Source organism: Phyllobates terribilis, unplaced genomic scaffold (genome assembly GCF_046119375.1).
Source record: "Phyllobates terribilis strain yellow unplaced genomic scaffold, ASM4611937v1 Scaffold_1__5_contigs__length_1240528914, whole genome shotgun sequence".
NCBI lineage: Eukaryota > Metazoa > Chordata > Amphibia > Anura > Dendrobatidae > Phyllobates > Phyllobates terribilis.
Window position 1 is genome coordinate 982,669,211 of NW_027362761.1, and position 72,089 is coordinate 982,741,299.

A 72,089-nucleotide genomic window follows, 5' to 3' on the forward strand; every position below is an offset into this window, starting at 1 on the left:
TGACCTCCACGTCTCTTCCAAGGGGCAATAAAACCATCATGTTAAACCACTCTGACCTCCACGTCTCTTCCAAGGGGCATTAAAACCGTCTTGTTAAACCACTCTGACCTCCACGTCTTTTCCAAGGGGCATTAAAACAATCTTGTTAAACCACTCTGACCTCCACGTCTCTTCCAAGGGGCATTAAAACCGTCTTGCTAAACAAGTCTGACCTCCAATTCTCTTCCAAGGTGCATTAAAACCATCTTGTTAAACCACTCTGACCTCCACGTCTCTTCCAAAAGGCATTAAAACCATCGTGTTAAACCACTCTGACCTCCACGTCTCTTCCAAGGGGCATTAAAATCGTCTTGTTAAGCTACTGTGACCTCCACGTCTCTTCCAAGGGGCATTAAAATCATCTTGTTCAGCTACTGTGACCTTCACGTCTCTTCCAAGGGGTATTAAAACCATCTAGTTAAGCTTCCGTGACCTCCACGTCTCTTCCAAGGGGCATTAAAATCATCTTGTTAAACCACTCTGACCTCCACGTCTCTTCCAAGGGGCATCAAAACAATCTTGTTAAGCTGCTGTGACCTCCACGTCTCTTCCAAGGGGCATTAAAACCGTCTTGTTAAACCACTCTGACCTCCACGTCTCTCACAAAGGGCATTAAAACCATCTTGTTAATCCACTCTGACCTCCACGTCTCTTCCAAGGGGCATTAACACCGTCTTGTTATACCACTCCGACCTCCACGACTCTTCCAAGGGGCATTAAAACCGTCTTGTTCAGCTACTGTGACCTCCACGTCTCTTCCAAGGGGCATTAAAACCGTCTTGTTAAAAAACTCTGACCTCCACGTCTCTTCCAAGGGGCATTAACACCGTCTTGTTACACAACTCTGACCTCCATGTCTCTTCCAAGGGGCATTAAAACCATCTTGTTAAACCACTCTGACCGCCACTTCTCTTCCAAGGGGCATTAAAACCGTCTTGTTAAACCACTCTGACCTCCACATCTCTTCCAAGGGGCATTAAAACCATCTTGTTAGACCACTCTGACCTCCACGTCTCTTCCAAGGGGCATTAAAACTGTCTTGTTAAACCAGTCTGACCTCCACGTCTCTTCCAAGGGGCATTAAAACTGTTTTATTGAGCTACTGTGACCTCCACGTCTCTACCAAGGGGCATTAAAACCATCTTGTTAAACTAGTCTGACCTCCACGTCTCTTCCAAAGGGCATTAAAACTGTCTTGTTAAGCTACTGTGACCTCCACGTCTCTTCCAAGGGGCAATAAAACCATCATGTTAAACCACTCTGACCTCCACGTCTCTTCCAAGGGGCATTAAAACCGTCTTGTTAAACCACTCTGACCTCCACGTCTTTTCCAAGGAGCATTAAAACAATCTTGTTAAACCACTCTAACCTCCACGTCTCTTCCAAGGGGCATTAAAACCGTCTTGCTAAACAACTCTGACCTCCAATTCTCTTCCAAGGTGCATTAAAACCATCTTGTTAAACCACTCTGACCTCCACGTCTCTTCCAAAAGGCATTAAAACCATCGTGTTAAACCACTCTGACCTCCACGTCTCTTCCAAGGGGCATTAAAATCGTCTTGTTTAGCTACTGTGACCTCCACGTCTCTTCCAAGGGGCATTAAAATCATCTTGTTCAGCTACTGTGACCTTCACGTCTCTTCCAAGGGGTATTAAAACCATCTAGTTAAGCTTCCATGACCTCCACGTCTCTTCCAAGTGGCATTAAAATCATCTTGTTAAACCACTCTGACCTCCACGTCTCTTCCAAGGGGCATCAAAACAATCTTGTTAAGCTGCTGTGACCTCCATGTCTCTTCCAAGGGGCATTAAAACCGTCTTGTTAAACCATTCTGACCTCCACGTCTCTCACAAAGGGCATTAAAACCATCTTGTTAATCCACTCTGACCTCCACGTCTCTTCCAAGGGGCATTAACACCGTCTTGTTATACCACTCCGACCTCCACGACTCTTCCAAGGGGCATTAAAACCGTCTTTTTAAACCACTCTGACCTCCACGTCTCTTCCAAGGGGCATTAAAACCGTCTTGTTAAACCACTCTGACCTCCTTGTCTCTTCCAAGGTGCATTAAAACCTTCTTGTTAAACCACTCTGACCTCCACGTCTCTTCCAAGGGGCATTAAAACCATCTTGTTAAGCTACTGTGACCTCCACGTCTCTTCCAAGGGGCATTAAAACCGTCTTGTTCAGCTACTGTGACCTCCACGTCTCTTCCAAGGGGCATTAAAACCGTCTTGTTAAAAAACTCTGACCTCCACGTCTCTTCCAAGGGGCATTAACACCGTCTTGTTAAACAACTCTGACCTCCATGTCTCTTCCAAGGGGCATTAAAACCATCTTGTTAAACCACTCTGACCGCCACTTCTCTTCCAAGGGGCATTAAAACCGTCTTGTTAAACCACTCTGACCTCCACATCTCTTCCAAGGGGCATTAAAACCATCTTGTTAAACCACTCTGACCTCCACGTCTCTTCCAAGGGGCATTAAAACTGTCTTGTTAAACCACTCTGACCTCCACGTCTCTTCCAAGGGGCATTAAAACTGTTTTATTGAGCTAATGTGACCTCCACGTCTCTACCAAGGGGCATTAAAACCATCTTGTTAAACTAGTCTGACCTCCAAGTCTCTTCCAAAGGGCAGTAAAACTGTCTTGTTAAGCTACTGTGACCTCCACGTCTCTTCCAAGGGGCAATAAAACCATCATGTTAAACCACTCTGACCTCCACGTCTCTTCCAAGGGGCATTAAAACCGTCTTGTTAAACCACTCTGACCTCCACGTCTCTTCCAAAAGGCATTAAAACCATCGTGTTAAACCACTCTGACCTCCACGTCTCTTCCAAGGGGCATTAAAATCGTCTTGTTAAGCTACTGTGACCTCCACGTCTCTTCCAAGGGGCATTAAAATCATCTTGTTCAGATACTGTGACCTTCACGTCTCTTCCAAGGGGTATTAAAACCATCTAGTTAAGCTTCCGTGACCTCCACGTCTCTTCCAAGGGGCATTAAAATCATCTTGTTAAACCACTCTGACCTCCACGTCTCTACCAAGGGGCATCAAAACAATCTTGTTAAGCTGCTGTGACCTCCACGTCTCTTCCAAGGGGCATTAAAACCGTCTTGTTAAACCACTCTGACCTCCACGTCTCTCACAAAGGGCATTAAAACCATCTTGTTAATCCACTCTGACCTCCACGTCTCTTCCAAGGGGCATTAACACCGTCTTGTTATACCACTCCGACCTCCACGACTCTTCCAAGGGGCATTAAAACCGTCTTTTTAAACCACTCTGACCTCCACGTCTCTTCCAAGGGGCATTAAAACCGTCTTGTTAAACCACTCTGACCTCCTTGTCTCTTCCAAGGTGCATTAAAACCTTCTTGTTAAACCACTCTGACCTCCACGTCTCTTCCAAGGGGCATTAAAACCATCTTGTTAAGCTACTGTGACCTCCACGTCTCTTCCAAGGGGCATTAAAACCGTCTTGTTCAGCTACTGTGACCTCCACGTCTCTTCCAAGGGGCATTAAAACCGTCTTGTTAAAAAACTCTGACCTCCACGTCTCTTCCAAGGGGCATTAACACCGTCTTGTTAAACAACTCTGACCTCCATGTCTCTTCCAAGGGGCATTAAAACCATCTTGTTAAACCACTCTGACCGCCACTTCTCTTCCAAGGGCATTAAAACCGTCTTGTTAAACCACTCTGACCTCCACATCTCTTCCAAGGGGCATTAAAACCATCTTGTTAGACCACTCTGACCTCCACGTCTCTTCCAAGGGGCATTAAAACTGTCTTGTTAAACCACTCTGACCTCCACGTCTCTTCCAAGGGGCATTAAAACTGTTTTATTGAGCTAATGTGACCTCCACGTCTCTACCAAGGGGCATTAAAACCATCTTGTTAAACTAGTCTGACCTCCAAGTCTCTTCCAAAGGGCAGTAAAACTGTCTTGTTAAGCTACTGTGACCTCCACGTCTCTTCCAAGGGGCAATAAAACCATCATGTTAAACCACTCTGACCTCCACGTCTCTTCCAAGGGGCATTAAAACCGTCTTGTTAAACCACTCTGACCTCCACGTCTCTTCCAAAAGGCATTAAAACCATCGTGTTAAACCACTCTGACCTCCACGTCTCTTCCAAGGGGCATTAAAATCGTCTTGTTAAGCTACTGTGACCTCCACGTCTCTTCCAAGGGGCATTAAAATCATCTTGTTCAGATACTGTGACCTTCACGTCTCTTCCAAGGGGTATTAAAACCATCTAGTTAAGCTTCCGTGACCTCCACGTCTCTTCCAAGGGGCATTAAAATCATCTTGTTAAACCACTCTGACCTCCACGTCTCTACAAAGGGGCATCAAAACAATCTTGTTAAGCTGCTGTGACCTCCACGTCTCTTCCAAGGGGCATTAAAAACGTCTTGTTAAACCACTCTGACCTCCACGTCTCTTCCAAGGGGCATTAAAACTGTTTTATTGAGCTACTGTGACCTCCACGTCTCTACCAAGGGGCATTAAAACCATCTTGTTAAACCACTCTGACCTCCACGTCTCTTCCAAGGGGCATTAAAACTGTCTTGTTAAGCTACTGTGACCTCCACGCCTCTTCCAAGGGGCATTAAAACCATCTTGTTAAACTAGTCTGACCTCCACGTCTCTTCCAAGGGGCATTAAAACCGTCTTGTTAAACCACTCTGACCTCCACGCCTCTTCCAAGGGGCATTAAAGCCATCATGTTAAACCACTCTGACCTCCACGTCTCTTCCAAGGGGCATTAAAACCGTCTTGTTAAACCACTCTGACCTCCACGTCTTTTCCAAGGGGCATTAAAACAATCTTGTTAAACCACTCTGACCTCCACGTCTCTTCCAAGGGGCATTAAAACCGTCTTGCTAAACAACTCTGACCTCCAAGTCTCTTCCAAGGTGCATTAAAACCATCTTGTTAAACCACTCTGACCTCCACCTCTCTTCCAAGGGGCATTAAAATCATCTTGTTCAGCTACTGTGACATCCACGTCTCTTCCAAGGGGCATTAAAATCGTCTTGTTAAGCTACTGTGACCTCCACGTCTCTTCCAAGGGGCATTAAAATCATCTTGTTCAGCTACTGTGACCTTCACGTCTCTTCCAAGGGGCATCAAAACCATCTAGTTAAGCTTCCGTGACCTCCACGTCTCTTCCAAGGGGCATTAAAATCATCTTGTTAAACCACTCTGACCTCCACATCTCTTCCAAGGGGCATCAAAACAATCTTGTTAAGCTGCTGTGACCTCCACGTCTCTTCCAATGGGCATTAAAACCGTCTTGTTAAACCACTCTGACCTCCACGTCTCTCCCAAAGGGCATTAAAACCATCTTGTTAATCCACTCTGACCGCCACTTCTCTTCCAAGGGGCATTAAAACCGTCTTGTTAAACCACTCTGACCTCCACGTCTCTTCCAAGGGGCATTAAAACCGTCTTGTTAAACCACTCTGACCGCCACTTCTCTTCCAAGGGGCATTAAAACCGTCTTGTTAAACCACTCTGACCTCCACATCTCTTCCAAGGGGCATTAAAACCATCTTGTTAGACCACTCTGACCTCCACGTCTCTTCCAAGGGGCATTAAAACCGTCTTGTTAAACTAGTCTGACCTCCACGTCTCTTGCAAGGGGCATTCAAACTGTCTTGTTAAGCTACTGTGACCTCCACGTCTCTTCCAACGGGCATTAAAACCATCATGTTAAACCACTCTGACCTCCACGTCTCTTCCAAGGGGCATTAAAACCGTCTTGTTAAACCACTCTGACCTCCACATCTTTTCCAAGGGGCATTAAAACAATCTTGTTAAACCACTCTGACCTCCACGTCTCTTCCAAGGGGCATTAAAACCGTCTTGTTAAACCACTCTGACCTCCACATCTTTTCCAAGGGGCATTAAAACAATCTTGTTAAACCACTCTGACCTACACGTCTCTTCAAGGGGCATTAAAACCGTCTTGCTAAACCACTCTGACCTCCAAGTCTCTTGAAAGGTGCATTAAAACCGTCTTGTTAAACCACTCTGACCTCCACGTCTCTTCCAAGGGGCATTAAAACCATCTTGTTAAACCACTCTGACCTCCACGTCTCTTCCAAGGGGCATTAAAATCATCTTGTTAAGCTACTGTGACCTCCACGTCTCTTCCAAGGGGCATTAAAAACATCTTGTTCAGCTACTGTGACCTTCACGTCTCTTCCAAGGGGCATTAAAACAATCTTGTTAAGCTGCTGTGACCTCCACGTGTCTTCCAAGGGGCATTAAAACCGTCTTGTTAAACCACTCTGACCTCCACGTCTCTTCCAAGGGGCATCAAAACAATCTTGTTAAGCTGCTGTGACCTCCACGTCTCTTCCAAGGGGCATTAAAACCGTCTTGTTAAACCACTCTGACCTCCACGTCTCTCACAAAGGGCATTAAAACCATCTTGTTAATCCACTCTGACCTCCACGTCTCTTCCAAGGGGCATTAACACCGTCTTGTTATACCACTCTGACCTCCACGTCTCTTCCAAGGGGCATTAAAACCATCTTGTTAAGCTACTGTGACCTCCACGTCTCTTCCAAGGGGCATTAAAACCGTCTTGTTCAGCTACTGTGACCTCCACGCCTCTTCCAAGGGGCATTAAAACCATCTTGTTAAGCCACTGTGACCTCCACGTCTCTTCCAAGGGGCATTAAAACCGTCTTGTTAGGCTACTGTGACCGTCACGTCTCTTCCAAGGGGCATTAAAACCATCTTGTTAAACCACTCTGACCTCCACGTCTCTTCCAAGGGGCATTTAAACCGTCTTGTTAAACCACTCTGACCTCCATGTCTCTTCCAAGGGGCATTGAAACCATCTTGTTAAACCACTCTGACCTCCACGTCTCTTCCAAGGGGCATTTAACCGTCTTGTTAAACCACTCTGACCTCCATGTCTCTTCCAAGGGGCATTGAAACCATCTTGTTAAACCATTCTGACTTCCACGTCTCTTCCAAGGGGCATTAAAACCGTCTTGTTAAACCACTCTGACCTCCACGTCTCTTCCAAGGGGCATTAAAACTGTTTTATTGAGCTACTGTGACCTCCACGTCTCTACCAAGGGGCATTATAAACATCTTGTTAAACTAGTCTGACCTCCACGTCTCTTCCAAGGGGCATAAAAACTGTCTTGTTAAGCTACTGTGACATCCATGTCTCTTCCAAGGGGCATTAAAACAATCTTGTTAAGCTGCTGTGACCTCCACGTCTCTTCCAAGGGGCATTAAAAACATCTTGTTCAGCTACTGTGACCTTCACGTCTCTTCCAAGGGGCATTAAACAATCTTGTTAAGCTGCTGTGACCTCCACGTCTCTTCCAAGGGGCATTAAAACCGTCTTGTTAAACCACTCTGACCTCCACGTCTCTTCCAAGGGGCATCAAAACAATCTTGTTAAGCTGCTGTGACCTCCACGTCTCTTCCAAGGGGCATTAAAACCGTCTTGTTAAACCACTCTGACATTCACGTCTCTTCCAAGGGGCATTAAAACCGTCTTGTTAAACCACTCTGATCTCCACGTCTTTTCCAAGGGGCATTAAAACGATCTTGTTAAACCACTCTGACCTCCACGTCTCTTCAAGGGGCATTAAAACTGTCTTGCTAAACCACTCTGACCTCCAAGTCTCTTCCAAGGTGCATTAAAACCGTCTTGTTAAACCACTCTAACCTCCACGTCTCTTCCAAGGGGCATTAAAACCATCTTGTTAAACCACTCTGACCTCCACGTCTCTTCCAAGGGGCATTAAAATCGTCTTGTTAAGCTACTGTGACCTCCACGTCTCTTCCAAAGGGCATTAGAACCATCTTGTTCAGCTACTGTGACCTTCACGTCTCTTCCAAGGGGCATTAAAACCATCTTGTTAAGCTTCCGTGACCTCCACGTCTCTTCCAAGGGGCATTAAAATCATCTTGTTAAATCACTCTGACCTCCACGTCTCTTCCAAGGGGCATCAAAACAATCTTGTTAAGCTGCTGTGACCTCCACGTCTCTTCCAAGGGGCATTAAAATCGTCTTGTTAAGCTACTGTGACCTCCACGTCTCTTCCAAAGGGCATTAAAACCATCTTGTTCAGCTACTGTGACCTTCACGTCTCTTCCAAGGGGCATTAAAACAATCTTGTTAAGCTTCCGTGACCTCCACGTCTCTTCCAAGGGGCATTAAAATCATCTTGTTAAACCACTCTGACCTCCACGTCTCTTCCAAGGGGCATCAAAACAATCTTGTTAAGCTGCTGTGACCTCCACATCTCTTCCAAGGGGCATTAAAACCGTCTTGTTAAACCACTCTGACATTCACGTCTCTTCCAAGGGGCATTAAAACCGTCTTGTTATACCACTCTGATCTCCACGTCTTTTCCAAGGGGCATTAAAACGATCTTGTTAAACCACTCTGACCTCCACGTCTCTTCAAGGGGCATTAAAACTGTCTTGCTAAACCACTCTGACCTCCAAGTCTCTTCCAAGGTGCATTAAAACCGTCTTGTTAAACCACTCTAACCTCCACGTCTCTTCCAAGGGGCATTAAAACCATCTTGTTAAACCACTCTGACCTCCACGTCTCTTCCAAGGGGCATTAAAATCGTCTTGTTAAGCTACTGTGACCTCCACGTCTCTTCCAAAGGGCATTAAAACCATCTTGTTCAGCTACTGTGACCTTCACGTCTCTTCCAAGGGGCATTAAAACCATCTTGTTAAGCTTCCGTGACCTCCACGTCTCTTCCAAGGGGCATTAAAATCATCTTGTTAAATCACTCTGACCTCCACGTCTCTTCCAAGGGGCATCAAAACAATCTTGTTAAGCTGCTGTGACCTCCACGTCTCTTCCAAGGGGCATTAAAATCGTCTTGTTAAGCTACTGTGACCTCCACGTCTCTTCCAAAGGGCATTAAAACCATCTTGTTCAGCTACTGTGACCTTCACGTCTCTTCCAAGGGGCATTAAAACAATCTTGTTAAGCTTCCGTGACCTCCACGTCTCTTCCAAGGGGCATTAAAATCATCTTGTTAAACCACTCTGACCTCCACGTCTCTTCCAAGGGGCATCAAAACAATCTTGTTAAGCTGCTGTGACCTCCACGTCTCTTCCAAGGGGCATTAAAACCGTCTTGTTAAACCACTCTGACCTCCACGTCTCTCCCAAAGGGCATTAAAACCATCTTGTTAATCCACTCTGACCTCCATGTCTCTTCCAAGGGGCATTAAAACCGTCTTCTTAACCCACTCTGACCTCCACGTCTCTTCCAAGGGGCATTAAAACCATCTTGTTAAGCTACTGTGACCTCCACGTCTCTTCCAAGGGGGATTTAAATTATCTTGTTAAACCCCTCTGACCTCCATGTCTCTTCCGAGGGGCATTAAAACCACCTTGTTAAAGCACTCTGACCTCCACGTCTCTTCCAAGGGGCATTAAAACCGTCTTGCTAAACAACTCTGACCTCCACGTCTCTTCCAACGGGTATTAAAACCATCTTGTTAAACCACTCTGACTTCTGCATCTCTTCCAAGGGGCATTAAAATCGTCTTGTTAAACCACTCTGACCATCACGTCTCTTCCAGTAGGCATTAAAACCATCTTCATAAACCACTCTGACCTCCACGTCTCTTCCAAGGGGAATTCAAATTGTCTTGTTAAACCACTCTGGCCTCCATGTCTCTTCCAAGGGTCATTAAAACCATCTTGTTAAACCTCTCTGACCTCCACGTCTCTTCCAAGGGACATTAAAATCATCTTGTTAAACCACTCTGACCTCCACGTCTCTTCCAAGGGGCATTAAAACCATCTTGTTAAACCACTCTGACCTCCACGTCTCTTCCAAGGGGCATTAAAACCATCTTGTTAAGCTACTGTGAGCTCCACGTCTCTACCAAGAGGCATTAAAACCGTCTTGTACAGCTACTGAGACCTCCACGTCTCTTCCAAGGGGCATTGAAACCATTTTGTTAAGCTACTGTGACCTCCACGACTCTTCCAAGGGGCATTAAAAACGTATTGTTAAGCTACTGTGACCTCCACGTCTCTTCCAATGGGCATAAAAATTGTCTTGTTAAACCACTCTGACCTCTACGTCTCTTCCAAGGGGCATTAAAACCATCTTGTTAAACCACTCTGACCTCCACGTCTCTTCCAAGGGGCATTAAAACAGTCTTGTTAAACGACTCTGACCTCCACGTCCCTTCCAATGGGCATTAAACCATCTTGTTAAACCACTCTGACCTCCACGCCTCTTCAAAAGGGAATTAAAACTGACTTGTTAAAACACTCTGACCTCCACGTCCCTTCCAAGGGGCATTAAACCATCTTGTTAAACCACTCTGACCTCCACGTCTCTTCCAAGGGGCATTAACTCCGTCTTGTTATACCACTCCGACCTCCACGTCTCTTCCAAGGGGCATTAAAACCGTCTTTTTAAACCACTCTGACCTCCACGTCTCTTCCAAGGGGCATTAAAACCGTCTTGTTAAACCACTCTGACCTCCACGTCTCTTCCAAGGGGCATTAATACCGTTTTCTTAAGCTACTGTGACCTCCACGTCTCCTCCAAGGGGAATTAAAACCGTCTTGTTCAGCTACTGTGACCTCCACATCTCTTCCAAGGGGCATTAAAACCGTCTTGTTAAGCTACTGTGACCTCCACGTCTCTCCCAAGGGGCATTAAAACCGTCTTGTTAAGCTACTGTGACCGCCACGTCTCTTCCAAGGGGCATTAAAATAGTCTTGTTAAACCACTCTGACCTCCACGTCTCTTCCAAGGGGCATTAAAAACGTATTGTTAAGCTACTGTAACCTCCACGTCTCTTTCAAGGGGCATTAAAACCATCTTGTTAAACCACTCTGACCTCCACATCTCTTCCAAGGGGCATTAAAACCATCTTGTTAATCTATTGTGACCTCCACGTCTCTTCCAAGGGGCATTAAAACCGTCTTGTTAAACCACTTTGACCTCCACGTCTTTTCCAAGGGGCATTAAAACCATCTTGTTAAACCACTCTAACCTCCATGTCTCTTCCAAGGGGCATTAAAACTGACTTGTTAAACCACTCTGACCTCCACGTCTGTTCCAAGGGGAATTAAAACCGTCATGTTAAACCACTCTGACCTCCACGTCTCTTCCAAGGGGCATTAAAACCATCTTGTTAAACCACTCTGACCTCCACGTCTCTTCCAAGGGGCATTAAAACCGTCTTGTTGAGCTACTGTGGCCTCCACGTCTCTTCCAAGGGGCATTAAAACCGTCTTGTTCAGCTACTGTGACCTCCACGTCTCTTCCTTGGGGCATTAAAACCGTCTTGTTAAGCTACTGTGACCTCCACGTCTCTTCCAAGGGGAAATAACAACGTCTTGTTCAGCTACTGTGCCCTCCACGTCTCTGTCTAGGGGCATTAAAACATTCTTATTAAGATACTGTGACCTTCACGTCTCTTAAAAGGGGCCTTCAAACGATCTTGTTCAGCTACTGTGACCTCCATGTCTCTTCCAAGGGGCATTAAAAAAGTCTTGTTAAGCTACTGTGACCTCCACGTCTCTTCCAAGAGGCATTAAAACCATCTTGTTCAGCTACTGTGACCTCCATGTCTCTTCCAAGGGGCAATAAAACCGTCTTGTTAAACCACTCTGACCTCCACGTCTCTTCCAAGGGGCAATAAAACCATCTTGTTAAACCACTCTGATCTCCACGTCTCTTCCAAGGTACATTAAAACCGTCTTGTTAAACCTCTCTGACCTCCACGTCCCTTCCAATGGGCATTAAAACCATCTTGTTAAACCACTCTGACCTCCACGCCTCTTCCAAAGGAAATTAAAACTGTCTTGTTAAACCACTCTGACCTCCACGTCTCTTCCAAGGGGCATTAAAACCATCTTGTTAAACCACTCTGACCTCCACGTCTCTTCCAAGGGGCATTAACACCGTCTTGTTATACCACTCCGACCTCCACGACTCTTCCAAGGGGCATTAAAACCGTCTTTTTAAACCACTCTGACCTCCACGACTCTTCCAAGGGGCATTAAAACCGTCTTGTTAAACCACTCTGACCTCCATGTCTCTTCCAAGGTGCATTAAAACCTTCTTGTTAAACCACTCTGACCTCCACGTCTCTTCCAAGGGGCATTAAAACCATCTTGTTAAGCTACTGTGACCTCCACGTCTCTTCCATGGGGCATTAAAACCTTCTTGTTCAGCTACTGTGACCTCCACGTCTCTTCCAAGGGGCATTAAAACCGTCTTGTTAAGCTACTGTGACCTCCACGTCTCTGTCTAGGGGCATTAAAACAGTCTTATTAAGCTACTGTGACCTTAACGTCTCCTCCAAGGGGAATTAAAACCGTTTTGTTCAGCTACTGTGACTTCCACATCTCTTCCAAGGGGCATTAAAACCGTCTTGTTAAGCTACTGTGACCTCCACGTCTCTCCCAAGGGGCATTAAAACCGTCTTGTTAAGCTACTGTGACCGCCACGTCTCTTCCAAGGGGCATTAAAACAGTCTTGTTAAACCACTCTGACCTCCACGTCTCTTCCAAGGGGCATTAAAAACGTATTGTTAAGCTACTGTAACCTCCACGTCTCTTTCAAGGGGTATTAAAACCATCTTGTTAAACCACTCTGACCTCCACATCTCTTCCATGGGGCATTAAAACCATCTTGTTAATCTATTGTGACCTCCACGTCTCTTCCAAGGGGCATTAAAACCGTCTTGTTAAACCACTTTGACCTCCACGTCTTTTCCAAGGGGCATTAAAACCATCTTGTTAAACCACTCTAACCTCCATGTCTCTTCCAAGGGGCATTAAAACTGTCTTGTTAAACCACTCAGACCTCCACGTCTGTTCCAAGGGGAATTAAAACCGTCATGTTAAACCACTCTGACCTCCACGTCTCTTCCAAGGGGCATTAAAACCATCTTGTTAAACCACTCTGACCTCCACGTCTCTTCCAAGGGGCATTAAAACCGTCTTGTTGAGCTACTGTGGCCTCCACGTCTCTTCCAAGGGGCATTAAAACCGTCTTGTTCAGCTACTGTGACCTCCACGTCTCTTCCTTGGGGTATTAAAACCGTCTTGTTAAGCTACTGTGACCTCCACGTCTCTTCCAAGGGGAAATAACAACGTCTTGTTCAGCTACTGTGACCTCCACGTCTCTGTCTAGGGGCATTAAAACCGTCTTATTAAGCTACTGTGACCTTCACGTCTCTTCCAAGGGGCCTTCAAACCATCTTGTTCAGCTACTGTGACCTCCACGTCTCTTCCAAGGGGCATTAAAAAAGTCTTGTTAAGCTACTGTGACCTCCACGTCGCTTCCAAGAGGCATTAAAACCATCTTGTTCAGCTACTGTGACCTCCATGTCTCTTCCAAGGGGCAATAAAACGGTCTTGTTAAACCACTCTGACCTCCACGTCTCTTCCAAGGGGCATTAAAACCATCTTGTTAAACCACTCTGATCTCCACGTCTCTTCCAAGGTACATTAAAACCGTCTTGTTAAACCACTCTGACCTCCACGTCCCTTCCAATGGGCATTAAAACCATCTTGTTAAACCACTCTGACCTCCACGCCTCTTCCAAAGGAAATTAAAACTGTCTTGTTAAACCACTCTGACCTCCACGTCTCTTCCAAGGGGCATTAAAACCATCTTGTTAAACCACTCTGACCTCCACGTCTCTTCCAAGGGGCATTAACACCGTCTTGTTATACCACTCCGACCTCCACGACTCTTCCAAGGGGCATTAAAACCGTCTTTTTAAACCACTCTGACCTCCACGACTCTTCCAAGGGGCATTAAAACCGTCTTGTTAAACCACTCTGACCTCCATGTCTCTTCCAAGGTGCATTAAAACCTTCTTGTTAAAACACTCTGACCTCCACGTCTCTTCCAAGGGGCATTAAAACCATCTTGTTAAGCTACTGTGACCTCCACGTCTCTTCCAAGGGGCATTAAAACCTTCTTGTTCAGCTACTGTGACCTCCACGTCTCTTCCAAGGGGCATTAAAACGGTCTTGTTAAGCTACTGTGACCTCCACGTCTCTGTCTAGGGGCATTAAAACAGTCTTATTAAGCTACTGTGACCTTCACGTCTCTTCCAAGGGGCCTTCAAACCATCTTGTTCAGCTACTGTGACCTCCACGTCTCTTCCAAGGGGCATTAAAAAAGTCTTGTTAAGCTACTGTGACCTCCACGTCTCTTCCAAGAGGAATTAAAACCATCTTGTTCAGCTACTGTGACCTCCATGTCTCTTCCAAGGGGCAATAAAAACGTCTTATTAAACCACTCTGACCTCCACGTCTCTTCCAAGGGGCATTAAAACCATCTTGTTAAACCACTCTGATCTCCACGTCTCTTCCAAGGTACATTAAAACCGTCTTGTTAAACCACTCTGACCTCCACGTCCCTTCCAAAGGGCATTAAAACCATCTTGTTAAACCACTCTGACCTCCACGCCTCTTCCAAAGGAAATTAAAACTGTATTGTTAAACCACTCTGACCTCCACGCCTCTTCCAAAGGATATTAAAACTGTCTTGTTAAACCACTCTGACCTCCACGTCTCTTCCAAGGGGCATTAAAACCATCTTGTTAAACCACTCTGACCTCCACGTCTCTTCCAATGGGCATTAACACCGTCTTGTTAAACAACTCTGACCTCCATGTCTCTTCCAAGGGGCATTAAAACCATCTTGTTAAACCACTCTGACCGCCACTTCTCTTCCAAGGGGCATTAAAACCGTCTTGTTAAACCACTCTGACCTCCACATCTCTTCCAAGGGGCATTAAAACCATCTTGTTGGACCACTCTGACCTCCACGTCTCTTCCAAGGGGCATTAAAACCGTCTTGTTAAACCACTCTGACCTCCACGTCTCTTCCAAGGGGCATTAAAACTGTTTTATTGAGCTACTGTGACCTCCACGTCTCTACCAAGGGGCATTAAAACCATCTTGTTAAACTAGTCTGACCTCCACGTCTCTTCCAAAGGGCATTAAAACTGTTTTGTTAAACTACTGTGACCTCCACGTCTCTTCCAAGGGGCATTAAAACCATCATGTTAAACCACTCTGACCTCCACGTCTCTTCCAAGGGGCATTAAAACCGTCTTGTTAAACCACTCTGACCTCCACGTCTTTTCCAAGGGGCATTAAAACAATCTTGTTAAACCACTCTGACCTCCACGTCTCTTCCAAGGGGCATTAAAACCGTCTTGTTAAGCTACTGTGACCTCCACGTCTCTTCCAAGGGGCATTAAAATCATCTTGTTCAGCTACTGTGACCTTCACGTCTCTTCCAAGGGGCATTAAAACCATCTAGTTAAGCTTCCGTGACCTCCACGTCTCTTCCAAGGGGCATTAAAATCATCTTGTTAAACCACTCTGACCTCCACGTCTCTTCCAAGGGGCATCAAAACAATCTTGTTAAGCTGCTGTGACCTCCACGTCTCTTCCAAGGGGCATTAAAACCGTCTTGTTAAACCACTCTGACCTCCACGTCTCTCCCAAAGGGCATTAAAACCATCTTGTTAATCCACTCTGACCTCCATGTCTCTTCCAAGGGGCATTAAAACCATCTTGTTAAACCACTCTGACTTCCACGTCTCTTCCAAGGGGCATTAAAACCGTCTTGTTAAACCACTCTGACCGCCACTTCTCTTCCAAGGGGCATTAAAACCGTCTTGTTAAACCACTCTGACCTCCACATCTCTTCCAAGGGGCATTAAAACCATCTTGTTAGACCACTCTGACCTCCACGTCTCTTCCAAGGGGCATTAGAACCGTCTTGTTAAACCACTCTGACCTCCACGTCTCTTCCAAGGGGCATTAAAACTGTTTTATTGAGCTACTGTGACCTCCACGTCTCTACCAAGGTGCATTAAAACCATCTTGTTAAACTAGTCTGACCTCCACGTCTCTTGCAAGGGGCATTAAAACTGTCTTGTTAAGCTACTGTGACCTCCACGTCTCTTCCAAGGGGCATTAAAACCATCATGTTAAACCACTCTGACCTCCACGTCTCTTCCAAGGGGCATTAAAACCGTCTTGTTAAACCACTCTGACCTCCACATCTTTTCCAAGGGGCATTAAAACAATCTTGTTAAACCACTCTGACCTACACGTCTCTTCAAGGGGCATTAAAACCGTCTTGCTAAACCACTCTGACCTCCAAGTCTCTTGAAAGGTGCATTAAAACCGTCTTGTTAAACCACTCTGACCTCCACGTCTCTTCCAAGGGGCATTAAAACCATCTTGTTAAACCACTCTGACCTCCACGTCTCTTCCAAGGGGCATTAAAATCGTCTTGTTAAGCTACTGTGACCTCCACGTCTCTTCCAAGGGGCATTAAAACCATCTTGTTCAGCTACTGTGACCTTCACGTCTCTTCCAAGGGGCATTAAAACCATCTTGTTAAGCTTCCGTGACCTCCACGTCTCTTCCAAGGGGCATTAAAATCATCTTGTTAAACCACTCTGACCTCCACGTCTCTTCCAAGGGGCATCAAAACAATCTTGTTAAGCTGCTGTGACCTCCACGTCTCTTCCAAGGGGCATTAAAACCGTCTTGTTAAACCACTCTGACATCCACGTCTTTCACAAAGGGCATTAAAACCATCTTGTTAATCCACTCTGACCTCCACGTCTCTTCCAAGGGGCATTAACACCGTCTTGTTATACCACTCCGACCTCCACGACTCTTCCAAGGGGCATTAAAACCGTCTTTTTAAACCACTCTGACCTCCACGTCTCTTCCAAGGGGCATTAAAACCGTCTTGTTAAACCACTCTGACCTCCACGTCTCTTCCAAGGGGCATTAAAACCATCTTGTTAAGCTACTGTGACCTCCACGTCTCTTCCAAGGGGCATTAAAACCGTCTTGTTCAGCTACTGTGACCTCCACGTCTCTTCCAAGGGGCATTAAAACCGTCTTGTTAAGCTACTGTGACCTCCACGTCTCTTTCAAGGGGCATTAAAACCGTCTTGTTAGGCTACTGTGACCGTCACGTCTCTTCCAAGGGGCATTAAAACAATCTTGTTAAATCACTCTGACCTCCACGTCTCTTCCAAGGGGCATTAAAACCGTCTTGTTAAACCACTCTGACCTCCATGTCTCTTCCAAGGGGCATTGAAACCATCTTGTTAAACCATTCTGACTTCCACGTCTCTTCCAAGGGGCATTAAAACCGTCTTGTTAAACCACTCTGACCGCCACGTCTCTTCCAAGGGGCATTAAAACCGTCTTGTTAAACCACACTGACCTCCACGTCTCTTCCAAGGGGCATTAAAACCGTCTTGTTAAACCACTCTGACCTCCACGTCTCTTCCAAGGGGCATTAAAACTGTTTTATTGAGCTACTGTGACCTCCACGTCTCTACCAAGGGGCATTAAAACCATCTTGTTAAACTAGTCTGACCTCCACGTCTCTTCCAAGGGGCATAAAAACTGTCTTGTTAAGCTACTGTGACATCCATGTCTCTTCCAAGGGGCATTAAAACCATCATGTTAAACCACTCTGACATTCACGTCTCTTCCAAGGGGCATTAAAACCGTCTTGTTAAACCACTCTGACCTCCACATCTCTTCCAAGGGGCATTAAAACCATCTTGTTGGACCACTCTGACCTCCACGTCTCTTCCAAGGGGCATTAAAACCGTCTTGTTAAACCACTCTGACCTCCACGTCTCTTCCAAGGGGCATTAAAACTGTTTTATTGAGCTACTGTGACCTCCACGTCTCTACCAAGGGGCATTAAAACCATCTTGTTAAACTAGTCTGACCTCCACGTCTCTTCCAAAGGGCATTAAAACTGTTTTGTTAAACTACTGTGACCTCCACGTCTCTTCCAAGGGGCATTAAAACCATCATGTTAAACCACTCTGACCTCCACGTCTCTTCCAAGGGGCATTAAAACCGTCTTGTTAAACCACTCTGACCTCCACGTCTTTTCCAAGGGGCATTAAAACAATCTTGTTAAACCACTCTGACCTCCACGTCTCTTCCAAGGGGCATTAAAACCGTCTTGTTAAGCTACTGTGACCTCCACGTCTCTTCCAAGGGGCATTAAAATCATCTTGTTCAGCTACTGTGACCTTCACGTCTCTTCCAAGGGGCATTAAAACCATCTAGTTAAGCTTCCGTGACCTCCACGTCTCTTCCAAGGGGCATTAAAATCATCTTGTTAAACCACTCTGACCTCCACGTCTCTTCCAAGGGGCATCAAAACAATCTTGTTAAGCTGCTGTGACCTCCACGTCTCTTCCAAGGGGCATTAAAACCGTCTTGTTAAACCACTCTGACCTCCACGTCTCTCCCAAAGGGCATTAAAACCATCTTGTTAATCCACTCTGACCTCCATGTCTCTTCCAAGGGGCATTAAAACCATCTTGTTAAACCACTCTGACTTCCACGTCTCTTCCAAGGGGCATTAAAACCGTCTTGTTAAACCACTCTGACCGCCACTTCTCTTCCAAGGGGCATTAAAACCGTCTTGTTAAACCACTCTGACCTCCACATCTCTTCCAAGGGGCATTAAAACCATCTTGTTAGACCACTCTGACCTCCACGTCTCTTCCAAGGGGCATTAGAACCGTCTTGTTAAACCACTCTGACCTCCACGTCTCTTCCAAGGGGCATTAAAACTGTTTTATTGAGCTACTGTGACCTCCACGTCTCTACCAAGGTGCATTAAAACCATCTTGTTAAACTAGTCTGACCTCCACGTCTCTTGCAAGGGGCATTAAAACTGTCTTGTTAAGCTACTGTGACCTCCACGTCTCTTCCAAGGGGCATTAAAACCATCATGTTAAACCACTCTGACCTCCACGTCTCTTCCAAGGGGCATTAAAACCGTCTTGTTAAACCACTCTGACCTCCACATCTTTTCCAAGGGGCATTAAAACAATCTTGTTAAACCACTCTGACCTACACGTCTCTTCAAGGGGCATTAAAACCGTCTTGCTAAACCACTCTGACCTCCAAGTCTCTTGAAAGGTGCATTAAAACCGTCTTGTTAAACCACTCTGACCTCCACGTCTCTTCCAAGGGGCATTAAAACCATCTTGTTAAACCACTCTGACCTCCACGTCTCTTCCAAGGGGCATTAAAATCGTCTTGTTAAGCTACTGTGACCTCCACGTCTCTTCCAAGGGGCATTAAAACCATCTTGTTCAGCTACTGTGACCTTCACGTCTCTTCCAAGGGGCATTAAAACCATCTTGTTAAGCTTCCGTGACCTCCACGTCTCTTCCAAGGGGCATTAAAATCATCTTGTTAAACCACTCTGACCTCCACGTCTCTTCCAAGGGGCATCAAAACAATCTTGTTAAGCTGCTGTGACCTCCACGTCTCTTCCAAGGGGCATTAAAACCGTCTTGTTAAACCACTCTGACATCCACGTCTTTCACAAAGGGCATTAAAACCATCTTGTTAATCCACTCTGACCTCCACGTCTCTTCCAAGGGGCATTAACACCGTCTTGTTATACCACTCCGACCTCCACGACTCTTCCAAGGGGCATTAAAACCGTCTTTTTAAACCACTCTGACCTCCACGTCTCTTCCAAGGGGCATTAAAACCGTCTTGTTAAACCACTCTGACCTCCACGTCTCTTCCAAGGGGCATTAAAACCATCTTGTTAAGCTACTGTGACCTCCACGTCTCTTCCAAGGGGCATTAAAACCGTCTTGTTCAGCTACTGTGACCTCCACGTCTCTTCCAAGGGGCATTAAAACCGTCTTGTTAAGCTACTGTGACCTCCACGTCTCTTTCAAGGGGCATTAAAACCGTCTTGTTAGGCTACTGTGACCGTCACGTCTCTTCCAAGGGGCATTAAAACAATCTTGTTAAATCACTCTGACCTCCACGTCTCTTCCAAGGGGCATTAAAACCGTCTTGTTAAACCACTCTGACCTCCATGTCTCTTCCAAGGGGCATTGAAACCATCTTGTTAAACCATTCTGACTTCCACGTCTCTTCCAAGGGGCATTAAAACCGTCTTGTTAAACCACTCTGACCGCCACGTCTCTTCCAAGGGGCATTAAAACCGTCTTGTTAAACCACACTGACCTCCACGTCTCTTCCAAGGGGCATTAAAACCGTCTTGTTAAACCACTCTGACCTCCACGTCTCTTCCAAGGGGCATTAAAACTGTTTTATTGAGCTACTGTGACCTCCACGTCTCTACCAAGGGGCATTAAAACCATCTTGTTAAACTAGTCTGACCTCCACGTCTCTTCCAAGGGGCATAAAAACTGTCTTGTTAAGCTACTGTGACATCCATGTCTCTTCCAAGGGGCATTAAAACCATCATGTTAAACCACTCTGACATTCACGTCTCTTCCAAGGGGCATTAAAACCGTCTTGTTAAACCACTCTGACCTCCACGTCTTTTCCAAGGGGCATTAAAACAATCTTGTTAAACCACTCTGACCTCCACATCTCTTCCAAGGGGCATTAAAACCGTCTTGCTAAACCACTCTGACCTCCAAGTCTCTTCCAAGGTGCATTAAAATCGTCTTGCTAAACCACTCTGACCTCCACGTCTTTTCCAAGGGGCATTAAAACAATCTTGTTAAACCACTCTGACCTCCACGTCTCTTCAAGGGGCATTAAAACCGTCTTGCTAAACCACTCTGACCTCCAAGTCTCTTCCAAGGTGCATTACAACCGTCTTGTTAAACCACTCTAACCTCCACGTCTCTTCCAAGGGGCATTAAAACCATCTTGTTTAACCACTCTGACCTCCACGTCTCTTCCAAGGGGCATTAAAATCATCTTGTTAAGCTACTGTGACCTCCACGTCTCTTCCAAAGGGCATTAAAACCATCTTGTTCAGCTACTGTGACCTTCACGTCTCTTCCAAGGGGCATTAAAACCTTCTTGTTAAGCTTCCGTGACCTCCACGTCTCTTCCAAGGGGCATTAAAATCATCTTGTTAAACCACTCTGACCTCCACGTCTCTTCCAAGGGGCATCAAAACAATCTTGTTAAGCTGCTGTGACCTCCACGTCTCTTCCAAGGGGCATTAAAATCGTCTTGTTAAGCTACTGTGACCTCCACGTCTCTTCCAAAGGGCATTAAAACCATCTTGTTCAGCTACTGTGACCTCCACGTCTCTTCCAAGGGGCATTAAAACCGTCTTGTTAAACCACTCTGACCTCCACGTCTCTCCCAAAGGGCATTAAAACCATCTTGTTAATCCACTCTGACCTCCATGTCTCTTCCAAGGGGCATTAAAACCGTCTTCTTAACCCACTCTGACCTCCACGTCTCTTCCAAGGAGCATTAAAACCGTCTTGTTAAGCTACTGTGACCTCCACGTCTCTTCCAAGGGGCATTTAAATTATCTTGTTAAACCCCTCTGACCTCCATGTCTCTTCCGAGGGGCATTAAAACCACCTTGTTAAAGCACTCTGACCTCCACGTCTCTTCCAAGGGGCATTAAAACCGTCTTGCTAAACAACTCTGACCTCCACGTCTCTTCCAACGGGTATTAAAACCATCTTGTTAAACCACTCTGACTTCTGCATCTCTTCCAAAGGGCATTAAAATCGTCTTGTTAAACCACTCTGACCACAACGTCTCTTCCAGTAGGCATTAAAACCATCTTGATAAACCTCTCTGACCTCCACGTCTCTTCCAAGGGACATTAAAATCATCTTGTTAAACCACTCTGACCTCCACGTCTCTTCCAAGAGGCATTAAAACCATCTTGTTAAACCACTCTGACCTCCACGTCTCTTCCAAGGGGCATTAAAACCATCTTGTTTAACAACACTGACCTCCACGTCTCTTCCAAGGAGCATTAAAACCGTCTTGTTAAGCTACTGTGAGCTCCACGTCTCTACCAAGAGGCATTAAAACCGTCTTGTACAGCTACTGTGACCTCCACGTCTCTTCCAAGGGGCATTGAAACCATTTTGTTAAGCTACTGTGACCTCCACGACTCTTCCAAGAGGCATTAAAACCATCTTGTTAAGCTACTGTGACCTCCACATCTCTTCCAAGGGGCATTAAAAACGTATTGTTAAGCTACTGTGACCTCCACGTCTCTTCCAATGGGCATAAAAATTGTCTTGTTAAACCACTCTGACCTCTACGTCTCTTCCAAGGGGCATTAAAACCATCTTGTTAAACCACTCTGACCTCCACGTCTCTTCCAAGGGGCATTAAAACAGTCTTGTTAAACCACTCTGACCTCCACGTCCCTTCCAATGGGCATTAAACCATCTTGTTAAACCACTCTGACCTCCACGCCTCTTCAAAAGGGAATTAAAACTGTCTTGTTAAACTACTCTGACCTCCACGTCTCTTCCAAGGGGCATTAAAACCATCTTGTTAAACCACTCTGACCTCCACGTCTCTTCCAAGGGGCATTAACTCCGTCTTGTTATACCACTCCGACCTCCACGTCTCTTCCAAGGGGCATTAAAACCGTCTTTTTAAACCACTCTGACCTCCACGTCTCTTCCAAGGGGCATTAAAACCGTCTTGTTAAACCACTCTGACCTCCACGTCTCTTCCAAGGGGCATTAATACCGTTTTCTTAAGCTACTGTGACCTCCACGTCTCCTCCAAGGGGAATTAAAACCGTCTTGTTCAGCTACTGTGACCTCCACATCTCTTGCAAGGGGCATTAAAACAGTCTTGTTAAGCTACTGTGACCTCCACTACTCTCCCAAGGGGCATTAAAACCGTCTTGTTAAGCTACTGTGACCGCCACGTCTCTTCCAAGGGGCATTAAAACAGTCTTGTTAAACCACTCTGACCTCCACGTCTCTTCCAAGGGGCATTAAAAACGTATTGTTAAGCTACTGTAACCTCCACGTCTCTTTCAAGGGGCATTAAAACCATCTTGTTAAACCACTCTGACCTCCACATCTCTTCCAAGGGGCATTAAAACCATCTTGTTAAGCTATTGTGACCTCCACGTCTCTTCCAAAGGAAATTAAAACTGTCTTGTTAAACCACTCTGACCTCCACGTCTCTTCCAAGGGGCATTAAAACCATCTTGTTAAACCACTCTGACCTCCACGTCTCTTCCAAGGGGCATTAACACCGTCTTGTTATACCACTCCGACCTCCACGACTCTTAGAGGGGCATTAAAACCGTCTTTTTAAACCACTCCGACCTCCACGACTCTTCCAAGGGGCATTAAAACCGTCTTGTTAAACCACTCTGACCTCCATGTCTCTTCCAAGGTGCATTAAAACCTTCTTGTTAAACCACTCTGACCTCCACGTCTCTTCCAAGGGGCATTAAAACCGTCTTGTTAAACCACTCTGACCTCCACGTCTCTCCCAAAGGGCATTAAAACCATCTTGTTAATCCACTCTGACCTCCATGTCTCTTCCAAGGGGCATTAAAACCGTCTTCTTAACCCACTCTGACCTCCACGTCTCTTCCAAGAAGCATTAAAACCGTCTTGTTAAGCTACTGTGACCTCCACGTCTCTTCCAAGGGGCATTTAAATTATCTTGTTAAACCCCTCTGACCTCCATGTCTCTTCCGAGGGGCATTAAAACCACCTTTTTAAAGCACTCTGACCTCCACGTCTCTTCCAAGGGGCATTAAAACCGTCTTGCTAAACAACTCTGACCTCCACGTCTCTTCCAACGGGTATTAAAACCATCTTGTTAAACCACTCTGACTTCTGCATCTCTTCCAAGGGGCATTAAAATCGTCTTGTTAAACCACTCTGACCACCACGTCTCTTCCAGTAGGCATTAAAACCATCTTGATAAACCTCTCTGACCTCCACGTCTCTTCCAAGGGACATTAAAATCATCTTGTTAAACCACTCTGACCTCCACGTCTCTTCCAAGGGGCATTAAAACCATCTTGTTAAACCACTCTGACCTCCACGTCTCTTCCAAGGGGCATTAAAACCATCTTGTTTAACAACACTGACCTCCACGTCTCTTCCAAGGGGCATTAAAACCGTCTTGTTAAGCTACTGTGAGCTCCACGTCTCTACCAAGAGGCATTAAAACCGTCTTGTACAGCTACTGTGACCTCCACGTCTCTTCCAAGGGGCATTGAAACCATTTTGTTAAGCTACTGTGACCTCCATGACTCTTCCAAGGGGCATTAAAACCATCTTGTTAAGCTACTGTGACCTCCACATCTCTTTTAAGGGGCATTAAAAACGTATTGTTAAGCTACTGTGACCTCCACGTCTCTTCCAATGGGCATAAAAATTGTCTTGTTAAACCAATCTGACCTCTACGTCTCTTCCAAGGGGCATTAAAACCATCTTGTTAAACCACTCTGACCTCCACGTCTCTTCCAAGGGGCATTAAAACAGTCTTGTTAAAACACTCTGACCTCCACGTCCCTTCCAATGGGCATTAAACCATCTTGTTAAACCACTCTGACCTCCACGCCTCTTCAAAAGGGAATTAAAACTGTCTTGTTAAACCACTCTGACCTCCACGTCTCTTCCAAGGGGCATTAAAACCATCTTGTTAAACCACTCTGACCTCCACGTCTCTTCCAAGGGGCATTAACTCCGTCTTGTTATACCACTCCGACCTCCACGTCTCTTCCAAGGGGCATTAAAACCGTCTTTTTAAACCACTCTGACCTCCACGTCTCTTCCAAGGGGCATTAAAACCGTCTTGTTAAACCACTCTGACCTCCACGTCTCTTCCAAGGGGCATTAATACCGTTTTCTTAAGCTACTGTGACCTCCACGTCTCCTCCAAGGGGAATTAAAACCGTCTTGTTCAGCTACTGTGACCTCCACATCTCTTCCAAGGGGCAATAAAACCATCTTGTTAAGCTACTGTGACCTCCACGTCTCTCCCAAGGGGCATTAAAACCGTCTTGTTAAGCTACTGTGACCGCCACGTCTCTTCCAAGGGGCATTAAAACAGTCTTGTTAAACCACTCTGACCTCCACGTCTCTTCCAAGGGGCATTAAAAACGTATTGTTAAGCTACTGTAACCTCCACGTCTCTTTCAAGGGGCATTAAAACCATCTTGTTAAACCACTCTGACCTCCACATCTCTTCCAAGGGGCATTAAAACCATCTTGTTAAGCTATTGTGACCTCCACGTCTCTTCCAAAGGAAATTAAAACTGTCTTGTTAAACCACTCTGACCTCCACGTCTCTTCCAAGGGGCATTAAAACCATCTTGTTAAATCACTCTGACCTCCACGTCTCTTCCAAGGGGCATTAACACCGTCTTGTTATACCACTCCGACCTCCACGACTCTCAGAGGGGCATTAAAACCGTGTTTTTAAACCACTCCGACCTCCACGACTCTTCCAAGGGGCATTAAAACCGTCTTGTTAAACCACTCTGACCTCCATGTCTCTTCCAAGGTGATTAAAACCTTCTTGTTAAGCTGCTGTGACCTCCACGTCTCTTCCTAGGGGCATTAAAACCATCTTGTTAAGCTACTGTGACCTCCACGTCTCTTCCAAGGGGCATTAAAACCTTCTTGTTCAGCTACTGTGACATCCACGTCTTTTCCAAGGGGCATTAAAACCGTCTTGTTAAGCTACTGTGACCTCCACGTCTCTTCCAAGGGGCATTAAAACCTTCTTGTTCAGCTACTGTGACCTCCACGTCTTTTCCAAGGGGCATTAAAACCGTCTTGTTAAGCTACTGTGACCTCCACGTCTCTTCCAAGGGGCATTAAAACCATCTTGTTAAACCACTCTGACCTCCACGTCTCTCCCAAAGGGCATTAAAACCATCTTGTTAATCCACTCTGACCTCCATGTCTCTTCCAAGGGGCATTAAAATCATCTTGTTAAACCACTCTGACTTCCACGTCTCTTCCAAGGGGCATTAAAACCGTCTTGTTAAACCACTCTGACCGCCACTTCTCTTCCAAGGGGCATTAAAACCGTCTTGTTAAACCACTCTGACCGCCACATCTCTTCCAAGGGGCATTAAAACCATCTTGTTAGACCACTCTGACCTCCACATCTCTTCCAAGGGGCATTAAAACTGTCTTGTTAAACCACTCTGACCTCCACGTCTCTTCCAAGGGGCATTAAAACTGTCTAATTGAGCTACTGTGACCTCCACGTCTCTACCAAGGGGCATTAAAACCGTCTTGCTAAACCACTCTGACCTCCAACTCTCTTCCAAGGTGCATTAAAACCGTCTTGTTAAACCACTCTGACCTCCACGTCTCTTCCAAGGGGCATTAAAACCATCTTGTTAAACCACTCTGACTTACGCATCTCTTCCAAGGGGCATTAAAATCGTCTTGCTAAGCTGCTGTGACCTCCACGTCTCTTCCAAGGGGCATTAAAACCATCTTGTTCAGCTACTGTGACCTTCACGTCTCTACCAAGGGGCATTAAAACCATCTTGTTAAACTAGTCTGACCTCCACGTCTCTTCCAAGAGGCATTAAAACTGTCTTGTTAAGCTACTGTGACCTCCACGTCTCTTCCAAGTGGCATTAACACCGTCATGTTAAACCACTCTGACCTCCACGTCTCTTCCAAAGGGCATTAAAACCGTCTTGTTAAACCACTCTGACCTCCACGTCTTTTCCAAGGGGCATTAAAACAATCTTGTTCAACCACTCTGACCTCCACGTCTCTTCCAAGGAGCATTAAAACCGTCTTGCTAAACCACTCTGACCTCCAAGTCTCTTCCAAGGTGCATTAAAACCGTCTTGTTAAACCACTGTGACCTCCACGTCTCTTCCAAGGGGCATTAAAACCATCTTGTTAAACCACTCTGACTTACGTATCTCTTCCAAGGGGCATTAAAATCGTCTTGCTAAGCTGCTGTGACCTCCACGTCTCTTCCAAGGGGCATTAAAACCATCTTGTTCAGCTACTGTGACCTTCACGTCTCTTCCAAGGGGCATTAAAATCATCTTGTTAAACCAATCTGACCTCCACGTCTCTTCCAAGGGGCATCAAAACAATCTTGTTAAGCTGCTGTGACCTCCACGTCTCTTCCAAGGGGCATTAAAACCGTCTTGTTAAACCACTCTGACCTCCACGTCTCTTCCAAGGGTCATTAAAACCGTCTTCTTAACCCACTCTGACCTCCACGTCTCTTCCAAGGGGCATTAAAACCGTCTGGTTAAGCTACTGTGACCTCCACGTCTCTTCCAAGTGGCATTTAAATCGTCTTGTTAAACCACTCTGACCTCCATGTCTCTTCCGAGGGGCATTAAAACCACCTTGCTAAAGCACTCTGATCTCCACGTCTCTTTCAAGGGGCATTTAAACCGTCTTGCCAAACCACTCTGACATCCAAGTCTCTTCCAAGGTGCAGTAAAAACGTCTTGTTAAACCACTCTGACCTCCACGTCTCTTCCAAGGGGCATTAAAACCATCTTGTTAAACCACTCTGACCTCCACGTCTCTTCCAAGGGGCAATAAAATCGTCTTGTTAAGCTACTGTGACCTCCACGTCTCTTCCAAGGGGCATTAAAACCTTCTTGTTCAGCTACTGTGACCTCCACGTCTTTTCCAAGGGGCATTAAAACCGTCTTGTTAAGCTACTGTGACCTCCACGTCTCTTCCAAGGGGCATTAAAACCATCTTGTTAAACCACTCTGACCTCCACGTCTCTCCCAAAGGGCATTAAAACCATCTTGTTAATCCACTCTGACCTCCATGTCTCTTCCAAGGGGCATTAAAATCATCTTGTTAAACCACTCTGACTTCCACGTCTCTTCCAAGGGGCATTAAAACCGTCTTGTTAAACCACTCTGACCGCCACTTCTCTTCCAAGGGGCATTAAAACCGTCTTGTTAAACCACTCTGACCGCCACATCTCTTCCAAGGGGCATTAAAACCATCTTGTTAGAGCACTCTGACCTCCACATCTCTTCCAAGGGGCATTAAAACTGTCTTGTTAAACCACTCTGACCTCCACGTCTCTTCCAAGGGGCATTAAAACTGTCTAATTGAGCTACTGTGACCTCCACGTCTCTACCAAGGGGCATTAAAACCGTCTTGCTAAACCACTCTGACCTCCAAGTCTCTTCCAAGGTGCATTAAAACCGTCTTGTTAAACCACTCTGACCTCCACGTCTCTTCCAAGGGGCATTAAAACCATCTTGTTAAACCACTCTGACTTACGCATCTCTTCCAAGGGGCATTAAAATCGTCTTGCTAAGCTGCTGTGACCTCCACGTCTCTTCCAAGGGGCATTAAAACCATCTTGTTCAGCTACTGTGACCTTCACGTCTCTACCAAGGGGCATTAAAACCATCTTGTTAAACTAGTCTGACCTCCACGTCTCTTCCAAGGGGCATTAAAACTGTCTTGTTAAGCTACTGTGACCTCCACGTCTCTTCCAAGTGGCATTAACACCGTCATGTTAAACCACTCTGACCTCCACGTCTCTTCCAACGGGCATTAAAACCGTCTTGTTAAACCACTCTGACCTCCACGTCTTTTCCAAGGGGCATTAAAACAATCTTGTTCAACCACTCTGACCTCCACGTCTCTTCCAAGGAGCATTAAAACCGTCTTGCTAAACCACTCTGACCTCCAAGTCTCTTCCAAGGTGCATTAAAACCGTCTTGTTAAACCACTGTGACCTCCACGTCTCTTCCAAGGGGCATTAAAACCATCTTGTTAAACCACTCTGACTTACGTATCTCTTCCAAGGGGCATTAAAATCGTCTTGCTAAGCTGCTGTGACCTCCACGTCTCTTCCAAGGGGCATTAAAACCATCTTGTTAAACCACTCTGACCTCCACGTCTCTTCCAAGGGGCATTAACTCCGTCTTGTTATACCACTCCGACCTCCACGTCTCTTCCAAGGGGCATTAAAACCGTCTTTTTAAACCACTCTGACCTCCACGTCTCTTCCAAGGGGCATTAAAACCGTCTTGTTAAACCACTCTGACCTCCATGTCTCTTCCAAAGGGCATTAATACCGTTTTCTTAAGCTACTGTGACCTCCACGTCTCCTCCAAGGGGAATTAAAACCGTCTTGTTAAACCACTCTGACCTCCACATCTCTTCCAAGGGGCATTAAAACCATCTTGTTAGACCACTCTGACCTCCACGTCTCTTCCAAGGGGCATTAAAACCGTCTTGTTAAACCACTCTGACCTCCACGTCTCTTCCAAGGGGCATTAAAACTGTTTTATTAAACTACTGTGACCTCCACGTCTCTACCAAGGGGCATTAAAACCATCTTGTTAAACTAGTCTGACCTCCACGTCTCTTCCAAAGGGCATTAAAACTGTTTTGTTAAACTACTGTGACCTCCACGTCTCTTCCAAGGGGCATTAAAACCATCATGTTAAACCACTCTGACCTCCACGTCTCTTCCAAGGGGCATTAAAACCGTCTTGTTAAACCACTCTGACCTCCACGTCTTTTCCAAGGGGCATTAAAACAATCTTGTTAAACCACTCTGACCTCCACGTCTCTTCCAAGGGGCATTAAAACCGTCTTGTTAAGCTACTGTGACCTCCACGTCTCTTCCAAGGGGCATTAAAATCATCTTGTTCAGCTACTGTGACCTTCACGTCTCTTCCAAGGGGCATTAAAACCATCTAGTTAAGCTTCCGTGACCTCCACGTCTCTTCCAAGGGGCATTAAAATCATCTTGTTAAACCACTCTGACCTCCACGTCTCTTCCAAGGGGCATCAAAACAATCTTGTTAAGCTGCTGTGACCTCCACGTCTCTTGCAAGGGGCATTAAAACCGTCTTGTTAAACCACTCTGACCTCCACGTCTCTCCCAAAGGGCATTAAAACCATCTTGTTAATCCACTCTGACCTCCATGTCTCTTCCAAGGGGCATTAAAACCATCTTGTTAAACCACTCTGACTTCCACGTCTCTTCCAAGGGGCATTAAAACCGTCTTGTTAAACCACTCTGACCGCCACTTCTCTTCCAAGGGGCATTAAAACCGTCTTGTTAAACCACTCTGACCTCCACATCTCTTCCAAGGGGCATTAAAACCATCTTGTTAGACCACTCTGACCTCCACGTCTCTTCCAAGGGGCATTAAAACCGTCTTGTTAAACCACTCTGACCTCCACGTCTCTTCCAAGGGGCATTAAAACTGTTTTATTGAGCTACTGTGACCTCCACGTCTCTACCAAGGTGCATTAAAACCATCTTGTTAAACTAGTCTGACCTCCACGTCTCTTGCAAGGGGCATTAAAAACGTCTTGTTAAGCTACTGTGACCTCCACGTCTCTTCCAAGGGGCATTAAAACCATCATGTTAAACCGCTCTGACCTCCACGTCTCTTCCAAGGGGCATTAAAACCGTCTTGTTAAACCACTCTGACCTCCACATCTTTTCCAAGGGGCATTAAAACAATCTTGTTAAACCACTCTGACCTACACGTCTCTTCAAGGGGCATTAAAACCGTCTTGCTAAACCACTCTGACCTCCAAGTCTCTTGAAAGGTGCATTAAAACCGTCTTGTTAAACCACTCTGACCTCCACGTCTCTTCCAAGGGGCATTAAAACCATCTTGTTAAACCACTCTGACCTCCACGTCTCTTCCAAGGGGCATTAAAATCGTCTTGTTAAGCTACTGTGACCTCCACGTCTCTTCCAAGGGGCATTAAAACCATCTTGTTCAGCTACTGTGACCTTCACGTCTCTTCCAAGGGGCATTAAAACCATCTTGTTAAGCTTCCGTGACCTCCACGTCTCTTCCAAGGGGCATTAAAATCATCTTGTTAAACCACTCTGACCTCCACGTCTCTTCCAAGGGGCATCAAAACAATCTTGTTAAGCTGCTGTGACCTCCACGTCTCTTCCAAGGGGCATTAAAACCGTCTTGTTAAACCACTCTGACATCCACGTCTTTCACAAAGGGCATTAAAACCATCTTGTTAATCCACTCTGACCTCCACGTCTCTTCCAAGGGGCATTAACACCGTCTTGTTATACCACTCCGACCTCCACGACTCTTCCAAGGGGCATTAAAACCGTCTTTTTAAACCACTCTGACCTCCACGTCTCTTCCAAGGGGCATTAAAACCGTCTTGTTAAACCACTCTGACCTCCACGTCTCTTCCAAGGGGCATTAAAACCATCTTGTTAAGCTACTGTGACCTCCACGTCTCTTCCAAGGGGCATTAAAACCGTCTTGTTCAGCTACTGTGACCTCCACGTCTCTTCCAAGGGGCATTAAAACCGTCTTGTTAAGCTACTGTGACCTCCACGTCTCTTCCAAGGGGCATTAAAACCGTCTTGTTAGGCTACTGTGACCGTCACGTCTCTTCCAAGGGGCATTAAAACAATCTTGTTAAATCACTCTGACCTCCACGTCTCTTCCAAGGGGCATTAAAACCGTCTTGTTAAACCACTCTGACCTCCATGTCTCTTCCAAGGGGCATTGAAACCATCTTGTTAAACCATTCTGACTTCCACGTCTCTTCCAAGGGGCATTAAAACCGTCTTGTTAAACCACTCTGACCGCCACGTCTCTTCCAAGGGGCATTAAAACCGTCTTGTTAAACCACACTGACCTCCACGTCTCTTCCAAGGGGCATTAAAACCGTCTTGTTAAACCACTCTGACCTCCACGTCTCTTCCAAGGGGCATTAAAACTGTTTTATTGAGCTACTGTGACCTCCACGTCTCTACCAAGGGGCATTAAAACCATCTTGTTAAACTAGTCTGACCTCCACGTCTCTTCCAAGGGGCATAAAAACTGTCTTGTTAAGCTACTGTGACATCCATGTCTCTTCCAAGGGGCATTAAAACCATCATGTTAAACCACTCTGACATTCACGTCTCTTCCAAGGGGCATTAAAACCGTCTTGTTAAACCACTCTGACCTCCACGTCTTTTCCAAGGGGCATTAAAACAATATTGTTAAACCACTCTGACCTCCACATCTCTTCCAAGGGGCATTAAAACCGTCTTGCTAAACCACTCTGACCTCCAAGTCTCTTCCAAGGTGCATTAAAATCGTCTTGCTAAACCACTCTGACCTCCACGTCTTTTCCAAGGGGCATTAAAACAATCTTGTTAAACCACTCTGACCTCCACGTCTCTTCAAGGGGCATTAAAACCGTCTTGCTAAACCACTCTGACCTCCAAGTCTCTTCCAAGGTGCATTACAACCGTCTTGTTAAACCACTCTAACCTCCACGTCTCTTCCAAGGGGCATTAAAACCATCTTGTTTAACCACTCTGACCTCCACGTCTCTTCCAAGCGGCATTAAAATCATCTTGTTAAGCTACTGTGACCTCCACGTCTCTTCCAAAGGGCATTAAAACCATCTTGTTCAGCTACTGTGACCTTCACGTCTCTTCCAAGGGGCATTAAAACCTTCTTGTTAAGCTTCCGTGACCTCCACGTCTCTTCCAAGGGGCATTAAAATCATCTTGTTAAACCACTCTGACCTCCACGTCTCTTCCAAGGGGCATCAAAACAATCTTGTTAAGCTGCTGTGACCTCCACGTCTCTTCCAAGGGGCATTAAAATCGTCTTGTTAAGCTACTGTGACCTCCACGTCTCTTCCAAAGGGCATTAAAACCATCTTGTTCAGCTACTGTGACCTCCACGTCTCTTCCAAGGGGCATTAAAACCGTCTTGTTAAACCACTCTGACCTCCACGTCTCTCCCAAAGGGCATTAAAACCATCTTGTTAATCCACTCTGACCTCCATGTCTCTTCCAAGGGGCATTAAAACCGTCTTCTTAACCCACTCTGACCTCCACGTCTCTTCCAAGGAGCATTAAAACCGTCTTGTTAAGCTACTGTGACCTCCACGTCTCTTCCAAGGGGCATTTAAATTATCTTGTTAAACCCCTCTGACCTCCATGTCTCTTCCGAGGGGCATTAAAACCACCTTGTTAAAGCACTCTGACCTCCACGTCTCTTCCAAGGGGCATTAAAACCGTCTTGCTAAACAACTCTGACCTCCACGTCTCTTCCAACGGGTATTAAAACCATCTTTTTAAACCACTCTGACTTCTGCATCTCTTCCAAGGGGCATTAAAATCGTCTTGTTAAACCACTCTGACCACAACGTCTCTTCCAGTAGGCATTAAAACCATCTTGATAAACCTCTCTGACCTCCACGTCTCTTCCAAGGGACATTAAAATCATCTTGTTAAACCACTCTGACCTCCACGTCTCTTCCAAGAGGCATTAAAACCATCTTGTTAAACCACTCTGACCTCCACGTCTCTTCCAAGGGGCATTAAAACCATCTTGTTTAACAACACTGACCTCCACGTCTCTTCCAAGGGGCATTAAAACCGTCTTGTTAAGCTACTGTGAGCTCCACGTCTCTACCAAGAGGCATTAAAACCGTCTTGTACAGCTACTGTGACCTCCACGTCTCTTCCAAGGGGCATTGAAACCATTTTGTTAAGCTACTGTGACCTCCACGACTCTTCCAAGAGGCATTAAAACCATCTTGTTAAGCTACTGTGACCTCCACATCTCTTCCAAGGGGCATTAAAAACGTATTGTTAAGCTACTGTGACCTCCACGTCTCTTCCAATGGGCATAAAAATTGTCTTGTTAAACCACTCTGACCTCTACGTCTCTTCCAAGGGGCATTAAAACCATCTTGTTAAACCACTCTGACCTCCACGTCTCTTCCAAGGGGCATTAAAACAGTCTTGTTAAACCACTCTGACCTCCACGTCCCTTCCAATGGGCATTAAACCATCTTGTTAAACCACTCTGACCTCCACGCCTCTTCAAAAGGGAATTAAAACTGTCTTGTTGAACTACTCTGACCTCCACGTCTCTTCCAAGGGGCATTAAAACCATCTTGTTAAACCACTCTGACCTCCACGTCTCTTCCAAGGGGCATTAACTCCGTCTTGTTATACCACTCCGACCTCCACGTCTCTTCCAAGGGGCATTAAAACCGTCTTTTTAAACCACTCTGACCTCCACGTCTCTTCCAAGGGGCATTAAAACCGTCTTGTTAAACCACTCTGACCTCCACGTCTCTTCCAAGGGGCATTAATACCGTTTTCTTAAGCTACTGTGACCTCCACGTCTCCTCCAAGGGGAATTAAAACCGTCTTGTTCAGCTACTGTGACCTCCACGTCTCTCCCAAGGGGCATTAAAACCGTCTTGTTAAGCTACTGTAACCTCCACGTCTCTTTCAAGGGGCATTAAAACCATCTTGTTAAACCACTCTGACCTCCACATCTCTTCCAAGGGGCATTAAAACCATCTTGTTAAGCTATTGTGACCTCCACGTCTCTTCCAAAGGAAATTAAAACTGTCTTGTTAAACCACTCTGACCTCCACGTCTCTTCCAAGGGGCATTAAAACCATTTTGTTAAACCACTCTGACCTCCACGTCTCTTCCAAGGGGCATTAACACCGTCTTGTTATACCACTCCGACCTCCACGACTCTTAGAGGGGCATTAAAACCGTCTTTTTAAACCACTCCGACCTCCACGACTCTTCCAAGGGGCATTAAAACCGTCTTGTTAAACCACTCTGACCTCCATGTCTCTTCCAAGGTGCATTAAAACCTTCTTGTTAAACCACTCTGACCTCCACGTCTCTTCCAAGGGGCATTAAAACCGTCTTGTTAAACCACTCTGACCTCCACGTCTCTCCCAAAGGGCATTAAAACCATCTTGTTAATCCACTCTGACCTCCATGTCTCTTCCAAGGGGCATTAAAACCGTCTTCTTAACCCACTCTGACCTCCACGTCTCTTCCAAGAAGCATTAAAACCGTCTTGTTAAGCTACTGTGACCTCCACGTCTCTTCCAAGGGGCATTTAAATTATCTTGTTAAACCCCTCTGACCTCCATGTCTCTTCCGAGGGGCATTAAAACCACCTTGTTAAAGCACTCTGACCTCCACGTCTCTTCCAAGGGGCATTAAAACCGTCTTGCTAAACAACTCTGACCTCCACGTCTCTTCCAACGGGTATTAAAACCATCTTGTTAAACCACTCTGACTTCTGCATCTCTTCCAAGGGGCATTAAAATCGTCTTGTTAAACCACTCTGACCACCACGTCTCTTCCAGTAGGCATTAAAACCATCTTGATAAACCTCTCTGACCTCCACGTCTCTTCCAAGGGACATTAAAATCATCTTGTTAAACCACTCTGACCTCCACGTCTCTTCCAAGGGGCATTAAAACCATCTTGTTAAACCACTCTGACCTCCACGTCTCTTCCAAGGGGCATTAAAACCATCTTGTTTAACAACACTGACCTCCACGTCTCTTCCAAGGGGCATTAAAACCGTCTTGTTAAGCTACTGTGAGCTCCACGTCTCTACCAAGAGGCATTAAAACCGTCTTGTACAGCTAATGTGACCTCCACGTCTCTTCCAAGGGGCATTGAAACCATTTTGTTAAGCTACTGTGACCTCCACGACTCTTCCAAGGGGCATTAAATCCATCTTGTTAAGCTACTGTGACCTCCACATCTCTTCCAAGGGGCATTAAAAACGTATTGTTAAGCTACTGTGACCTCCACGTCTCTTCCAATGGGCATAAAAATTGTCTTGTTAAACCAATCTGACCTCTACGTCTCTTCCAAGGGGCATTAAAACCATCTTGTTAAACCACTCTGACCTCCACGTCTCTTCCAAGGGGCATTAAAACAGTCTTGTTAAAACACTCTGACCTCCACGTCCCTTCCAATGGGCATTAAACCATCTTGTTAAACCACTCTGACCTCCACGCCTCTTCAAAAGGGAATTAAAACTGTCTTGTTAAACCACTCTGACCTCCACGTCTCTTCCAAGGGGCATTAAAACCATCTTGTTAAACCACTCTGACCTCCACGTCTCTTCCAAGGGGCATTAACTCCGTCTTGTTATACCACTCCGACCTCCACGTCTCTTCCAAGGGGCATTAAAACCGTCTTTTTAAACCACTCTGACCTCCACGTCTCTTCCAAGGGGCATTAAAACCGTCTTGTTAAACCACTCTGACCTCCACGTCTCTTCCAAGGGGCATTAATACCGTTTTCTTAAGCTACTGTGACCTCCACGTCTCCTCCAAGGGGAATTAAAACCGTCTTGTTCAGCTACTGTGACCTCCACATCTCTTCCAAGGGGCATTAAAACCATCTTGTTAAGCTACTGTGACCTCCACGTCTCTCCCAAGGGGCATTAAAACCGTCTTGTTAAGCTACTGTGACCGCCACGTCTCTTCCAAGGGGCATTAAAACAGTCTTGTTAAACCACTCTGACCTCCACGTCTCTTCCAAGGGGCATTAAAAACGTATTGTTAAGCTACTGTAACCTCCACGTCTCTTTCAAGGGGCATTAAAACCATCTTGTTAAACCACTCTGACCTCCACATCTCTTCCAAGGGGCATTAAAACCATCTTGTTAAGCTATTGTGACCTCCACGTCTCTTCCAAAGGAAATTAAAACTGTCTTGTTAAACCACTCTGACCTCCACGTCTCTTCCAAGGGGCATTAAAACCATCTTGTTAAATCACTCTGACCTCCACGTCTCTTCCAAGGGGCATTAACACCGTCTTGTTATACCACTCCGACCTCCACGACTCTTAGAGGGGCATTAAAACCGTGTTTTTAAACCACTCCGACCTCCACGACTCTTCCAAGGGGCACTAAAACCGTCTTGTTAAACCACTCTGACCTCCATGTCTCTTCCAAGGTGCATTAAAACCTTCTTGTTAAGCTACTGTGACCTCCACGTCTCTTCCTAGGGGCATTAAAACCATCTTGTTAAGCTACTGTGACCTCCACGTCTCTTCCAAGGGGCATTAAAACCTTCTTGTTCAGCTACTGTGACATCCACGTCTTTTCCAAGGGGCATTAAAACCGTCTTGTTAAGCTACTGTGACCTCCACGTCTCTTCCAAGGGGCATTAAAACCTTCTTGTTCAGCTACTGTGACCTCCACGTCTTTTCCAAGGGGCATTAAAACCGTCTTGTTAAGCTACTGTGACCTCCACGTCTCTTCCAAGGGGCATTAAAACCATCTTGTTAAACCACTCTGACCTCCACGTCTATCCCAAAGGGCATTAAAACCATCTTGTTAATCCACTCTGACCTCCATGTCTCTTCCAAGGGGCATTAAAATCATCTTGTTAAACCACTCTGACTTCCACGTCTCTTCCAAGGGGCATTAAAACCGTCTTGTTAAACCACTCTGACCGCCACTTCTCTTCCAAGGGGCATTAAAACCGTCTTGTTAAACCACTCTGACCGCCACATCTCTTCCAAGGGGCATTAAAACCATCTTGTTAGACCACTCTGACCTCCACATCTCTTCCAAGGGGCATTAAAACTGTCTTGTTAAACCACTCTGACCTCCACGTCTCTTCCAAGGGGCATTAAAACTGTCTAATTGAGCTACTGTGACCTCCACGTCTCTACCAAGGGGCATTAAAACCGTCTTGCTAAACCACTCTGACCTCCAAGTCTCTTCCAAGGTGCATTAAAACCGTCTTGTTAAACCACTCTGACCTCCACGTCTCTTCCAAGGGGCATTAAAACCATCTTGTTAAACCACTCTGACTTACGCATCTCTTCCAAGGGGCATTAAAATCGTCTTGCTAAGCTGCTGTGACCTCCACGTCTCTTCCAAGGGGCATTAAAACCATCTTGTTCAGCTACTGTGACCTTCAAGTCTCTACCAAGGGGCATTAAAACCATCTTGTTAAACTAGTCTGACCTCCACGTCTCTTCCAAGAGGCATTAAACTGTCTTGTTAAGCTACTGTGACCTCCACGTCTCTTCCAAGTGGCATTAACACCGTCATGTTAAACCACTCTGACCTCCACGTCTCTTCCAACGGGCATTAAAACCGTCTTGTTAAACCACTCTGACCTCCACGTCTTTTCCAAGGGGCATTAAAACAATCTTGTTCAACCACTCTGACCTCCACGTCTCTTCCAAGGAGCATTAAAACCGTCTTGCTAAACCACTCTGACCTCCAAGTCTCTTCCAAGGTGCATTAAAACCGTCTTGTTAAACCACTGTGACCTCCACGTCTCTTCCAAGGGGCATTAAAACCATCTTGTTAGACCACTCTGACTTACGTATCTCTTCCAAGGGGCATTAAAATCGTCTTGCTAAGCTGCTGTGACCTCCACGTCTCTTCCAAGGGGCATTAAAACCATCTTGTTCAGCTACTGTGACCTTCACGTCTCTTCCAAGGGGCATTAAAATCATCTTGTTAAACCAATCTGACCTCCACGTCTCTTCCAAGGGGCATCAAAACAATCTTGTTAAGCTGCTGTGACCTCCACGTCTCTTCCAAGGGGCATTAAAACCGTCTTGTTAAACCACTCTGACCTCCACGTCTCTTCCAAGGGTCATTAAAAACGTCTTCTTAACCCACTCTGACCTCCACGTCTCTTCCAAGGGGCATTAAAACCGTCTGGTTAAGCTACTGTGACCTCCACGTCTCTTCCAAGTGGCATTTAAATCGTCTTGTTAAACCACTCTGACCTCCATGTCTCTTCCGAGGGGCATTAAAACCACCTTGCTAAAGCACTCTGATCTCCACGTCTCTTTCAAGGGGCATTTAAACCGTCTTGCCAAACCACTCTGACATCCAAGTCTCTTCCAAGGTGCAGTAAAAACGTCTTGTTAAACCACTCTGACCTCCACGTCTCTTCCAAGGGGCATTAAAACCATCTTGTTAAACCACTCTGACCTCCACGTCTCTTCCAAGGGGCAATAAAATCGTCTTGTTAAGCTACTGTGACCTCCACGTCTCTTCCAAGGGGCATTAAAACCTTCTTGTTCAGCTACTGTGACCTCCACGTCTTTTCCAAGGGGCATTGAAACCGTCTTGTTAAGCTACTGTGACCTCCACGTCTCTTCCAAGGGGCATTAAAACCATCTTGTTAAACCACTCTGACCTCCACGTCTCTCCCAAAGGGCATTAAAACCATCTTGTTAATCCACTCTGACCTCCATGTCTCTTCCAAGGGGCATTAAAATCATCTTGTTAAACCACTCTGACTTCCACGTCTCTTCCAAGGGGCATTAAAACCGTCTTGTTAAACCACTCTGACCGCCACTTCTCTTCCAAGGGGCATTAAAACCGTCTTGTTAAACCACTCTGACCGCCACATCTCTTCCAAGGGGCATTAAAACCATCTTGTTAGAGCACTCTGACCTCCACATCTCTTCCAAGGGGCATTAAAACTGTCATGTTAAACCACTCTGACCTCCACGTCTCTTCCAAGGGGCATTAAAACTGTCTAATTGAGCTACTGTGACCTCCACGTCTCTACCAAGGGGCATTAAAACCGTCTTGCTAAACCACTCTGACCTCCAAGTCTCTTCCAAGGTGCATTAAAACCGTCTTGTTAAACCACTCTGACCTCCACGTCTCTTCCAAGGGGCATTAAAACCATCTTGTTAAACCACTCTGACTTACGCATCTCTTCCAAGGGGCATTAAAATCGTCTTGCTAAGCTGCTGTGACCTCCACGTCTCTTCCAAGGGGCATTAAAACCATCTTGTTCAGCTACTGTGACCTTCACGTCTCTACCAAGGGGCATTAAAACCATCTTGTTAAACTAGTCTGACCTCCACGTCTCTTCCAAGGGGCATTAAAACTGTCTTGTTAAGCTACTGTGACCTCCACATCTCTTCCAAGTGGCATTAACACCGTCATGTTAAACCACTCTGACCTCCACGTCTCTTCCAACGGGCATTAAAACCGTCTTGTTAAACCACTCTGACCTCCACGTCTTTTCCAAGGGGCATTAAAACAATCTTGTTCAACCACTCTGACCTCCACGTCTCTTCCAAGGAGCATTAAAACCGTCTTGCTAAACCACTCTGACCTCCAAGTCTCTTCCAAGGTGCATTAAAACCGTCTTGTTAAACCACTGTGACCTCCACGTCTCTTCCAAGGGGCATTAAAACCATCTTGTTAAACCACTCTGACTTACGTATCTCTTCCAAGGGGCATTAAAATCGTCTTGCTAAGCTGCTGTGACCTCCACGTCTCTTCCAAGGGGCATTAAAACCATCTTGTTAAACCACTCTGACCTCCACGTCTCTTCCAAGGGGCATTAACTCCGTCTTGTTATACCACTCCGACCTCCACGTCTCTTCCAAGGGGCATTAAAACCGTATTTTTAAACCACTCTGACCTCCACATCTCTTCCAAGGGGCATTAAAACCGTCTTGTTAAACCACTCTGACCTCCATGTCTCTTCCAAGGGGCATTAATACCGTTTTCTTAAGCTACTGTGACCTCCACGTCTCCTCCAAGGGGAATTAAAACCGTCTTGTTCAGCTACTGTGACCTCCACATCTCTTCCAAGGGGCATTAAAACCGTCTTGTTAAGCTACTGTGACCTCCACGTCTCTCCCAAGGGGCATTAAAACCGTCTTGTTAAGCTACTGTGACCGCCACGTCTCTTCCAAGGGGCATTAAAACAGTCTTGTTAAACCACTCTGACCTCCACGTCTCTTCCAAGGGGCATTAAAAACGTATTGTTAAGCTACTGTAACCTCCACGTCTCTTTCAAGGGGCATTAAAACCATCTTGTTAAACCACTCTGACCTCCACATCTCTTCCAAGTGGCATTAAAACCATCTTGTTAAGCTATTGTGACCTCCACGTCTCTTCCAAAGGAAATTAAAACTGTCTTGTTAAACCACTCTGACCTCCACGTCTCTTCCAAAGGGCATTAAAACCATCTTGTTAAACCACTCTGACCTCCACGTCTCTTCCAAGGGGCATTAACACCGTCTTGTTATACCACTCCGACCTCCACGACTCTTAGAGGGGCATTAAAACCGTCTTTTTAAACCACTCCGACCTCCACGACTCTTCCAAGGGGCATTAAAACCGTCTTGTTAAACCACTCTGACCTCCATGTCTCTTCCAAGGTGCATTAAAACCTTCTTGTTAAACCACTCTGACCTCCACGTCTCTTCCAAGGGGCATTAAAACCGTCTTGTTAAACCACTCTGACCTCCACGTCTCTCCCAAAGGGCATTAAAACCATCTTGTTAATCCACTCTGACCTCCATGTCTCTTCCAAGGGGCATTAAAACCGTCTTCTTAACCCACTCTGACCTCCACGTCTCTTCCAAGAAGCATTAAAACCATCTTGTTAAGCTACTGTGACCTCCACGTCTCTTCCAAGGGGCATTTAAATTATCTTGTTAAACCCCTTTGACCTCCATGTCTCTTCCGAGGGGCATTAAAACCACCTTGTTAAAGCACTCTGACCTCCACGTCTCTTCCAAGGGGCATTAAAACCGTCTTGCTAAACAACTCTGACCTCCACGTCTCTTCCAACGGGTATTAAAACCATCTTGTTAAACCACTCTGACTTCTGCATCTCTTCCAAGGGGCATTAAAATCGTCTTGTTAAACCACTCTGACCACCACGTCTCTTCCAGTAGGCATTAAAACCATCTTGATAAACCTCTCTGACCTCCACGTCTCTTCCAAGGGACATTAAAATCATCTTGTTAAACCACTCTGACCTCCACGTCTCTTCCAAGGGGCATTAAAACCATCTTGTTAAACCACTCTGACCTCCACGTCTCTTCCAAGGGGCATTAAAACCATCTTGTTTAACAACACTGACCTCCACGTCTCTTCCAAGGGGCATTAAAACCGTCTTGTTAAGCTACTGTGAGCTCCACGTCTCTACCAAGAGGCATTAAAACCGTCTTGTACAGCTACTGTGACCTCCACGTCTCTTCCAAGGGGCATTGAAACCATTTTGTTAAGCTACTGTGACCTCCACGACTCTTCCAAGGGGCATTAAAACCATCTTGTTAAGCTACTGTGACCTCCACATCTCTTCCAAGGGGCATTAAAAACGTATTGTTAAGCTACTGTGACCTCCACGTCTCTTCCAATGGGCATAAAAATTGTCTTGTTAAACCAATCTGACCTCTACGTCTCTTCCAAGGGGCATTAAAACCATCTTGTTAAACCACTCTGACCTCCACGTCTCTTCCAAGGGGCATTAAAACAGTCTTGTTAAAACACTCTGACCTCCACGTCCCTTCCAATTGGCATTAAACCATCTTGTTAAACCACTCTGACCTCCACGCCTCTTCAAAAGGGAATTAAAACTGTCTTGTTAAACCACTCTGACCTCCACGTCTCTTCCAAGGGGCATTAAAACCGTCTTGTTAAACCACTCTGACCTCCACGTCTCTTCCAAGGGGCATTAACTCCGTCTTGTTATACCACTCCGACCTCCACGTCTCTTCCAAGGGGCATTAAAACCGTCTTTTTAAACCACTCTGACCTCCACGTCTCTTCCAAGGGGCATTAAAACCGTCTTGTTAAACCACTCTGACCTCCACGTCTCTTCCAAGGGGCATTAATACCGTTTTCTTAAGCTACTGTGACCTCCACGTCTCCTCCAAGGGGAATTAAAACCGTCTTGTTCAGCTACTGTGACCTCCACATCTCTTCCAAGCTGCATTAAAACCATCTTGTTAAGCTACTGTGACCTCCACGTCTCTCCCAAGGGGCATTAAAACCGTCTTGTTAAGCTACTGTGACCGCCACGTCTCTTCCAAGGGGCATTAAAACAGTCTTGTTAAACCACTCTGACCTCCACGTCTCTTCCAAGGGGCATTAAAAACGTATTGTTAAGCTACTGTAACCTCCACGTCTCTTTCAAGGGGCATTAAAACCATCTTGTTAAACCACTCTGACCTCCACATCTCTTCCAAGGGGCATTAAAACCATCTTGTTAAGCTATTGTGACCTCCACGTCTCTTCCAAAGGAAATTAAAACTGTCTTGTTAAACCACTCTGACCTCCACGTCTCTTCCAAGGGGCATTAAAACCATCTTGTTAAATCACTCTGACCTCCACGTCTCTTCCAAGGGGCATTAACACCGTCTTGTTATACCACTCCGACCTCCACGACTCTTAGAGGGGCATTAAAACCGTGTTTTTAAACCACTCCGACCTCCACGACTCTTCCAAGGGGCATTAAAACCGTCTTGTTAAACCACTCTGACCTCCATGTCTCTTCCAAGGTGCATTAAAACCTTCTTGTTAAGCTACTGTGACCTCCACGTCTCTTCCTAGGGGCATTAAAACCATCTTGTTAAGCTACTGTGACCTCCACGTCTCTTCCAAGGGGCATTAAAACCTTCTTGTTCAGCTACTGTGACATCCACGTCTTTTCCAAGGGGCATTAAAACCGTCTTGTTAAGCTACTGTGACCTCCACGTCTCTTCCAATGGGCATTAAAACCTTCTTGTTCAGCTACTGTGACCTCCACGTCTTTTCCAAGGGGCATTAAAACCGTCTTGTTAAGCTACTGTGACCTCCACGTCTCTTCCAAGGGGCATTAAAACCATCTTGTTAAACCACTCTGACCTCCACGTCTCTCCCAAAGGGCATTAAAACCATCTTGTTAATCCACTCTGACCTCCATGTCTCTTCCAAGGGGCATTAAAATCATCTTGTTAAACCACTCTGACTTCCACGTCTCTTCCAAGGGGCATTAAAACCGTCTTGTTAAACCACTATGACCGCCACTTCTCTTCCAAGGGGCATTAAAACCGTCTTGTTAAACCACTCTGACCGCCACATCTCTTCCAAGGGGCATTAAAACCATCTTGTTAGACCACTCTGACCTCCACATCTCTTCCAAGGGGCATTAAAACTGTCTTGTTAAACCACTCTGACCTCCACGTCTCTTCCAAGGGGCATTAAAACTGTCTAATTGAGCTACTGTGACCTCCACGTCTCTACCAAGGGGCATTAAAACCGTCTTGCTAAACCACTCTGACCTCCAAGTCTCTTCCAAGGTGCATTAAAACCGTCTTGTTAAACCACTCTGACCTCCACGTCTCTTCCAAGGGGCATTAAAACCATCTTGTTAAACCACTCTGACTTACGCATCTCTTCCAAGGGGCATTAAAATCGTCTTGCTAAGCTGCTGTGACCTCCACGTCTCTTCCAAGGGGCATTAAAACCATCTTGTTCAGCTACTGTGACCTTCACGTCTCTACCAAGGGGCATTAAAACCATCTTGTTAAACTAGTCTGACCTCCACGTCTCTTCCAAGGGGCATTAAAACTGTCTTGTTAAGCTACTGTGACCTCCACGTCTCTTCCAAGTGGCATTAACACCGTCATGTTAAACCACTCTGACCTCCACGTCTCTTCCAACGGGCATTAAAACCGTCTTGTTAAACCACTCTGACCTCCACGTCTTTTCCAAGGGGCATTAAAACAATCTTGTTCAACCACTCTGACCTCCACGTCTCTTCCAAGGAGCATTAAAACCGTCTTGCTAAACCACTCTGACCTCCAAGTCTCTTCCAAGGTGCATTAAAACCGTCTTGTTAAACCACTGTGACCTCCACGTCTCTTCCAAGGGGCATTAAAACCATCTTGTTAAACCACTCTGACTTACGTATCTCTTCCAAGGGGCATTAAAATCGTCTTGCTAAGCTGCTGTGACCTCCACGTCTCTTCCAAGGGGCATTAAAACCATCTTGTTCAGCTACTGTGACCTTCACGTCTCTTCCAAGGGGCATTAAAATCATCTTGTTAAACCAATCTGACCTCCACGTCTCTTCCAAGGGGCATCAAAACAATCTTGTTAAGCTGCTGTGACCTCCACGTCTCTTCCAAGGGGCATTAAAACCGTCTTGTTAAACCACTCTGACCTCCACGTCTCTTCCAAGGGTCATTAAAGCCGTCTTCTTAACCCACTCTGACCTCCACGTCTCTTCCAAGGGGCATTAAAACCGTCTAGTTAAGCTACTGTGACCTCCACGTCTCTTCCAAGTGGCATTTAAATCGTCTTGTTAAACCACTCTGACCTCCATGTCTCTTCCGAGGGGCATTAAAACCACCTTGCTAAAGCACTCTGATCTCCACGTCTCTTTCAAGGGGCATTTAAACCGTCTTGCCAAACCACTCTGACATCCAAGTCTCTTCCAAGGTGCAGTAAAAACGTCTTGTTAAACCACTCTGACCTCCACGTCTCTTCCAAGGGGCATTAAAACCATCTTGTTAAACCACTCTGACCTCCACGTCTCTTCCAAGGGGCAATAAAATCGTCTTGTTAAGCTACTGTGACCTCCACGTCTCTTCCAAGGGGCATTAAAACCTTCTTGTTCAGCTACTGTGACCTCCACGTCTTTTCCAAGGGGCATTAAAACCGTCTTGTTAAGCTACTGTGACCTCCACGTCTCTTCCAAGGGGCATTAAAACCATCTTGTTAAACCACTCTGACCTCCACGTCTCTCCCAAAGGGCATTAAAACCATCTTGTTAATCCACTCTGACCTCCATGTCTCTTCCAAGGGGCATTAAAATCATCTTGTTAAACCACTCTGACTTCCACGTCTCTTCCAAGGGGCATTAAAACCGTCTTGTTAAACCACTCTGACCGCCACTTCTCTTCCAAGGGGCATTAAAACCGTCTTGTTAAACCACTCTGACCGCCACATCTCTTCCAAGGGGCATTAAAACCATCTTGTTAGAGCACTCTGACCTCCACATCTCTTCCAAGGGGCATTAAAACTGTCTTGTTAAACCACTCTGACCTCCACGTCTCTTCCAAGGGGCATTAAAACTGTCTAATTGAGCTACTGTGACCTCCACGTCTCTACCAAGGGGCATTAAAACCGTCTTGCTAAACCACTCTGACCTCCAAGTCTCTTCCAAGGTGCATTAAAACCGTCTTGTTAAACCACTCTGACCTCCACGTCTCTTCCAAGGGGCATTAAAACCATCTTGTTAAACCACTCTGACTTACGCATCTCTTCCAAGGGGCATTAAAATCGTCTTGCTAAGCTGCTGTGACCTCCACGTCTCTTCCAAGGGGCATTAAAACCATCTTGTTCAGCTACTGTGACCTTCACGTCTCTACCAAGGGGCATTAAAACCATCTTGTTAAACTAGTCTGACCTCCACGTCTCTTCCAAGGGGCATTAAAACTGTCTTGTTAAGCTACTGTGACCTCCACGTCTCTTCCAAGTGGCATTAACACCGTCATGTTAAACCACTCTGACCTCCACGTCTCTTCCAACGGGCATTAAAACCGTCTTGTTAAACCACTCTGACCTCCACGTCTTTTCCAAGGGGCATTAAAACAATCTTGTTCAACCACTCTGACCTCCACGTCTCTTCCAAGGAGCATTAAAACCGTCTTGCTAAACCACTCTGACCTCCAAGTCTCTTCCAAGGTGCATTAAAACCGTCTTGTTAAACCACTGTGACCTCCACGTCTCTTCCAAGGGGCATTAAAACCATCTTGTTAAACCACTCTGACTTACGTATCTCTTCCAAGGGGCATTAAAATCGTCTTGCTAAGCTGCTGTGACCTCCACGTCTCTTCCAAGGGGCATTAAAACCATCTTGTTAAACCACTCTGACCTCCACGTCTCTTCCAAGGGGCATTAACTCCGTCTTGTTATACCACTCCGACCTCCACGTCTCTTCCAAGGGGCATTAAAACCGTCTTTTTAAACCACTCTGACCTCCACGTCTCTTCCAAGGGGCATTAAAACCGTCTTGTTAAACCACTCTGACCTCCACGTCTCTTCCAAGGGGCATTAATACCGTTTTCTTAAGCTACTGTGACCTCCACGTCTCCTCCAAGGGGAATTAAAACCGTCTTGTTCAGCTACTGTGACCTCCACATCTCTTCCAAGGGGCATTAAAACCGTCTTGTTAAGCTACTGTGACCTCCACGTCTCTCCCAAGGGGCATTAAAACCGTCTTGTTAAGCTACTGTGACCGCCACGTCTCTTCCAAGGGGCATTAAAACAGTCTTGTTAAACCACTCTGACCTCCACGTCTCTTCCAAGGGGCATTAAAAACGTATTGTTAAGCTACTGTAACCTCCACGTCTCTTTCAAGGGGCATTAAAACCATCTTGTTAAACCACTCTGACCTCCACATCTCTTCCAAGGGGCATTAAAACCATCTTGTTAAGCTATTGTGACCTCCACGTCTCTTCCAAAGGAAATTAAAACTGTCTTGTTAAACCACTCTGACCTCCACGTCTCTTCCAAGGGGCATTAAAACCATCTTGTTAAACCACTCTGACCTCCACGTCTCTTCCAAGGGGCATTAACACCGTCTTGTTATACCACTCCGACCTCCACGACTCTTAGAGGGGCATTAAAACCGTCTTTTTAAACCACTCCGACCTCCACGACTCTTCCAAGGGGCATTAAAACCATCTTGTTAAACCACTCTGACCTCCATGTCTCTTCCAAGGTGCATTAAAACCTTCTTGTTAAACCACTCTGACCTCCACGTCTCTTCCAAGGGGCATTAAAACCGTCTTGTTAAACCACTCTGACCTCCACGTCTCTCCCAAAGGGCATTAAAACCATCTTGTTAATCCACTCTGACCTCCATGTCTCTTCCAAGGGGCATTAAAACCGTCTTCTTAACCCACTCTGACCTCCACGTCTCTTCCAAGAAGCATTAAAACCGTCTTGTTAAGCTACTGTGACCTCCACGTCTCTTCCAAGGGGCATTTAAATTATCTTGTTAAACCCCTCTGACCTCCATGTCTCTTCCGAGGGGCATTAAAACCACCTTGTTAAAGCACTCTGACCTCCACGTCTCTTCCAAGGGGCATTAAAACCGTCTTGCTAAACAACTCTGACCTCCACGTCTCTTCCAACGGGTATTAAAACCATCTTGTTAAACCACTCTGACTTCTGCATCTCTTCCAAGGGGCATTAAAATCGTCTTGTTAAACCACTCTGACCACCACGTCTCTTCCAGTAGGCATTAAAACCATCTTGATAAACCTCTCTGACCTCCACGTCTCTTCCAAGGGACATTAAAATCATCTTGTTAAACCACTCTGACCTCCACGTCTCTTCCAAGGGGCATTAAAACCATCTTGTTAAACCACTCTGACCTCCACGTCTCTTCCAAGGGGCATTAAAACCATCTTGTTTAACAACACTGACCTCCACGTCTCTTCCAAGGGGCATTAAAACCGTCTTGTTAAGCTACTGTGAGCTCCACGTCTCTACCAAGAGGCATTAAAACCGTCTTGTACAGCTACTGTGACCTCCACGTCTCTTCCAAGGGGCATTGAAACCATTTTGTTAAGCTACTGTGACCTCCACGACTCTTCCAAGGGGCATTAAAACCATCTTGTTAAGCTACTGTGACCTCCACATCTCTTCCAAGGGGCATTAAAAACGTATTGTTAAGCTACTGTGACCTCCACGTCTCTTCCAATGGGCATAAAAATTGTCTTGTTAAACCAATCTGACCTCTACGTCTCTTCCAAGGGGCATTAAAACCATCTTGTTAAACCACTCTGACCTCCACGTCTCTTCCAAGGGGCATTAAAACAGTCTTGTTAAAACACTCTGACCTCCACGTCCCTTCCAATGGGCATTAAACCATCTTGTTAAACCACTCTGACCTCCACGCCTCTTCAAAAGGGAATTAAAACTGTCTTGTTAAACCACTCTGACCTCCACGTCTCTTCCAAGGGGCATTAAAACCATCTTGTTAAACCACTCTGACCTCCACGTCTCTTCCAAGGGGCATTAACTCCGTCTTGTTATACCACTCCGACCTCCACGTCTCATCCAAGGGGCATTAAAACCGTCTTTTTAAACCACTCTGACCTCCACGTCTCTTCCAAGGGGCATTAAAACCGTCTTGTTAAACCACTCTGACCTCCACGTCTCTTCCAAGGGGCATTAATACCGTTTTCTTAAGCTACTGTGACCTCCACGTCTCCTCCAAGGGGAATTAAAACCGTCTTGTTCAGCTACTGTGACCTCCACATCTCTTCCAAGGGGCATTAAAACCATCTTGTTAAGCTACTGTGACCTCCACGTCTCTCCCAAGGGGCATTAAAACCGTCTTGTTAAGCTACTGTGACCGCCACGTCTCTTCCAAGGGGCATTAAAACAGTCTTGTTAAACCACTCTGACCTCCACGTCTCTTCCAAGGGGCATTAAAAACGTATTGTTAAGCTACTGTAACCTCCACGTCTCTTTCAAGGGGCATTAAAACCATCTTGTTAAACCACTCTGACCTCCACATCTCTTCCAAGGGGCATTAAAACCATCTTGTTAAGCTATTGTGACCTCCACGTCTCTTCCAAAGGAAATTAAAACTGTCTTGTTAAACCACTCTGACCTCCACGTCTCTTCCAAGGGGCATTAAAACCATCTTGTTAAATCACTCTGACCTCCACGTCTCTTCCAAGGGGCATTAACACCGTCTTGTTATACCACTCCGACCTCCACGACTCTTAGAGGGGCATTAAAACCGTGTTTTTAAACCACTCCGACCTCCACGACTCTTCCAAGGGGCATTAAAACCGTCTTGTTAAACCACTCTGACCTCCATGTCTCTTCCAAGGTGCATTAAAACCTTCTTGTTAAACCACTCTGACCTCCACGTCTCTTCCTAGGGGCATTAAAACCATCTTGTTAAGCTACTGTGACCTCCACGTCTCTTCCAAGGGGCATTAAAACCTTCTTGTTCAGCTACTGTGACATCCACGTCTTTTCCAAGGGGCATTAAAACCGTCTTGTTAAGCTACTGTGACCTCCACGTCTCTTCCAAGGGGCATTAAAACCTTCTTGTTCAGCTACTGTGACCTCCACGTCTTTTCCAAGGGGCATTAAAACCGTCTTGTTAAGCTACTGTGACCTCCACGTCTCTTCCAAGGGGCATTAAAACCATCTTGTTATACCACTCTGACCTCCACGTCTCTCCCAAAGGGCATTAAAACCATCTTGTTAATCCACTCTGACCTCCATGTCTCTTCCAAGGGGCATTAAAATCATCTTGTTAAACCACTCTGACTTCCACGTCTCTTCCAAGGGGCATTAAAACCGTCTTGTTAAACCACTCTGACCGCCACTTCTCTTCCAAGGGGCATTAAAACCGTCTTGTTAAACCACTCTGACCGCCACGTCTTTTCCAAGGGGCATTAAAACAATCTTGTTCAACCACTCTGACCTCCACGTCTCTTCCAAGGAGCATTAAAACCGTCTTGCTAAACCACTCTGACCTCCAAGTCTCTTCCAAGGTGCATTAAAACCGTCTTGTTAAACCACTGTGACCTCCACGTCTCTTCCAAGGGGCATTAAAACCATCTTGTTAAACCACTCTGACTTACGTATCTCTTCCAAGGGGCATTAAAATCGTCTTGCTAAGCTGCTGTGACCTCCACGTCTCTTCCAAGGGGCATTAAAACCATCTTGTTCAGCTACTGTGACCTTCACGTCTCTTCCAAGGGGCATTAAAATCATCTTGTTAAACCAATCTGACCTCCACGTCTCTTCCAAGTGGCATCAAAACAATCTTGTTAAGCTGCTGTGACCTCCACGTCTCTTCCAAGGGGCATTAAAACCGTCTTGTTAAACCACTCTGACCTCCACGTCTCTTCCAAGGGTCATTAAAACCGTCTTCTTAACCCACTCTGACCTCCACGTCTCTTCCAAGGGGCATTAAAACCGTCTGGTTAAGCTACTGTGACCTCCACGTCTCTTCCAAGTGGCATTTAAATCGTCTTGTTAAACCACTCTGACCTCCATGTCTCTTCCGAGGGGCATTAAAACCATCTTGCTAAAGCACTCTGATCTCCACGTCTCTTTCAAGGGGCATTTAAACCGTCTTGCCAAACCACTCTGACATCCAAGTCTCTTCCAAGGTGCAGTAAAAACGTCTTGTTAAACCACTCTGACCTCCACGTCTCTTCCAAGGGGCATTAAAACCATCTTGTTAAACCACTCTGACCTCCACGTCTCTTCCAAGGGGCAATAAAATCGTCTTGTTAAGCTACTGTGACCTCCACGTCTCTTCCAAGGGGCATTAAAACCATCTTGTTCAGCTACAGTGACCTTCACGTCTCTTCCAAGGGCATTAAAACCGTCTTGTTAAGCTTCCGTGACCTCCACGTCTCTTCCAAGGGGCATTAAAATCATCTTGTTAAACCATTCTGACCTACACGTCTTTTCCAAGGGGCATTAAAACCATCTTATTAAACCACTCTGACCTCCACGTCTCTTCCAAGGGGCATCAAAACCATCTTGTTAAGCTGCTGTGACCCCCACGTCTCTTGCAAGGGGCATTAAAACCGTCTTGATAAACAACTCTGACCTCCATGTCTCTCCCAATGGGCATTAAAACCATCTTGTTAATCCACTCTGACCTCCACGTCTCTTCCAAGGGGCATTAAAACCGTATTCTTAACCCACTCTGACCTCCACGTCTCTTCCATGGGGCATTTAAATTGTCTTGTTAAATCACTCTGACCTCCATGTCTCTTCCGAGGGGCATTAAAGCCACCTTGTTAAAGCACTCTGACCTCCACGTCTCTTCCAAGGTGCATTAAAACCGTCTTGTTAAACCACTCTGACCTCCACATCTCTTCCAAGAGGCATTAATACCATCTTGTTAGACCACTCTGACCTCCACGTCTCTTCCAAGGGGCATTAAAACCGTCTTGTTAAACCACTCTGACCTCCACGTCTCTTCCAAGGGGCATTAGAACTGTCTTATTGAGCTACTGTGACCTCCACGTCTCTACCAAGGGGCATTAAAACCATCTTGTTAAACTACTCTGACCTCCACGTCTCTTCCAACGGGCATTAAAACTGTCTTGTTAAGCTACTGTGACCTCCACGTCTCTTCCAAGGGGCATTAAAACCATCATGTTAAACCACTCTGACCTCCACGTCTCTTCCAAGGGGCATTAAAACCGTCTTGTTAAACCACTCTGACCTCCACGTCTATCCAAGGGGAATTAAAACAATCTTGTTTAACCACTCTGACCTCCACGTCTCTTCCAAGGGGCATTAAAACCATCTTGCTAAACCACTCTGACCTCCAAGTCTCTTCCAAGGTGCATTAAAACCGTTTTGTTAAACCACTCTGACCTCCACGTCTCTTCCAAGGGGCATTAAAATCGTTTTGTTAAGCTACTGTGACCTCCACGTCTCTTCCAAGGGGCATTAAAACCATCTTGTTCAGCTACTGTGACCTTCACGTCTCTTCCAAGAGGCATTAAAACCGTCTTGTTAAGCTTCCGTGACCTCCACGTCTCTTCCAAGAGGCATTAAAATCATCTTGTTAAACCACTCTGAGCTCCACGTCTCTTCCAAGGGGCATCAAAACAATCTTGTTAAGCTGCTGTGACCTCCACGTCTCTTCCAAGGGGCATTAAAACCGTCTTGTTAAACCACTCTGACCTCCACGTCTCTCCCAAAGGGCATTAAAACCGTCTTGTTAATCCACTCTGACCTCCACGTCTCTTCCAAGGGGCATTAAAACCGTCTTCTTAACCCACTCTGACCTCCACGTCTCTTCCAAGGGGCATTAAAACCATCTTGTTAAGCTACTGTGACCTCCACTTCTCTTCCAAGGGGCATTTAAATTGTATTGTTAAACCACTCTGACCTCCATGTCTCTTCCGAGGGGCATTAAAACGACCTTGTTAAAGCACTCTGATCTTCATGTCTCTTCCAAGAGGCATTAAAACCGTCTTGTTAAACCACTCTGACCTCCATGTCTCTTCCAAGGGGCATTAAAATCATCTTGTTAAACCACTCTGACTTACGCATCTCTTCCAAGGGGCATTAAAATCGTCTTGTTAAACCACTCTGACCACCACGTCTCTTCCACTAGGCATTAAAACCATCTTGTTAAAAAACTCTGATCTCCACGTCTCTTCCAAGGGGAATTAAAACCGTCTTGTTAAACCACTCTGGCCTCCACGTCTCTTCCAAAGGGCATTAAAGCCATCTTGTTAAACCTCTCTGGCCTCCACGTCTCTTCCAAGGGACATTAAAATCATCTTGTTAAAACACTCTGACCTCCACGTCTCTTCCAAGGGGCATTAAAACAAACTTGCTAAACCACTCTGACCTCCACGTCTCTTCCAAGGAGCATTAAAACTGTCTTATGAAACCACTCTGACCTCCACGTCTCTTCCAAGGGGCATTAAAACAGTCTTGTTAAAACACTCTGACCTCCACGTCCCTTCCAATTGGCATTAAACCATCTTGTTAAACCACTCTGACCTCCACGCCTCTTCAAAAGGGAATTAAAACTGTCTTGTTAAACCACTCTGACCTCCACGTCTCTTCCAAGGGGCATTAAAACCATCTTGTTAAACCACTCTGACCTCCACGTCTCTTCCAAGGGGCATTAACTCCGTCTTGTTATACCACTCCGACCTCCACGTCTCTTCCAAGGGGCATTAAAACCGTCTTTTTAAACCACTCTGACCTCCACGTCTCTTCCAAGGGGCATTAAAACCGTCTTGTTAAACCACTCTGACCTCCACGTCTCTTCCAAGGGGCATTAATACCGTTTTCTTAAGCTACTGTGACCTCCACGTCTCCTCCAAGGGGAATTAAAACCGTCTTGTTCAGCTACTGTGACCTCCACATCTCTTCCAAGGGGCATTAAAACCATCTTGTTAAGCTACTGTGACCTCCACGTCTCTCCCAAGGGGCATTAAAACCGTCTTGTTAAGCTACTGTGACCGCCACGTCTCTTCCAAGGGGCATTAAAACAGTCTTGTTAAACCACTCTGACCTCCACGTCTCTTCCAAGGGGCATTAAAAACGTCTTGTTAAGCTACTGTAACCTCCACGTCTCTTTCAAGGGGCATTAAAACCATCTTGTTAAACCACTCTGACCTCCACATCTCTTCCAAGGGGCATTAAAACCATCTTGTTAAGCTATTGTGACCTCCACGTCTCTTCCAAAGGAAATTAAAACTGTCTTGTTAAACCACTCTGACCTCCACGTCTCTTCCAAGGGGCATTAAAACCATCTTGTTAAATCACTCTGACCTCCACGTCTCTTCCAAGGGGCATTAACACCGTCTTGTTATACCACTCCGACCTCCACGACTCTTAGAGGGGCATTAAAACCGTGTTTTTAAACCACTCCGACCTCCACGACTCTTCCAAGGGGCATTAAAACCGTCTTGTTAAACCACTCTGACCTCCATGTCTCTTCCAAGGTGCATTAAAACCTTCTTGTTAAGCTACTGTGACCTCCACGTCTCTTCCTAGGGGCATTAAAACCATCTTGTTAAGCTACTGTGACCTCCACGTCTCTTCCAAGGGGCATTAAAACCTTCTTGTTCAGCTACTGTGACATCCACGTCTTTTCCAAGGGGCATTAAAACAGTCTTGTTAAGCTACTGTGACCTCCACGTCTCTTCCAATGGGCATTAAAACCTTCTTGTTCAGCTACTGTGACCTCCACGTCTTTTCCAAGGGGCATTAAAACCGTCTTGTTAAGCTACTGTGACCTCCACGTCTCTTCCAAGGGGCATTAAAACCATCTTGTTAAACCACTCTGACCTCCACGTCTCTCCCAAAGGGCATTAAAACCATCTTGTTAATCCACTCTGACCTCCATGTCTCTTCCAAGGGGCATTAAAATCATCTTGTTAAACCACTCTGACTTCCACGTCTCTTCCAAGGGGCATTAAAACCGTCTTGTTAAACCACTATGACCGCCACTTCTCTTCCAAGGGGCATTAAAACCGTCTTGTTAAACCACTCTGACCGCCACATCTCTTCCAAGGGGCATTAAAACCATCTTGTTAGACCACTCTGACCTCCACATCTCTTCCAAGGGGCATTAAAACTGTCTTGTTAAACCACTCTGACCTCCACGTCTCTTCCAAGGGGCATTAAAACTGTCTAATTGAGCTACTGTGACCTCCACGTCTCTACCAAGGGGCATTAAAACCGTCTTGCTAAACCACTCTGACCTCCAAGTCTCTTCCAAGGTGCATTAAAACCGTCTTGTTAAACCACTCTGACCTCCACGTCTCTTCCAAGGGGCATTAAAACCATCTTGTTAAACCACTCTGACTTACGCATCTCTTCCAAGGGGCATTAAAATCGTCTTGCTAAGCTGCTGTGACCTCCACGTCTCTTCCAAGGGGCATTAAAACCATCTTGTTCAGCTACTGTGACCTTCACGTCTCTACCAAGGGGCATTAAAACCATCTTGTTAAACTAGTCTGACCTCCACGTCTCTTCCAAGGGGCATTAAAACTGTCTTGTTAAGCTACTGTGACCTCCACGTCTCTTCCAAGTGGCATTAACACCGTCATGTTAAACCACTCTGACCTCCACGTCTCTTCCAACGGGCATTAAAACCGTCTTGTTAAACCACTCTGACCTCCACGTCTTTTCCAAGGGGCATTAAAACAATCTTGTTCAACCACTCTGACCTCCACGTCTCTTCCAAGGAGCATTAAAACCGTCTTGCTAAACCACTCTGACCTCCAAGTCTCTTCCAAGGTGCATTAAAACCGTCTTGTTAAACCACTGTGACCTCCACGTCTCATCCAAGGGGCATTAAAACCATCTTGTTAAACCACTCTGACTTACGTATCTCTTCGAAGGGGCATTAAAATCGTCTTGCTAAGCTGCTGTGACCTCCACGTCTCTTCCAAGGGGCATTAAAACCATCTTGTTCAGCTACTGTGACCTTCACGTCTCTTCCAAGGGGCATTAAAATCATCTTGTTAAACCAATCTGACCTCCACGTCTCTTCCAAGGGGCATCAAAACAATCTTGTTAAGCTGCTGTGACCTCCACGTCTCTTCCAAGGGGCATTAAAACCGTCTTGTTAAACCACTCTGACCTCCACGTCTCTTCCAAGGGTCATTAAAACCGTCTTCTTAACCCACTCTGACCTCCACGTCTCTTCCAAGGGGCATTAAAACCGTCTGGTTAAGCTACTGTGACCTCCACGTCTCTTCCAAGTGGCATTTAAATCGTCTTGTTAAACCACTCTGACCTCCATGTCTCTTCCGAGGGGCATTAAAACCACCTTGCTAAAGCACTCTGATCTCCACGTCTCTTTAAAGGGGCATTTAAACCGTCTTGCCAAACCACTCTGACATCCAAGTCTCTTCCAAGGTGCAGTAAAAACGTCTTGTTAAACCACTCTGACCTCCACGTCTCTTCCAAGGGGCATTAAAACCATCTTGTTAAACCACTCTGACCTCCACGTCTCTTCCAAGGGGCAATAAAATCGTCTTGTTAAGCTACTGTGACCTCCACGTCTCTTCCAAGGGGCATTAAAACCTTCTTGTTCAGCTACTGTGACCTCCACGTCTTTTCCAAGGGGTATTAAAACCGTCTTGTTAAGCTACTGTGACCTCCACGTCTCTTCCAAGGGGCATTAAAACCATCTTGTTAAACCACTCTGACCTCCACGTCTCTCCCAAAGGGCATTAAAACCATCTTGTTAATCCACTCTGACCTCCATGTCTCTTCCAAGGGGCATTAAAATCATCTTGTTAAACCACTCTGACTTCCACGTCTCTTCCAAGGGGCATTAAAACCGTCTTGTTAAACCACTCTGACCGCCACTTCTCTTCCAAGGGGCATTAAAACCGTCTTGTTAAACCACTCTGACCGCCACATCTCTTCCAAGGGGCATTAAAACCATCTTGTTAGAGCACTCTGACCTCCACATCTCTTCCAAGGGGCATTAAAACTGTCTTGTTAAACCACTCTGACCTCCACGTCTCTTCCAAGGGGCATTAAAACTGTCTAATTGAGCTACTGTGACCTCCACGTCTCTACCAAGGGGCATTAAAACCGTCTTGCTAAACCACTCTGACCTCCAAGTCTCTTCCAAGGTGCATTAAAACCGTCTTGTTAAACCACTCTGACCTCCAAGTCTCTTCCAAGGGGCATTAAAACCATCTTGTTAAACCACTCTGACTTACGCATCTCTTCCAAGGGGCATTTAAATCGTCTTGCTAAGCTGCTGTGACCTCCACGTCTCTTCCAAGGGGCATTAAAACCATCTTGTTCAGCTACTGTGACCTTCACGTCTCTACCAAGGGGCATTAAAACCATCTTGTTAAACTAGTCTGACCTCCACGTCTCTTACAAGGGGCATTAAAACTGTCTTGTTAAGCTACTGTGACCTCCACGTCTCTTCCAAGTGGCATTAACACCGTCATGTTAAACCACTCTGACCTCCACGTCTCTTCCAACGGGCATTAAAACCGTCTTGTTAAACCACTCTGACCTCCACGTCTTTTCCAAGGGGCATTAAAACAATCTTGTTCAACCACTCTGACCTCCACGTCTCTTCCAAGGAGCATTAAAACCGTCTTGCTAAACCACTCTGACCTCCAAGTCTCTTCCAAGGTGCATTAAAACCGTCTTGTTAAACCACTGTGACCTCCACGTCTCTTCCAAGGGGCATTAAAACCATCTTGTTAAACCACTCTGACTTACGTATCTCTTCCAAGGGGCATTAAAATCGTCTTGCTAAGCTGCTGTGACCTCCACGTCTCTTCCAAGGGGCATTAAAACCATCTTGTTAAACCACTCTGACCTCCACGTCTCTTCCAAGGGGCATTAACTCCGTCTTGTTATACCACTCCGACCTCCACGTCTCTTCCAAGGGGCATTAAAACCGTCTTTTTAAACCACTCTGACCTCCACGTCTCTTCCAAGGGGCATTAAAACCGTCTTGTTAAACCACTCTGACCTCCACGTCTCTTCCAAGGGGCATTAATACCGTTTTCTTAAGCTACTGTGACCTCCACGTCTCCTCCAAGGGGAATTAAAACCGTCTTGTTCAGCTACTGTGACCTCCACATCTCTTCCAAGGGGCATTAAAACCGTCTTGTTAAGCTACTGTGACCTCCACGTCTCTCCCAAGGGGCATTAAAACCGTCTTGTTAAGCTACTGTGACCGCCACGTCTCTTCCAAGGGGCATTAAAACAGTCTTGTTAAACCACTCTGACCTCCACGTCTCTTCCAAGGGGCATTAAAAACGTATTGTTAAGCTACTGTAACCTCCACGTCTCTTTCAAGGGGCATTAAAACCATCTTGTTAAACCACTCTGACCTCCACATCTCTTCCAAGGGGCATTAAAACCATCTTGTTAAGCTATTGTGACCTCCACGTCTCTTCCAAAGGAAATTAAAACTGTCTTGTTAAACCACTCTGACCTCCACGTCTCTTCCAAGGGGCATTAAAACCATCTTGTTAAACCACTCTGACCTCCACGTCTCTTCCAAGGGGCATTAACACCGTCTTGTTATACCACTCCGACCTCCACGACTCTTAGAGGGGCATTAAAACCGTCTTTTTAAACCACTCCGACCTCCACGACTCTTCCAAGGGGCATTAAAACCATCTTGTTAAACCACTCTGACCTCCATGTCTCTTCCAAGGTGCATTAAAACCTTCTTGTTAAACCACTCTGACCTCCACGTCTCTTCCAAGGGGCATTAAAACCGTCTTGTTAAACCACTCTGACCTCCACGTCTCTCCCAAAGGGCATTAAAACCATCTTGTTAATCCACTCTGACCTCCATGTCTCTTCCAAGGGGCATTAAAACCGTCTTCTTAACCCACTCTGACCTCCACGTCTCTTCCAAGAAGCATTAAAACCGTCTTGTTAAGCTACTGTGACCTCCACGTCTCTTCCAAGGGGCATTTAAATTATCTTGTTAAACCCCTCTGACCTCCATGTCTCTTCCGAGGGGCATTAAAACCACCTTGTTAAAGCACTCTGACCTCCACGTCTCTTCCAAGGGGCATTAAAACCGTCTTGCTAAACAACTCTGACCTCCACGTCTCTTCCAACGGGTATTAAAACCATCTTGTTAAACCACTCTGACTTCTGCATCTCTTCCAAGGGGCATTAAAATCGTCTTGTTAAACCACTCTGACCACCACGTCTCTTCCAGTAGGCATTAAAACCATCTTGATAAACCTCTCTGACCTCCACGTCTCTTCCAAGGGACATTAAAATCATCTTGTTAAACCACTCTGACCTCCACGTCTCTTCCAAGGGGCATTAAAACCATCTTGTTAAACCACTCTGACCTCCACGTCTCTTCCAAGGGGCATTAAAACCATCTTGTTTAACAACACTGACCTCCACGTCTCTTCCAAGGGGCATTAAAACCGTCTTGTTAAGCTACTGTGACCTCCACGTCTCTACCAAGAGGCATTAAAACCGTCTTGTACAGCTACTGTGACCTCCACGTCTCTTCCAAGGGGCATTGAAACCATTTTGTTAAGCTACTGTGACCTCCACGACTCTTCCAAGGGGCATTAAAACCATCTTGTTAAGCTACTGTGACCTCCACATCTCTTCCAAGGGGCATTAAAAACGTATTGTTAAGCTACTGTGACCTCCACGTCTCTTCCAATGGGCATAAAAATTGTCTTGTTAAACCAATCTGACCTCTACGTCTCTTCCAAGGGGCATTAAAACCATCTTGTTAAACCACTCTGACCTCCACGTCTCTTCCAAGGGGCATTAAAACAGTCTTGTTAAAACACTCTGACCTCCACGTCCCTTCCAATGGGCATTAAACCATCTTGTTAAACCACTCTGACCTCCACGCCTCTTCAAAAGGGAATTAAAACTGTCTTGTTAAACCACTCTGACCTCCACGTCTCTTCCAAGGGGCATTAAAACCATCTTGTTAAACCACTCTGACCTCCACGTCTCTTCCAAGGGGCATTAACTCCGTCTTGTTATACCACTCCGACCTCCACGTCTCATCCAAGGGGCATTAAAACCGTCTTTTTAAACCACTCTGACCTCCACGTCTCTTCCAAGGGGCATTAAAACCGTCTTGTTAAACCACTCTGACCTCCACGTCTCTTCCAAGGGGCATTAATACCGTTTTCTTAAGCTACTGTGACCTCCACGTCTCCTCCAAGGGGAATTAAAACCGTCTTGTTCAGCTACTGTGACCTCCACATCTCTTCCAAGGGGCATTAAAACCATCTTGTTAAGCTACTGTGACCTCCACGTCTCTCCCAAGGGGCATTAAAACCGTCTTGTTAAGCTACTGTGACCGCCACGTCTCTTCCAAGGGGCATTAAAACAGTCTTGTTAAACCACTCTGACCTCCACGTCTCTTCCAAGGGGCATTAAAAACGTATTGTTAAGCTACTGTAACCTCCACGTCTCTTTCAAGGGGCATTAAAACCATCTTGTTAAACCACTCTGACCTCCACATCTCTTCCAAGGTGCATTAAAACCATCTTGTTAAGCTATTGTGACCTCCACGTCTCTTCCAAAGGAAATTAAAACTGTCTTGTTAAACCACTCTGACCTCCACGTCTCTTCCAAGGGGCATTAAAACCATCTTGTTAAATCACTCTGACCTCCACGTCTCTTCCAAGGGGCATTAACACCGTCTTGTTATACCACTCCGACCTTCACGACTCTTAGAGGGGCATTAAAACCGTGTTTTTAAACCACTCCGACCTCCACGACTCTTCCAAGGGGCATTAAAACCGTCTTGTTAAACCACTCTGACCTCCATGTCTCTTCCAAGGTGCATTAAAACCTTCTTGTTAAACCACTCTGACCTCCACGTCTCTTCCTAGGGGCATTAAAACCATCTTGTTAAGCTACTGTGACCTCCACGTCTCTTCCAAGGGGCATTAAAACCTTCTTGTTCAGCTACTGTGACATCCACGTCTTTTCCAAGGGGCATTAAAACCGTCTTGTTAAGCTACTGTGACCTCCACGTCTCTTCCAAGGGGCATTAAAACCTTCTTGTTCAGCTACTGTGACCTCCACGTCTTTTCCAGGGGGCATTAAAACCGTCTTGTTAAGCTACTGTGACCTCCACGTCTCTTCCAAGGGGCATTAAAACCATCTTGTTATACCACTCTGACCTCCACGTCTCTCCCAAAGGGCATTAAAACCATCTTGTTAATCCACTCTGACCTCCATGTCTCTTCCAAGGGGCATTAAAATCATCTTGTTAAACCACTCTGACTTCCACGTCTCTTCCAAGGGGCATTAAAACCGTCTTGTTAAACCACTCTGACCGCCACTTCTCTTCCAAGGGGCATTAAAACCGTCTTGTTAAACCACTCTGACCGCCACGTCTTTTCCAAGGGGCATTAAAACAATCTTGTTCAACCACTCTGACCTCCACGTCTCTTCCAAGGAGCATTAAAACCGTCTTGCTAAACCACTCTGACCTCCAAGTCTCTTCCAAGGTGCATTAAAACCGTCTTGTTAAACCACTGTGACCTCCACGTCTCTTCCAAGGGGCATTAAAACCATCTTGTTAAACCACTCTGACTTACGTATCTCTTCCAAGGGGCATTAAAATCGTCTTGCTAAGCTGCTGTGACCTCCACGTCTCTTCCAAGGGGCATTAAAACCATCTTGTTCAGCTACTGTGACCTTCACGTCTCTTCCAAGGGGCATTAAAATCATCTTGTTAAACCAATCTGACCTCCACGTCTCTTCCAAGGGGCATCAAAACAATCTTGTTAAGCTGCTGTGACCTCCACGTCTCTTCCAAGGGGCATTAAAACCGTCTTGTTAAACCACTCTGACCTCCACGTCTCTTCCAAGGGTCATTAAAACCGTCTTCTTAACCCACTCTGACCTCCACGTCTCTTCCAAGGGGCATTAAAACCGTCTGGTTAAGCTACTGTGACCTCCACGTCTCTTCCAAGTGGCATTTAAATCGTCTTGTTAAACCACTCTGACCTCCATGTCTCTTCCGAGGGGCATTAAAACCATCTTGCTAAAGCACTCTGATCTCCACGTCTCTTTCAAGGGGCATTTAAACCGTCTTGCCAAACCACTCTGACATCCAAGTCTCTTCCAAGGTGCAGTAAAAACGTCTTGTTAAACCACTCTGACCTCCACGTCTCTTCCAAGGGGCATTAAAACCATCTTGTTAAACCACTCTGACCTCCACGTCTCTTCCAAGGGGCAATAAAATCGTCTTGTTAAGCTACTGTGACCTCCACGTCTCTTCCAAGGGGCATTAAAACCATCTTGTTCAGCTACAGTGACCTTCACGTCTCTTCCAAGGGCATTAAAACCGTCTTGTTAAGCTTCCGTGACCTCCACGTCTCTTCCAAGGGGTATTAAAATCATCTTGTTAAACCATTCTGACCTACACGTCTTTTCCAAGGGGCATTAAAACCATCTTATTAAACCACTCTGACCTCCACGTCTCTTCCAAGGGGCATCAAAACCATCTTGTTAAGCTGCTGTGACCTCCACGTCTCTTGCAAGGGGCATTAAAACCGTCTTGATAAACAACTCTGACCTCCATGTCTCTCCCAATGGGCATTAAAACCATCTTGTTAATCCACTCTGACCTCCACGTCTCTTCCAAGGGGCATTAAAACCGTATTCTTAACCCACTCTGTCCTCCACGTCTCTTCCATGGGGCATTTAAATTGTCTTGTTAAATCACTCTGACCTCCATGTCTCTTCCGAGGGGCATTAAAGCCACCTTGTTAAAGCACTCTGACCTCCACGTCTCTTCCAAGGTGCATTAAAACCGTCTTGTTAAACCACTCTGACCTCCACATCTCTTCCAAGAGGCATTAATACCATCTTGTTAGACCACTCTGACCTCCACGTCTCTTCCAAGGGGCATTAAAACCGTCTTGTTAAACCACTCTGACCTCCACGTCTCTTCCAAGGGGCATTAGAACTGTCTTATTGAGCTACTGTGACCTCCACGTCTCTACCAAGGGGCATTAAAACCATCTTGTTAAACTACTCTGACCTCCACGTCTCTTCCAACGGGCATTAAAACTGTCTTGTTAAGCTACTGTGACCTCCACGTCTCTTCCAAGGGGCATTAAAACCATCATGTTAAACCACTCTGACCTCCACGTCTCTTCCAAGGGGCATTAAAACCGTCTTGTTAAACCACTCTGACCTCCACGTCTATCCAAGGGGAATTAAAACAATCTTGTTTAACCACTCTGACCTCCACGTCTCTTCCAAGGGGCATTAAAACCATCTTGCTAAACCACTCTGACCTCCAAGTCTCTTCCAAGGTGCATTAAAACCGTTTTGTTAAACCACTCTGACCTCCACGTCTCTTCCAAGGGGCATTAAAATCGTTTTGTTAAGCTACTGTGACCTCCACGTCTCTTCCAAGGGGCATTAAAACCATCTTGTTCAGCTACTGTGACCTTCACGTCTCTTCCAAGAGGCATTAAAACCGTCTTGTTAAGCTTCCGTGACCTCCACGTCTCTTCCAAGAGGCATTAAAATCATCTTGTTAAACCACTCTGAGCTCCACGTCTCTTCCAAGGGGCATCAAAACAATCTTGTTAAGCTGCTGTGACCTCCACGTCTCTTCCAAGGGGCATTAAAACCGTCTTGTTAAACCACTCTGACCTCCACGTCTCTCCCAAAGGGCATTAAAACCGTCTTGTTAATCCACTCTGACCTCCACGTCTCTTCCAAGGGGCATTAAAACCGTCTTCTTAACCCACTCTGACCTCCACGTCTCTTCCAAGGGGCATTAAAACCATCTTGTTAAGCTACTGTGACCTCCACTTCTCTTCCAAGGGGCATTTAAATTGTATTGTTAAACCACTCTGACCTCCATGTCTCTTCCGAGGGGCATTAAAACGACCTTGTTAAAGCACTCTGATCTTCATGTCTCTTCCAAGAGGCATTAAAACCGTCTTGTTAAACCACTCTGACCTCCATGTCTCTTCCAAGGGGCATTAAAATCATCTTGTTAAACCACTCTGACTTACGCATCTCTTCCAAGGGGCATTAAAATCGTCTTGTTAAACCACTCTGACCACCACGTCTCTTCCACTAGGCATTAAAACCATCTTGTTAAAAAACTCTGACCTCCACGTCTCTTCCAAGGGGAATTAAAACCGTCTTGTTAAACCACTCTGGCCTCCACGTCTCTTCCAAAGGGCATTAAAGCCATCTTGTTAAACCTCTCTGGCCTCCACGTCTCTTCCAAGGGACATTAAAATCATCTTGTTAAAACACTCTGACCTCCACGTCTCTTCCAAGGGGCATTAAAACAAACTTGCTAAACCACTCTGACCTCCACGTCTCTTCCAAGGAGCATTAAAACTGTCTTATGAAACCACTCTGACATCCACGTCTCTTCCAAGGTGCATTAAAACCATCTTGTTAAACCACTCTGACCTCCATGTCTCTTCCAAGGGGCATTAAAACCATCCTGTTAACCCACTCTGACCTCCACGTCTCTTCCAAGGGGCATTAAAATCGTCTTGTTAAGCTACTGTGACCTCCACGTCTCTTCCAAGGGGCATTAAACCCATCTTGTTCAGCTACTGTAACCTTCACGTCCCTTCCAAGGGCATTAAAACCGTCTTGTTAAGCTTCCGTGACCTCCACGTCTCTTCCAAGGGGCATTAAAATCATCTTGTTAAACCATTCTGACCTACACGTCTTTTCCAAGGGGCATTAAAACCATCTTATTAAACCACTCTGACCTCCACGTCTCTTCCAACGGGCATCAAAACCATCTTGTTAAGCTGCTGTGACCTCCACGTCTCTTCCAAGGGGCATTAAAACCGTCTTGTTAAACAACTCTGACCTCAACGTCTCTCCCAAAGGGCTTTAAAACCATCTTGTTAATCCACTCTGACCTCCACGTCTCTTCCAAGGGGCATTAAAACTGTCTTCTTAACCCACTGTGACCTCCACGTCTCTTCCAAGGTGCATTAAAACCGTCTTGTTAAGCTACTGTGACCTCCACGTCTCTTCCAAGGGGCATTTAAATTGTCTTGTTAAATCACTCTGACCTCCATGTCTCTTCCGAGGGGCATTAAAGCCACCTTGTTAAAGCACTCTGACCTCCACGTCATATCCAAGGTGCATTAAAACCGTCTTGTTAAACCACTCTGACCTCAACATCTCTTCCAAGGGGCATTAATACCATCTTGTTAGACTACTCTGACCTCCACGTCTCTTCCAAGGGGCATTAAAACCGTCTTGTTAAACCACTCTGACCTCCACGTCTCTTCCAAGGGGCATTAAAACTGTCTAATTGAGCTACTGTGACCTCCACGTCTCTACCAAGGGGCATTAAAACCATCTTGTTAAACTACTCAGACCTCCACGTCTCTTCCAAGGGGCATTAAAACTATCTTGTTAAGCTACTGTGACCTCCACGTCTCTTCCAAGGGGCATAAAAACAATCATGTTAAACCACTCTGACCTCCACGTCTCTTCCAAGGGGCATTAAAACCGTCTTGTTTAACCACTCTGACCTCCACGTCTTTTCCAAGGGGCATTAAAACAATTTTGTTTAACCACTCTGACCTCCACGTCTCTTCCAAGGGGCATTAAAACCATCTTGCTAAATCACTCTGACCTCCAAGTCTCTTCCAAGGTGCATTAAAACCGTCTCGTTAAACCACTCTGACCTCCACGTCTCTTCCAAGGGGCATTAAAACCATCTTGTTAAACCACTCTGACCTCCACGTCTCTTCCAAGGGGCATTAAAATCGTCTTGTTAAGCTACTGTGACCTCCACGTCTTTTCCAAGGGGCATTAAAACCATCTTGTTCAGCTACTGTGACCTTCACGTCTCTTCCAAGGGGCATTAAACCGTTCTGTTAAGCTTCCGTGACCTCCACGTCTCTTCCAAGGGGCATTAAAATCATCTTGTTAAACCACTCTGACCTCCACGTCTCTTCCAAGGGGCATTAAAACCGTCTTGTTAAACCACTCTGACCTCCACGTCTCTCCCAAAGGGCATTAAAACCATCTTGTTAATCCACTCTGACCTCCACGTCTCTTCCAAGGGGCATTAAAACCGTCTTCTTAACCCACTCTGACCTCCACGTCTCTTCCAAGGGGCATTAAAACCGTCTTGTTAAGCTACTGTGACCTCCACGTCTCTTCCAAGGGGCATTTAAATTGTCTTGTTAAACCACTCTGACCTCCATGTCTCTTCCGAGGGGCATTAAAACCACCTTGTTAAAGCACTCTGATCTCCATGTCTCTTCCAAGAGGCATTAAAACCATCTAGTTAAACCACTCTGACCTCCATGTCTCTTCCAAGGGGCATTAAAACCATCTTGTTAAACCACTCTGACTTACGCATCTCTTCCAAGGGGCATTAAAATCGTCTTGATAAACCACTCTGACCACCACATCTCTTCCACTAGGCATTAAAACCTTCTTGTTAAACCACTCTGACCTCCACGTCTCTTCCAAGGGGAATTAAAACCGTCTTGTTAAACCACTCTGGCCTCCACGTCTCTTCCAAGGGGCATTAAAGCCATCTTGTTAAACCTCACAGGCCTCCACGTCTCTTCCAAGGGACATTAAAATCATCTTGCTAAACCACTCTGACATCCACGTCTCTTCCAAGGTGCATTAAAACCGTCTTGTTAAACCACTGTGACCTCCACGTCTCTTCCAAGGGGCATTAAAAAGATCTTGTTAACCCACTCTGACCTCCACGTCTCTTCCAAGGGGCATTAAAATCGTCTTGTTAAGCTACTGTGACCTCCACGTTTCTTCCAAGGGGCATTAAAACCATCTTGTTCAGCTACTGTGACCTTCTCGTCTCTTCCAAGGGAATTAAAACCGTCTTTTTAAGCTTCCGTGACCTCCACGTGTCTTCCAAGGGGCATTAAAATCATCTTGTTAAACCACTCTGACCTCCACGTCTTTTCCAAGGGGCATTAAAACCATCTTATTAAACCACTCTGACCTCCACGTCTCTTCCAAGGGGCATCAAAACCATCTTGTTAAGCTGCTGTGACCTCCACGTCTCTTCCAAGATGCATTAAAACTGTCTTGTTAAACCACTGTGAACTCCACGTCTCTCCCAAAGGGCATTAAAACCATCTTGTTAATCCACTCTGACCTCCACGTCTCTTCCAAGGGGCATTAAAACTGTGTTCTTAACCCACTCTGACCTCCATGTCTCTTCCAAGGGGCATTAAAACCGTCTTGTTAAACTACTGTGACCTCCACGTCTATTCCAAGGGGCATTTAAATTGTCTTGTTAAACCACTCTGACCTCCATGTCTCTTCCGAGGGGCATTAAAACCACCTTGTTAAAGCACTCTGACCTCCATGTCTCTTCCAAGGTGCATTAAAACCGTCTTGTTAAACCACTCTGACCTCCACGTCTCTTCCAAGGGGCATTAAAACCGTATATTTAAGCTACTGTGACCTCCACGTCTCTTCCAAGGGGCATTAAAATTGTCTTGTTAAACCACTCTGACCTCCATGCCTCTTCCAAGGGGCATTAAAACCATCTTGTTAAACCACTCTGACCTCTACGTCTCTTCCATGGGGCATTAAAACCGTCTTTTTAAACCACTCTGACCTCCACGTCCCTTCCAATGGGCATAAAAACCATCTTGTTAAACCACTCTGACCTCCACGCCTCTTCCAAAAGGAATTAAAACTGTCTTGTTAAACCACTCTGACCTCCACGTCTCTTCCAAGGGGCATTAAAACCATCTTGTTAAACCACTCTGACCTCCACGTCTCTTCCAAGGGGCATTAACACCGTCTTGTTATACCACTCCGACCTCCACGTCTCTTCCAAGGGGCATTAAAACCGTCTTTTTAAACCACTCTGACCTCCACGTCTCTTCCAAGGGGCATTAAAACCGTCTTGTTAAACAACTCTGACCTTCACGTCTCTTCCAAGGGGCATTAAAACCGTCTTGTTAAACCACTCTGACTTCCACGTCTCTTCCAAGGGGCATTAAAACCATCTTGTTAAGCTACTGTGACCTCCACGTCTCTTCCAAGGCGAATTAAAACCGTCCTGTTCAGCTACTGTGACCTCCACATCTCTTCCAAGGGGCATTAAAACCGTCTTGTTAAGCTACTGTGAACTCCACGTCTCTTCCAAGGGGCATTAAAACCGTCTTGTTAAACCACTCTGCCCTCCACGTCTCTTCCAAGGGGCATTAAAATCGTCTTGTTAAACCACGCTGACCTCCACGTCTCTTCCCAGGGGCATTAAAACCGTCTTGTTAAGCTATTGTGACCTCCACGTCTCTTCCAAGGGGCATTAAAACCGTCTTGTTAAACCACTTTGATCTCCACGTCTTTTCCAAGGGACATTAAAACCATCTTGTTAAACCACTCTAACCTCCATGTATCTTCCAAGGGGCATTAAAACTGTCTTGTTAAACCACTCTGACCTCCACGTCTCTTCCAAGGAGCATTAAAACCGTCTTGTTAAACCACTCTGACCTCCACGTCTCTTCCAAGGGGCATTAAAACCGTCTTGTTAAGCTACTGTGACCTCCACGTCTCTTCCAAGGGGAATTAAAACCGTCCTGTTCAGCTACTTTGACCTCCACATCTCTTCCAAGGGGCATTAAAACCGTCTTGTTAAGCTACTGTGAACTCCACGTCTCTTCCAAGGGGCATTAAAACCGTCTTGTTAAGCTACTGTCACCGCCACGTCTCTTACAAGGGGCATTAAAACCGTCTTGTTAAACCACTCTGACCTCCACGTCTCTTCCAAGGGGCATTAAAACGGTATTGTTAAGCTACTGTAACCTCCACTTCTGTTCCAAGGGACATTAAAACCATTTTGTTAAACCACTCTGACCTCCACGTCTCTTCCAAGGGGGCATTAAAACCATCTTGTTAAACCACTCTGACCTCCACGTCTCTTCCAAGGTGCATTAAAACCGTCTTGTTAAACCACTCTGACCTCCATGTCTCTTCCAAGGGGCATTAAAACCATCCTGTTAACCCACTCTGACCTCCAAGTCTCTTCCAAGGGGCATTAAAATCGTCTTGTTAAGCTACTGTGACCTCCACGTCTCTTCCAAGGTGCATTAAACCCATCTTGTTCAGCTACTGTAACCTTCACGTCCCTTCCAAGGGCATTAAAACCGTCTTGTTAAGCTTCCGTGACCTCCACGTCTCTTCCAAGGGGCATTAAAATCATCTTGTTAAACCATTCTGACCTACACGTCTTTTCCAAGGGGCATTAAAACCATCTTATTAAACCATTCTGACCTCCACGTCTCTTCCAACGGGCATCAAAACCATCTTGTTAAGCTGCTGTGACCTCCACGTCTCTTCCAAGGGGCATTAAAACCGTCTTGTTAAACAACTCTGAACTCCACGTCTCTCCCAAAGGGCTTTACAACCATCTTGTTAATCCACTCTGACCTCCACGTCTCTTCCAAGGGGCATTAAAACTGTCTTCTTAACCCACTGTGACCTCCACGTCTCTTCCAAGGTGCATTAAAACCGTCTTGTTAAGCTACTGTGACCTCCACGTCTCTTCCAAGGGGCATTTAAATTGTCTTGTTAAATCACTCTGACCTCCATGTCTCTTCCGAGTGGCATTAAAGCCACCTTGTTAAAGCACTCTGACCTCCACGTCTCATCCAAGGTGCATTAAAACCGTCTTGTTAAACCACTCTGACCTCAACATCTCTTCCAAGGGGCATTAATACCATCTTGTTAGACTACTCTGACCTCCACGTCTCTTCCAAGGGGCATTAAAACCGTCTTGTTAAACCACTCTGACCTCCACGTCTCTTCCAAGGGGCATTAAAACTGTCTAATTGAGCTACTGTGACCTCCACGTCTCTACCAAGGGTCATTAAATCCATCTTGTTAAACTACTCAGACCTCCACGTCTCTTCCAAGGGGCATTAAAACTGTCTTGTTAAGCTACTGTGACCTCCACGTCTCTTCCAAGGGGCATTAAAACCATCATGTTAAACCACTCTGACCTCCACGTCTCTTCCAAGGGGCATTAAAACCGTCTTGTTTAACCACTCTGACCTCCACGTCTTTTCCAAGGGGCATTAAAACAATCTTCTTTAACCACTCTGACCTCCACGTCTCTTCCAAGGGGCATTAGAACCATCTTGCTAAATCACTCTGACCTCCAAGTCTCTTCCAAGGTGCATTAAAACCGTCTCGTTAAACCACTCTGACCTCCACGTCTCTTCCAAGGGGCATTAAAACCATCTTGTTAAACCACTCTGACCTCCACGTCTCTTCCAAGGGGCATTAAAATCGTCTTGTTAAGCTACTGTGACCTCCACGTCTCTTCCAAGGGGCATTAAAACCATCTTGTTCAGCTACTGTGACCTTGACGTCTCTTCCAAGGGGCATTAAACCGTCCTGTTAAGCTTCCGTGACCTCCACGTCTCTTCCAAGGGGCATTAAAATCATCTTGTTAAACCACTCTGACCTCCACGTCTCTTCCAAGGGGCATTAAAACCGTCTTGTTAAACCACTCTGACCTCCACGTCTCTCACAAAGGGCATTAAAACCATCTTGTTAATCCACTCTGACCTCCACGTCTCTTCCAAGGGGCATTAAAACCGTCTTCTTAACCCACTCTGACCTCCACGTCTCTTCCAAGGGGCATTAAAACCGTCTTGTTAAGCTACTGTGACCTCCACGTCTCTTCCAAGGGGCATTTAAATTGTCTTGTTAAACCACTCTGACCTCCATGTCTCTTCCGAGGGGCATTAAAACCACCTTGTTAAAGCACTCTGATCTCCATGTCTCTTCCAAGAGGCATTAAAACCATCTTGTTAAACCACGCTGACCTCCATGTCTCTTCCAAGGGGCATTAAAACCATCTTGTTAAACCACTCTGACTTACGCATCTCTTCCAAGGGGCATTAAAATCGTCTTGTTAAACCACTCTGACCACCACATCTCTTCCACTAGGCATTAAAACCTTCTTGTTAAACCACTCTGACCTCCACGTCTCATCCAAGGGGAATTAAAACCGTCTTGTTAAACCACTCTGGCCTCCACGTCTCTTCCAAGGGGCATTAAAGCCATCTTGTTAAACCTCACAGGCCTCCACGTCTCTTCCAAGGGACATTAAAATCATCTTGCTAAACCACTCTGACATCCACGTCTCTTCCAAGGTGCATTAAAACCGTCTTTTTAAACCACTGTGACCTCCACGTCTCTTCCAAGGGGCATTAAAAAGATCTTGTTAACCCACTCTGACCTCCACGTCTCTTCCAAGGGGCATTAAAATCGTCTTGTTAAGCTACTGTGACCTCCACGTTTCTTCCAAGGGGCATTAAAACCATCTTGTTCAGCTACTGTGACCTTCACGTCTCTTCCAAGGGAATTAAAACCGTCTTGTTAAGCTTCCGTGACCTCCACGTCTCTACCAAGGGGCATTAAAATCATCTTGTTAAACCACTCTGACCTTCACGTCTCTTCCAAGGGGCATCAAAACCATCTTGTTAAGCTGCTGTGACCTCCACGTCTCTTCCAAGGGGCATTAAAACCGTCTTGTTAAACCACTGTGAACTCCACGTCTCTCCCAAAGGGCATTAAAACCATCTTGTTAATCCACTCTGACCTCCACGTCTCTTCCAAGGGGCATTAAAACTGTCTCCTTAACCCACTCTGACCTCCACGTCTCTTCCAAGGGGCATCAAAACCATCTTGTTAAGCTGCTGTGACCTCCACGTCTCTTCCAAGGGGCATTAAAACCGTCTTGTTAAACCACTGTGAACTCCACGTCTCTCCCAAAGGGCATTAAAACCATCTTGTTAATCCACTCTGACCTCCACGTCTCTTCCAAGGGGCATTAAAACTGTCTCCTTAACCCACTCTGACCTCCATGTCTCTTCCAAGGGGCATTAAAACCGTCTTGTTAAACTACTGTGACCTCCACGTCTATTCCAAGGGGCATTTAAATTGTCTTGTTAAACCACTCTGACCTCCATGTCTCTTCCGAGGGGCATTAAAACCACCTTGTTAAAGCACTCTGACCTCCATGTCTCTTCCAAGGTGCATTAAAACCGTCTTGTTAAACCACTCTGACCTCCACGTCTCTTCCAAGGGGCATTAAAACCGTATATTTAAGCTACTGTGACCTCCACGTCTCTTCCAAGGGGCATTAAAATTGTCTTGTTAAACCACTCTGACCTCCATGCCTCTTCCAAGGGGCATTAAAACCATCTTGTTAAACCACTCTGACCTCTACGTCTCTTCCATGGGGCATTAAAACCGTCTTTTTAAACCACTCTGACCCCCACGTCCCTTCCAATGGGCATAAAAACCATCTTGTTAAACCACTCTGACCTCCACGCCTCTTCCAAAGGGAATTAAAACTGTCTTGTTAAACCACTCTGACCTCCACGTCTCTTCCAAGGGGCATTAAAACCATCTTGTTAAACCACTCTGACCTCCACGTCTCTTCCAAGGGGCATTAACACCGTCTTGTTATACCACTCTGACCTCCACGTCTCTTCCAAGGGGCATTAAAACCATCTTGTTAAGCTACTGTGACCTCCACGTCTCTTCCAAGGCGAATTAAAACCGTCCTGTTCAGCTACTGTGACCTCCACATCTCTTCCAAGGGGCATTAAAACCGTCTTGTTAAGCTACTGTGAACTCC